Raw genomic sequence first — 72,089 nt, 5'->3', positions numbered from 1 at the left:
AAATAGCGAATGCTCTCTAAGCCGATTTCTCATGGTGCAGTGAGAAGGACAAGTTTGAGGAGGCCCAGATACCCAAATCCTTTTAGGCGTATGCCCTCCTGATGTTTTCTGGTCCTTTCTCACCTCGCATGGCAAAGGCATTCGCTGGGTCTACCCCAAATGATATATGGACGCAGTTGTCGTAATTTAGAGAGAAGTGGCGGTCCAACGATCACTGCTTTGCAGCGCCTACATACGTTTGAAAGGCACTGGCTTGGGACTCCAGGATTTCAAGTCGTCTTCAAAAAGTAGACATGGATTTGTATGAGCATCTGGAAGGCCGTTGATATAGATGAGAAACGGTGGTGATCCCGGAACAGAGTCTTGGGGAACTAGTACGGAGACTGGCGCTGGAGAAGAGGAGGTAAAACCCATCTTCGCTCGGAATGATTTATCTGATGCGAATGCCTTGCTCCCGTTCCCTTGAAAATTATAAAACTCGAGTTTGTGAAGCGGCGGGACGTGTGAGACCCTGTCAGATGCTTCTGAGAAGTCGAGAAATATGGCATCTGATATGAGTCCCTCGCCCTTGGCTTGGGTTAAGCTGTCCATAAACACGAGCATGTTTGTCACGCACGAACGTTTTGCGGGGATTCGTGTTGAGCTTGAGATATCAAGTTTTCGGGAGTAAGGTGATATAGGATAGCTTGCTTCAGAATCCGTTCCATCGGCCTGCACGGCATGCTAGTGGGGCTTATATACCTGCAGCTGTCAGGCGATAGACGGTCACCATTTGTAGATTGGCGCGACGTTGCTTTCCTCCAAGAAGAGGGAAAGCGGCCTTCATCAAGCGGCTGACGAAACTCCAAGTATAAATGATTTGCCAGTTGGTCTCCAGTGCCCTTGACGTACGTGTGATCTCGCGGTTCATATTCAAACACAATTATGTTCCTGGGCACATACACTTATTACGAGACAACATAACATATAACGGGATTGTGGAATCGTTGTGTTCTTATCGTATTCGAACTTTTGGTGGGAGTGCGAAACCTAACGCTGCCTGATGTCGGCAAACTTTCAGGACAGAAAAGAAGGAAAGCTAGGACATTGGGAACGAAGGAGCTTTAGCTTACAGGATGACGTCGGTGAGACGGATCAAATGATCAAATATCAATCCTCTTTGAGGCAAAAATATCGTGGTGCCCAGGTCTGATAAAGAGTAGTTGTCCGAGGATGGCAATGACCAGCAACAGAGGTCTCAGCATTAATGGGCAATGGCCACACATGGACGCTCAGGGGTTTCTGAAAGCCGTCAGTATTTTAAGAACCAACGTTCTGCAAGCTAATTATTTCCTAATATCTTGAAGTGCGTTCGAGGACAACTGTCCTAAGATTGTACCAAAAGGACGTCTACATTAACGTAAATATAAGCCAGATAAGGCTTGTGGCATACATTCTACGATATCAAACGGTGGCCTGTCCTATAGCTAAGCTTTCTTTGCATTCTTATATTTTGCACACCCCGAGGAATGCTCACTCGGCATAGCTGTGCTTTTTTTCCTATTTTCTCCTGGAAGATAAGGAGTTTCTCTCTGTAAGCCACTGTGCGTGAGGTGTGCTGACGTCTCTGAAACCAGACAGCCGAATTAACTAAGCGAAGTGGTTGACTTCAACAGCAGTAGCCATGCCAATTAGATACACTTTTTTGAAACCATAGATCGCTCCAATGAAAGCCCCGGGAAAACGTGTCACGCCCACTATAAATATAGAGTTTATGTGAAAAAGCCCGAAATGAACCGGCATTGTCCACTTTTTCAGAGGAGACATTGGCACTTAGTTGGCGTGGCAGGTTGTCGACTCTCTAGCTTAATAATAATAATAATAATAATAATATATTCCCAACCTGTGGGTGGCATACCGTCTGGCATGATCATGCGTTTACAGTCAGGCTGGAGCATGCCTGGGGGATTTGCGGGTAGTTGGGATTACGCGAAAAGGAAACAATGTCATAAACGGGGGGAATTACTCGATTAAATAATAAAAGGTTTCTTTCGCAACCTGTAGGGGACAATGGGCATGAGGTCCAACTAATTCAAAGACTCAGTCGGGTGACATGAACCAAAACTGGAAAACCATTGCTGGCCATCAGTGACCTTGGGTGGTTGGGTAAGTGACCGGAGTCACAACGGGCAAAATCGGAGGTGGAGATGGGATAATTGGAATTGGGAGAAGATGGCATGTTTAATCTCAAAAATATGGTACAATCTGAGAACAAGCAGACTCACAGGTTGCACTGTTGTAGGGAAGTTTGGTGAAGGGGTTAGGTTGGATTGTGACACAGTGGTTGAATTCGAACGAGTAGTCCAACAAGTTGGAATGAGTGTCATGGTGGTAGTCTGGGTCAATGAAAAGGGGTAGGCAAGAGGGCTCTGTTGGGAACAGGAATGGAACAGTTGCCGATGTGCTATCAAACTGAGTATGGCAGTGTTGTGCCATCATTGGCCTGGCCTGACATGGATTTTGGACAGCCCCATGACGGACGTCACATTTGAGATGAATCGGCTGTGGTTTGCAGTTCATTGGGCAGCGGTATTCATTTCGGCCTGGTCGACGAAACAAGCTGGAAAGAAACCGATATGGGATCGCAGATTTTCTTGGTCCGCTTGTTTATCCTGGGGCTGTAGATCAATGGCCAGTTGGAGTGGATATCAGCTAACCAGGTCGTCCGAAACGGGCACATCTGAGAAATCGAGTTCGAACTTGTCACAAAGCGTCTTCGGCGGAAGATATTGCGAGGAAGTAACATGATCTTACACTGGTGTTTGGCGGCAGCTTCAACGTGTGTCATGGAAAAAGCTAAATTATGTTATAGCACAGTAGTGGCTGAATATAGTGTCTCTGCGACACTCACTGGCTCCGCGCCTCATTAAGTGGCTTGATGCTGAATATTGTTTCGATTTCAATTGATCCTTTTGGAGAACGAAAGCAAGAGGAGCTAAAACTGCAGTTGTCATATTAAAATGCTGTCTCATACTACCTGAAATTCCCGTTGTAATAAAAATTATGACTGCAGTTGACAGCGGGGAATTTGCCCAGGGATGCACTGGAACCACCTGAAATCAAAGTTTTCCAGGCTTCCAGTTGTTTTTCCTTGGGAAAGCATTTTGACACAGCTAAAAAATCGACTTCGCCCTCCTCCGCACAGGATTCCTCAAGGTGCACAAAGTTTGCGTTTGGGATTACCATTTTGCTTAAACAGCAAAATGCGTGTTGCGATGGTCCCAGAAGTTAATGTTTATGAAGATCCGATTCCGCGGTGACCCGTGGCTTCAAAGTTTCTTTGAGATATTATTAAACTCAGTGTGTTGCGCATCCCAGGTTACTGGTGCAACGGCACAGTTCTACCAGCTTTCGAAACTTTCATGAGATTGAAGCCTAAGATGGGTTGGTAACAGCTTCGTAATCGCCACCTCAGCACCAATCATTTTTTAATGGGGGATTTTCACAAAGGATTTTTTAGCACGAGGCGCTCAAAACTGGATGCTTCATTGATATCCGGTGTTCTTCCCACTGCAAATGTTTCACGAAGATCGGTGAACTAACTATCGGACACCCATAAATGCAAGCGACACTCCTACATGTCAAATGCTGAAGGACCACGTGAAGGTTGTCGCTTTGGCTAGCCTCCACTTTAGTGATATTAGGAATATTTGGTTAATCACCGACTGCATAGAGCGCGTGGCTAATTACTTATATTATACGGCTGTTTACAATATGTTTCGCAAAGTTTACTACATGTGAAAGGAAGGAGGTCTTTGCTGCGAGGTTATTTATTAAAAAAGACTAATCGAACAGTCACAGTCCATTGGGCAAGGAAGTAAATATTCATATGCATCTTGTTTATGAAAACTTAGTATCCGCCTTCTTAAATGCGTCCTCCAGAACTGTCCTGGATACCCATGGCAATCATTCAAATGTAGGCAAACGCTAGGAAGGATTTGCTCATGTTCCGTATTAAATCTCACTTGTGAATAAACGCGAAGCAGGTTTGTACAGAAAACCACATACCGCTCGCATGCCCCATCAGGAGTATTTAGTTCCTGTTCATTCACATCATGCGAGTGGTCTTCAGGCAAGCCATATTGAAAGGCGGATCTCAACCCGTGTACTCCCACCAGGTAACCTCAAGCTGTCCGGGTTGCTCTGTGCGGCTTGCGGCCGAATTCAGGTGCTTCTCCTTGGTTCAAACAATACGAAACGGGTTGGCCCCCCATCTTTTGCGACGTGGTCTCCACCCATAGTTTGGGGGCGCACAACCGAGGCTACGGTAGGCTATGGATCACTTCACTACCAGAGAACAATTCATTTTATCAGGCCGAAAGATGTGTTGATACAGGTAATTTAGGGGAGATTTCGCGAAAACGCGGAGCTCTTACCCGACAATGTATATGAATATTGTGGCTATTTTGGGTCGTTTGTTTTGGATCAAGCGGATGTTAATTTGTTTGCCAAGCCAGTTGTTTTGATTGCCGAATTTCTGTCACCATGAATGGGTGGCTATGAGTGTGCTTCCACCCGCTCCCTCCACTTGGCTTGCGTGCACATGGCATCTAAGAAAAAGTTCATATCCTCAAAGTGCCTGTTTAGACAGACTAGTTTGAACCTTTCGGCATTATTCTTTGCGATCCTTATATCATGCAACTCATTGGCCGGTTGGTTCGCTGTTTTATTGCTTCTTTTCGCTAGTGCCATTTGGTCAGTGAAACGAGCAAATGGTGCCTTTCAGTGACGTGACTCTGAGGAGGCAAATCAAGGTCGGAGTAAAGCGAATCCACAAATTATACAATCCTCGACAGTAGGTACTTGCCAAAAACAAACGGCCGGTTTGAACTAAAAAAGTGCGATCCAAATGAGCGAACCGCCTACCACGTGAGACATTCACACGTGCACAAACTCAGCCACGAATGGCTGGGTGACATTAAGGCCAAATGAGTGAAGTGGTTTGGACAAAGAAATGTTAGTCCATACACACGCGTTAAGCACAAAAGTGGAGCGCAGATAACAAATAGGGACAGAATGAACGTGGGGAATTTCAAATTACATCGTATTGGATGATACAGACAGTTTGATTTTTCTAAAAATTTTCGTTCTAGTTCATTTTCATGGCGTTGGATTAACTGTTCGAACTTCCATTCTTGTTGATTCACTTCCTTCATTTCGACTGACTCAACTGCTGCATCTGTTTTTCCATCGCCCTCGACCGGTTTGAAGAGTACGCTTTTTGGCATACTCTCTGAGTAAGTTTGTTAAATCCTCTAACTGATTGTTTTATTCCCGTCCTAGATACGCATGATCCTGATCTTTTAACCAGGGTTATACTGTCATGTTGGATTCCGTTGGCTCCTACTACCATGTTTTCTACATTTTTGCGCACGAATCTGCCGAAGTTCACTCCGTCTAGTTCATACATTGGTCTGATCTCCATGTGTACATGAATGACATCGGACATCCCTGAGAACACATTGTCCAAAATCATCGAACCGAGCACGAGCGGGAACGATTGTTTCAGCAGCATCACTCATTATTGGTATATCAAGCAGACACAACTTGGGAGACCAAAAGAATATGACAAAACCAGTAAGACCAGCAGCATGAAGAAGATTCAATGCAAGAACCATGAAGATAACTTTCAGCCTAACTGGTTCACTCTAAAATGGTCGGGTTTTTGTTTACAACAGGCTGTCGTGATTCTGGTGCCATCATTCCAAAGTCCATATATATATTTATTCTGACTTTCTGAAATACTGCCTTCACTCAAGTTATTTTGCCACGTTCCGAATGTATGCTGTATTGTAATCGTAAAACTCCTGGCAAAACGCCACCCATGTTTGATGTTACCCATTTTTTAATGTGCGTTGCTTCCATGTATTGCGATGAACCCGCAAATGGCCCTTGATGTACCGGTATTCTGACTATACAGTTATATTCACGCCTAAGTTTATTTTGCACATCAGTTGAATGTGAACAGTAATATTGAGCTATAAGAGTACGTAACCACCCTCCAATAGGCTCAACACATGCCTACGCCCTGCTGAGCAACCTGGCAGAATATCACTTGTCTCCGAAGCCTAGTTTCGCACACAAAGCCTGGAACGTACATCAAATCAACTGAGAAAATATGCTTGTAAAATTGCATGTAAAAACACTTATTGCCAGTAAATTTCTGAAGGCATGGTACGAAACAGGTGTTTTGAGCCCAGCCAACAGCTTCTGATGGTAAATCAACAATAATGTTTACAAAAACGCAATATTTTGCCTTGGATGTAATATTATGTATATATATACATATCGTGATGTATTTCCGTGCTATGACTGTATGTAGTGTTTCTGTTACCATGACAACCAGTCAGCAGATCGAAGCTCCTAATGACGGGCAAGCAGAAGGCTGACACAATTACAATTACACCGGTGTTGTATCCGCTGTCAGTCCATAGTGCCAAAACACCACCGTTGCTATATTTTGCGTGTGGATCATCGTAAATTCCATTCTACGTGTCATTGTGCCTGTCACGCGTCTACCACCGTTCCATAGGTGCGGTTGAAATAACATTTCTCGGGGTTTTTTGCTTGCTTATATTGTGCAATCATTCCTTTTTCCACGCGGGTGGTGGTTATCAGTCAGATTGACTGCCCTCAAAACACATTCAGCCACCCGTTGATGAACTCTTTTCACTTTCAAGATACAATTCGGCAAATCTCTGCAATCAGTGGTCGTCCAGTACAAAGTTCTACTTCTGCCGGAAAACTGTACTCAAAACCGAATTACATATCTGAGACTATGAGAAAATGTTTGCGCCGGTATTCCAATATTGGAAACACGGACTTCCAGCGCTTTGTCTAAACATACTGCATACGAGTGTTTGGTGTCACGTAGCTTTTTCTAGGACTGTTGTAGCAATACTGTTTCGCCAAATTGCAGTAGTGTTCATGTGAGTGCCCGTTAATTGTTTTTAATACGTCCAAAGTTAGCCACTTTGCCCTGATCATGGCTGATGTTATGCCATCCATTTTTCGGGAATAAACATTATTGTTATTATTATTATTCTTAGTCTGACAAGTGCAGTTCAGGTGTAACGAATATAGAGCAACCCGCGATACAAGATTATTACTGTATTAGGCTGCGCATTAAATAAGGCGGATGGTTAATGACATGATGTACTGTAATATAATTATAATATAATATAATATAATATAATGTTGGACAATAAGCAACAAAAATTATATAGTACACAATCAACAACAGCTGCCGAGTCACTATTTTTTAACCCAACTTATCTTTCGCATCTGTACCCATGTCACTACTTTACCCACTTAATTTGAGCAATGATCTATGTCTTTGGACCATCCACCCATTACTGAGCTGCAATCGAGCCACTCTGTTTCAAAACTTCGTTGGAGTATTCAAACAGGGAATCTTCCTTCGGGGCTATTCGGCATCAATGTAAGGGGCCACGTGTTGCGCAATGGATAGTTTTTCCTAAGTGCTTGCAAACGGAAATTTGGTACATTGTATTAGATTCAGAATATCGCAGTGCACACGTTAAAAGTTTCCCCACCTAACTTTTTAAAATAAGGGCGCAAACCCGATGTTTGTTATATTTTTCAGAGCTCAAATTTGGCAAGTTTTGGAGCACCAAAGAGAATTAATATCCACCGAGGACACGCCAGCTATACCTCTACGTTTGATCAAGTAAACAAACGGTGCGAACATGTCACAGAATGTGAAATGGGGTTTTCTGAACTTGGAGGAAAACCACAGACTTGCGGGGGGTTTGTCTTCTTTACGGCCCTTCACGAGTGAATGCGTCCTCTGAAATTGCAAGCTTTCATGCCACGCCCATGTATTAGGCCAGTCGGACATTCAAACTACCTTAGAACTAAAAAATGGAGTGTGGGTTATCCAACAACTTTATTTCGGATCATGGTCTTATGGAAAATTCGTATAAAGTAAGCCCAAGTATAAATAGCGGTGATGAATCTGGCCACCTCTCATTCTTGTTCCCTATGTGACACTGAGCAAGAGGGCCCACAAAGGTACCCGGTTTTGTTGAATACTCAAAACTGGTCACAATATTACGCCCGTTTACCGTGTACAAAGTGAATACCACTGCAATATTCAAGAAGTTGAAAGGCCGACCGCTCACGCCACATGCGATATTCAGAGAATAATGGAATGTGACGGGCTTTCCGGTGTGCATTTTCAATCATTTAGTGATTGTTTGATGCGTAAAAGGTCAGCTCTTTGGTCTTCGGACTGATCTCCTTATATATCCTTGTGTTAGCTTTATCGGCACCCAATTTTGAACAGCAAGATTTTTCAGTTGCAGGAAGTCGTCAGACACATTCACATCAAGGTTGGTTCTCGCAACCCCTGCACTCGCGGACTGCGCTTGTCCAACGTTGTGTTTGACATGCCCACTTGCATCCAGGGAGCAGCTTAAAAATTCGCATTACAGACGAGATGACGAGCACCGCACACACCAACCAAACATAGGTTGATGGAGGGAACCTTCCTTTATGTCGGCCGCGCTTATCTTGCATCTTGGATCCTTGTGCGCTACTCTGCAGAGCCAAAGAATTACGTTCTTTCTGTCCCATCAGAAAGTATGCCCATACCGTCGTGAAAAGGATTTAAGACCTTTGCTGAAGAAACCCACAAGTGCACCGAAGTACTGGCTTTAATGTTGCATACCGCGACCTTTGATGCACTATATTACACCTCCAGTAACTGGTATTGACCTTTTGGGTTTGGGTAGCCAAGGCGTACTCGCTAGTAGAAATCAAACCGAGCTTATATGCGTTCTGCATCACGCAATGTGAAAGCAATATCCGTCCAGCTTTTTCTCAGGTGTTCACGCAGCATTCCTTTGAAACTGCCCTTCGAAATATGTAAAATTAGAGTGAATTTTTAGCATTTGACGTTATTTGTTGGAAACCGTAAAATATCCCGAGACTCTCACATATTTGGTAAAATATGTTGCATGGCACTCAAGGCCCACTTGAGGCACTGGATACGGATGTTACTGGCTGTTGTGGATCGGCATGAATTGTTTGAAGGGGCGTTATGAGATGGCGCGGAGAAGCAAGTTGCACTGTATGCTCCTCATTTTTCGGATAAAAATGCTGTAAAAATGTTCATCAGCAGGAGTTTTTGTCTTTGTCGGCGCAGACGTGCAATTAAGCAGCCATTTGCAACAAATATGCGCGAAAAACCTCCTGTGATTGCGGCTGACGTCAGTCAGACAGTCAAGGGCGAGCAATTCATCACAGATGGCATATTTTGTGGATATATTTTATGAAAGTCAGTCAATGATGCGCTTGGAGCCGAGCGAGTTATGCACTACAGGTAAAAGGACTACTTGATGATGGACAAAAATATCTGCGATCTTGCATCGGCTTTGTTCTACCACTGCATAGTTCCTCGCCCAAACATTAAAAATCCCGCTGCACATCCCGGCCCGAAGACCGTTACGGGGCTGTCCAAAAACCGAGGTATGTCAGGATAACAGTTGCCGGCACTGCATCATTCATTTTGATGGCACATTCACAACTATTTCTCTGTATATCTTTCGCCCACTAGCTACATTAACTGCAAATACGAACAAACTCTACCAGGTTCAAATCGTCTCCTTGAGACTTTCATTGAAAACTGGTGAACCTTTCGTCCGGATTGAACCATTTCGGTGGACGTCCAGTCTGTGCTTTCCACAAAGTCAATAATTTTCTGTACAGATGGCGCTGAGTCTTGTGTGTTGTCACTAAACCACTCGTCCGAGGAACATTTACAACCAACTCCATTATATGACTGAAATCAGTAGGTATTTAGAGTTCTTCTGTACACCGTTGGTCTATAATGCTGCTACCATTTGACCTTACTGCAAATCCCTGCACAGCATCAACGTCACTTATGGTTTTCGTGACGCTGGCCGTGAACGCTACAGTACAAGGTCACAAGTTTGAGCGGCGGTTTTAACTTTTAGTACAAATTGACCAGCTGGATGCCGTGGGCAAGACGCACGCCGTGAATTTCTCTGAAACCGTGGTTCGAAGGAGGAAAACCTTAATAAAGTTTTAAGATTTGATGGTAATTATGCGGGCGTATGAGATCTTCCCAAACGGCGGCAGTTTTGTTGAAATTTGTTTAAATCTACTCAATCAACGCGATATTCAAGACCCGTTATATTCATATTTTAAATGGCTGCTATGGCTGAGCACGTGAATGCGGAGGATGATTTTGTGGAGAATTTAGGTCGTCAAAGTTTTTCTCGTTCAATGCATTTCAAGTCGGTTTGAAAGAGTACCACACGAAACTTTTCGTTGTTTTCGTCCGTATAGACTCCAAAAAGAGCAGGAATTCGCTACTTTTTTATGAAACAGCCTCCTACCGTTGCAGCAGACATCCCTGCAGACGAAGCAGAAGCCGTGGAATTCGTCGCACGTAGTAAGTTAATGGTTGACTGTGCATACGTTGTAGCACACGTCGTACTGATTGTCCGGCAAGGTTCACGTTCGCCGGTACCGTGATTGCCTGAGGGTGACTTCCTACTACCTGGAGCTCAAACATCCACGCAGCAAGTTTATTTTTGACAGGCTCGCCATCAACCGGCGACTGACAAATGATGAATTGAATGAGTGTTCTATCCTTTTGAAATACGGTGCTCCCTCATCCGAGATTCGGCAGTCCGTCGCCGACCACTTAGGAAAGGTACTCACTATCAAGGATGTGCGCAACTATCGCGTCAAATGTCTACCCCCATTGATAAGTAGGTCGTTGGTTACCTTTTAGTTGGTTTCTTAGATGACATGTCGTCCAACATAGCCAAGTTTTGAGAGTGCGGTCGCGTGCTGCTGGTGGAATCGGAGGGTGGCAGATATAGTTACCTGTGCTATTCTCGAACGCAGCAGATAGCACTCTTTAGACTTTTCCGGGACGTTGTAAACGTTGATGCTACACACGGTACTAACCGTCTTGTGTAAATAAATTTCGAGCCCGTGGCGTTCGCTGTTAAGTTATAAGCTCTATACATTCCTTGTGACAGATGGCATGGGGATCGGTCGACATTTGGCTGCGACGTAATGCTGTGCTATTTTCACGCACGGCAAGCCATCCGAAAGGACGTATGTTTCGTAGCTTTGGTGTAACAATTTCCAACCACAGTCGACACATATTCCACCACATGGGCCCGCTTTGATAATGCAGCTGAGTAGGTGACTGTGCACCAATCACTAATCCCGTAGATTTCCCCACGATTTGCAAATCTTGAGGCGAACAGATCCCAGTTTTGTCTCTTATTTGACTGCCCACTGGCTCCACATCACTCGAAAGTGGGCCATTGATGCACAACGTGGGTTGCCACATTTTGGGAATGTGACCAACAACCGCCTGGAGAACGCCAACGGGCGTTTGAAGAGGCGCGTGCATCACTCAGATAGCCTGGAGCATGCCGTTCTGAAGGTCGCTCATCACAGCGAATGGCTAATGCGGGAATATGAAATGCACACCACTTACTGTTGTGACCGTCGAGAAATTCGGGATGGAGACATCTACGTTCTACGTGTGGTTTCCCGGATGACAACATACGCCGCTAATCAGGTTCTCAGGCACATTGGAATATGCACGCCAAATCTGATATACAAGCAGACAGATCACTTGAAGGTCAGAAGCCCGTTGTTAGTAACGGTCAGTTTGTGGTACAAACCCCCAAATATTCTCAGACAGTAAAAACCTCGACCGGAACCTGCACGTGCATATTTTACCAATCAATGTGGCTACCTTGTGTACACCTATTTTCAGTATTCAGAGGCCACTCTTTTCCATGCGTCAAGTTGATTGATTGAACATGAACATCGAATGGCAACCGCAAATAACCACGGTGGCGTTCGACATCAAACGACGTTGTTCCCTGTGGTCTCTGTGGCCAGCCAACTGACCCTGCTGATTGGTGGTGTCAACGTGATCGACTTCCATATCACCGTTATTGCTGCGGCAATGAGCCCTGCCCGCTGTGTGGAGAAAATCTTCAGGCGCGTCCACCAAGTGAGTGCACATGTATAAATTAAGCTATTCCCATTAGTTGCCGGTCAGTCTACCTACCGTTCAGCTAAAAGAGCTTGCTTTGATGTTGATCTTGATCGGTCCATGGAGGACAAGCCGAGTGTGCCCCGTAAGACAGTCGCAATCAAACTGTTTTGTCCAATTTCGGAGTTGATGGAGACCGGTAATTTGAGGCCTAATTTTTTAGCATACGCTTTGCAGACCTCGCTTTCGAATCCCGTGATGACGAGGAATTCGTGTGATTGTAACTCGAAGGCCTCAAATGCCGAATCAATGAACCCATGGCAATCCGCAACGACTATACATTTATCCCTCATCACGGTAATGGGAATTATGAACCACTAGGTAAGCAAACAAATAAAATTCCATTACATCCAGATGCTTAAGTGCTGTTCCAGAAGGTTAATTGCTTGCCCATTTTCCGTTTCAGAATCCTTGTCCCGTGAAGTGGATCTTAAGAACATGAAAAATGGAGCGACTACCAATTAAGCTTGTATCAGTGATGCCAATGAATAAAATGCAATTCGCCAATGGTGTTTTCGTAAATTCATGGCGGGCGCATCATCAACGCGTGGAGTTATGAGTATGGAGCGCCGTCGTTGGCGATTGTATTACGTTGCCGTGCATAGGTGAGGCCCCATTATCTGCGTCGCGAATAGCAGTTACGCTAAGTAGCCGAGGTGAACGACAGCTCATTGTTTCGGGTAATGGAGGGAGTGGTTGAGGGGGTACAATCAAGAGTAGGATTTGGGAACGCGCTATCAAAATGGGTGGTGATTGCATTTTGACAGGCGATGACCACCGTTGATCGTTGGGTTAGTCTATTATGTGTTGTCGGGGCATTATGGTTAGCTACGAGCATGTGTGCGGGCCTGGCAGTTACTATAGGTAGTCACGTAGGTTACGTCAAATACAGTTGCGATGTTTACTGAAGGTAGCAAACATAAACGGCATCGAGTAAGTATGAGTATGACGATGAATAGCCAAGTTAGGTGACTTCGAGTACAGTTGTGAGTATAACAGGCTGTCAGATTATGCTATCACTCATAGTTGAGTCCCTGTTTATACTGGTCGGCATATATATTGGAGTGATGTTTACAGTAGGTAGCGAAGATAAGCGGCATCGCGTATAGTATGAAAGACCCTCAGCATTATACTAAGCGTTGCACGTAGACTCAGTTGCTGCAATTACGATAAGCAGCCAGGGTAGGCGATATCAAGTGCGGTTACGAGTATGACGGGCAGTCGTTGGTCGTTAAGACGTCACGCATAGCCCAGGCCTACTAAACAGCGTTGCATATATGCATTTGCTTACCAGTTTCAATAAGTAGTCAAGGTGGACGATATCGCGTACAGTTTTGAGTATTTGGTTAATCGGCCGCCATTAGATTAGGTATGTATGTACAAGGACACTGACTCAGCAGGTACGATCAATAGCCAAGTTAGATGACCTTGAGTACAGTTGTGTGTATAACAGGCCGTCAGATGTGGCTATCATGCATAACTGAGGCCTTATTTTCACCGGTCGGCATATAAATTGTACTGATGTTTACTGTAGCTAGCGAAGACAAGCGGGATCGCGTATAGTTAACGGTATACAAGACCGTCATTGACCATCGGATTATGCTACTCTGCATAGGTGCAGTCTCATTACCAAAGTTGCACATAAAGGCGAGCCTAGCAGTTACAACAAGTATTCGAGATGAATGAAAACTGGTAGAGATACGAGTACAAGGGACCGTCGTCGCTCATTGGATTGGGCTGCCGCGCATATGTGGGGAACCCTAATTAGCGTCGCACACAGACACGGATTCAGCAGCTACAATAGGTGGTCGAGGAGGCTACCGTCATTTTGGTGACCGCTTCATGAGTGGTGGTCACCATCTATAGAACGTTGTAATTATAATAAGGAAGACGCCCACAGCATTCTGGCAGCACTGTATTATCGATAAGCTAGCTATGCATATTTGAGAAAGAGGATCACCCACAGGAATCCCTCGCACTGCCACTGCAAGTTTGTGCGGTTATCTAACTTTATTGCACTTATGGAACACGAGATCCATGGGGAAAATGCCTTGTGAGCAGGTTCATTAAACAAAAATATCCCATTGGTTAAATCTGACGTGTTTAAAGCAAACAAATGCCTGCGACTGATTCTATAGGGTGGCGTTCGTATTAAACAGTGTTAAGATGTTATTTTTATTCTTCAGGAACACCGCGGAACGCCAAAATATGCCAAAGTGCGATTTCCTCTTTTATGTCGCGTAAACCGGCAAAAAATCCAAATCGGCGATGGTCAATGACCTTGACATTTCGCTCACTTAAACAAAATGCTACGTGCAACATGTCATGGGAAGGTGCAAATTAATTAGCCTAACTTCACATAAAAATGGTGACTTCGAAGACCCTATAGTTTCGGCGAACTCAATTTCGGCGTGTCAATAGCCTGTGGCCAGCTGGATTGCACCATTTCTGCTGCGTCAAAAAAAACATTGTTCTGGCTCCTCATTTTCCGCAATTTTCAGTTTTCTTGTCATGTTTCAGACACGATGCCCCCTATTTTGCCCTCCCTCATTTTGCTTGCGCACACCACCTTCAAATTCTAACACCTGCATCGGATAATTCCAATAGTTTGACATTGTCCACTTTCTGCGCAATCTATGTACCCACAAAACCCGTTGATCCACGCCTTTGTTCTGACTAACATTATAAATATGCCTGATAGCATGGCGTCTACCAGTTTGCATAAGTGTTACAATTATCACTACTAATTGACCGAGGGTCCTTTGGGATATCCTTTGGAAGCCAAGAAGGCGCACTGTACTCAGAGCCCCTTCCTACACCGGATTACTCTGCCGGCTTCTCCGGGGGCATTGTACCCTGAAGAATTGAATTAATTGTTTGACGCTCCACAAAACGCCGTCCTATTTTCAATCATGCCAAAATAGCGGAACATCTGAAAGCTTACATTGCTAGCTGCCACATGACCCTTTCTTCCCGATTCATATTTCATATCCGGATCCTGACAGAATACTTCTAAACGACAGGGATACACCGTACCCCTTTTTAATGAGACGAAGCAAAATCTCACTGACGAAGTTTCTCCTTGTTAAAAATGCCATAGATGATCAGCAATATAGATGACTGTCTTAGGGATCAATTAGTGGTTGCAAGCTCCACTTCTTTGAGACCATCAAAAAAGCCTACGGTACCGGGCACTCTACCTCATTGCACGTAGATCTCAAGTACGCTCGTACCTCTGGCTTGTCCGACAAAGTCCCGAGCATATGGGGTCAGGTTTTCAGTAGTGCGCTTTTTCACCATCCAGGCAAAATAGTTGCAATTTTTAATCTATACTTGCGACCAATAATGGAATTCCGTCCCAATTTCTTTGGTGTTCTCTTCCAACTGTAGACTAGAACTTGAGGGCATCCGAGGAAATTCACAAAAAATTTATCCAACCACAACTGTCTAGTTTACTACGTTCGAATGTTGAACGATCCCTCTGAACAACTGCACGATAATATGCACCACCATTGTTCTTCGCAGTCCCTGGACTAAATTCCTTACTTGCGAAACTGCTGCCAACTTGCTTGAGACTCAGCCACCCCATTCTCCTCGAATAATAAGGTACAATGCACGTTTGGATTTAACGACCTATATGCTGGCGGGTGAACAAAATATCTCGTTATTATGTTTTGCCATCTCCTCGACCTGCTTGAAGCCACTGTAATCTGTTGAATGCTAGTCTGGTCTGAGTGTGCCGTGGTACTTGCCTGCTTTTTATTCGCTATACAATGTATACCTCATTCTAGAGAAGTCTTTCAGTTACGTTCAATGATCAGCGCCCTGTTTTGAGCACAGTATAAGTCAGAATTATATAGTCCATATGATGGTGCGCAAAGAGAGTATTCTTATAGGGCTCCACAGCCTACTAAACATTTACACACACGCCATCGCGATGTGCCTCCGTTTGACATGGTAGCTAACGTCAACGCTCCGTCACCGTTTAGCCATAGGGTACTTGCTCTGAATGTCTCGATTCTACTCCCATTGTTCTGTTGGCATTTGTCATTCGCGTAAGTGAACCTGATCGGAAGTATCCAGGTATCCAGGTTGAAGAGACGTGCGTTAAACTGTCTATAAAATATGTCTGCAATCGTGAACACACCATGAAATGTCAGTTTAAAAGCTTTAGGACGCATTGGTAAACTGACAGTTACGAAAGGTTCATTGGGGCTTGGTCACCAAGAAAGTTTACTTGCTTTATCGACCTCCTAGCAATAACGTGTCCCCTGAATGTATGGTGGGATTCGACCAACAACCTTTGAAGCCGTCCACTTCGGAGGCCCGATACTTTCATGAAATTAAGCTTCGATTTGCTGCTGTCTCTGTCCTTTATTGACCACTGCAGCCCGCTTCAGTGAACAGTGGAAAAAATAATGCAGTCAGAAAACGTGGTATATCATGATTTGCGGACAAATTAGGGTGCCTTTAATGGGTAACATTAGAATCTTTGTTCGGTGGGCGGACGCAATCTTGCCACTTCTTATGGGGACCACAAATGATTATCTGGATGGAGGGAGATTAGCGTCTGGCCTATTTTAGTCAGCGATTATCATCATTGAGCTCTTAAGACTGGTCATTTTGCATGCATGACGTATGAACGACATTTGAAGGGAAAAGTACCTTCTGTGCATATATCGGACCGTCTGTTTTGTTGCCCACGGAAAAAGTCTTCAGAGCTGCTTGGGGATATTTTGCTGGCGGATAATGGTCGGTCGTAGCCTTGATATTTCAGGCTGATGGGTGGTCAAGATTAACTACAAAGCAAATACAGCATCACTTTTAATCGCGCACGAACTTCAGGAGCTGGTGTTCTGGAGATTCCACCGTCATCTGCGCAAGCCTAAATGGCTCATATTTTCCACTGGCATCTACAAAATTGACAATACTGAACAGGTGCCTGGCTCTGAGCAGCTATGTTGGTCACGGAGTTTCTGTGGCAGTATCTTGACCGCTTCCTTAATGATGGGGTCACAAAGCGACAGTGAGGGAGTAAAATTCATGCACTTTTCGTATCCAGTTTGCCGGCTCTCTTCAGCAATATTCTTGCATAGGGCCCGCTTGTATTTGTCGTTGGTTCCTTGAGTGTGGTCAGTATGTTTTGATTATGTTTATTTAACCTACGTTTGTGACGCTATATTAATCTTCGAATCTGCCGAAATTCTAGAGACGTCATAGGCTTAGGTTTATCTGGTGAAGTAAAATCGCAGTTCTTGTACGCAATTCGGCTTGGTCCCCCCAGCTTCAATTTTAGCATAACGAACATAGCGAACACTCAAGACCACCATGCATGGTGCAGTCCATTGGAAGTTCCGGCAACATTATACTATCTTCGGGGCACACTGCGAGCAAATGACAGAGCGGATACTGGAATGCGATTGGTTGCTGGGTCGACACTGCTCCCCAATCAGGTTCAGACTGGTGCGGGCCCTGCCACAGTCCGACCAATCACGTAGCTCTGATCATATTGGCCATAGCGGCGCCTGACTGTGGGGAGTTAGGCGTTGTAGTGTACGGTGCGAGCCGCTTTGGTTCCGTTATAGGTAAGCATCGCTTACAGGGCAGTGGTTCATGAGATTTATTCCTCCTCCGCCCGCAGGAAATGTCATGAAACCCTACATTTGGAGGATCACTCACCCACCGTACTTCCATAGTGTGTTTACTAGAGTATCTAACGACGGCCGAAAATAAGGTGGAACGCAGTAGTGGCCAATCGTTCTGTGCACTCAGTCAGAGATACAAGCTTCTATTTTTGTAAGGACACTCGAGTTCACCAGTGGTCGGATAACGCGTCTGGTGGAGTTGTGGTTGCGGTCAAGTGGAATCTGTTGCCGGGCATCTAGCAAAGAGACGGTCCCATCAGAGATATAATGTTTGGATGAGATTCCACCGCAAAAGAAAGTTGTGGCTTTGAGTAGCGCTTTGAATATCTTTCTCCAGAAGCCATTTTTGTCATCATCATCAACGACAGGCATTTATATTCAACATCTTACCGTCCGGGAGGCGTCCGAAGAGCTAGTCCTGATAGTTACGTTTGCTTCCTGAATCCACTAGCTTTTCAGTGGTTAAGCGAAGTGTGCATATTTTGCGTGTACCTGAAAAGCGCATGAACAGCAGCAGTGTACAAGTGCATCACGGATTCACTAATTCACGGATTGATACACAGGATCGAGGCTTTTGCCCAAGTTTCCCGGGTCGGTTTTGTTCTTGTCGGTCAGTGGCTGACGTTCACCTGAAAGGCACAAGTGAAAAAAGGGTGTAGCACTGCTCTTTATGTTCTCAGCGCGGGGCAGTATGCTCGCCAGCGCGAGGATTCGCATAAATAAATGTCTAATAGTGCTTTAAACTGGGTTCTAGAAGGAGCGTGTACAACCGTCGGAGGATGGTCATTCCACGCAGCTACTACCCGAAATGAGAAAAAAATTCTGTCTAATGAATGTGTGTGCCCTGAGCTTGAAGATTTTCTTACTATGTCCCCGCCGGGTGTTTGCTGGGTCAACGGTAAAAAACCCGTTTTGCCAAGGTTTGTTCAAACAGGGCGTAAGTAAGAATTAGGTCCCCTCGGAGGCGACGGTACTCCAGGGGAAAGAGATCAAGCATCGCATGGCCAAGTCCATGCTGGTATTCCAGAGGGGGCGACAGCATTGAGCGACCCTCGCCACCAATAACTGACGGCGGGCTGGTCTGTTGTCAAGCAATTACCGCTCGTCCGGAAATCCGAACTGCAAAAGAGCAGTCTATGATCGGTACACAACCGAAGCGGGCGAACTTTATTGTCCGTGTGTCTCGTGTCAATCCCGGGACGACCCCCGAACCGGGCCTCAGCAGTGCTTGGTCCACCTACCTGTCTTTGGCAGATTCAGAGCTACAGTGAGCTGGGGCGTAAGCAGACAATAAACAGGTTGTGATGGACCTCATTTGCTCTAGATTCTTCCACGGGAGTTGCCAAATGAACCGCACAGAGGCGACTGTCAACGGGTAACAGTCAAGTAGAGACGCTTCGCTCGGTCGCTCAATACAATACCCACCCCAGCATATCCAGCTCCAATGGCCTCTGCATCACCAGAGTTGCACAGCCTGAAGCTGGAAGAGGGCGAGGGGACAGTTAGTCCGATCAAAGTACTTGCGTCCTGCAACCTTGTTCCTGACAGACAACATAAACCAATGCAGAGGGAATCAAACATAAAAGAGCTGCTTGGTAACCTGCTTTCTTCAGTGTACGAACAATAAAGGCGGATAAGTAGACAAGCTTTTGGGGTTTCAAAACCGACTCCGAAGTGTTTGGGATTGTTACTAAATTCGGACGAACAGAATCTGCAGCTGAGTATGATGCATGTTAAGCAAAACGGTTAGTCCTAGTGCTGGGATCTGCGGAGAGAATATTCGAATTTGGATGGGATAGGGTGCAAGCGGGAAGACGTAAAAATGTAAGAAGGGAGGCAACAGCGTCGCTTACTCGCCTTGCTGTATGCAGCGGGTAAGGCGCCTCGGCTGGTGACACCACGCGACGACCGATGTGATAAGAGTTCATTTATGTATGTGCAATTCATGTTTATACGTGGGCTTGAATATTGCCAGGGCGCCCAAACATAGACAAGAGGGTCCTCAACCATAGTCGTTTGCTCAAAAGCCTTACAACAAGGTGGCGGCGTTCGGCGGGAAATGCAAGTCCATTACCGTTTTTGTGGAATAGGCCGCCACACATGTTCCAACCCACAACATGGAGGACAGGGAGACTGTGTTCGTCAGACCTCTAACCATTGACCAACCTGGTATGAGAGACTGTGAGTGTCGCGGGGGCACTCCCCAGTATAGCTCAATGGGTCGCTGAGGTGCGCAAACTTCACACCACGGTAAGGTACAGTCTCTTCGTCTCTTCCGTCCTATCCGAGGACTTTAGGCTTCCTGGCTTAGAAGAGTAATATGGCTTCAGTGACTCCGCAATGTAGTGGTGTTCTTTGATGAATGCCAGTCGTCAGAGCAGCATATTAAACTTAGGTTGAGGTGTTTTTGGCATGTGTTACATATGCTCAGTCACCGCCTGCCGAAGAAAGCCTTGTTTCTGTTCGAAGTGATCTGTTCGTGCTGTCATCTCCTAACTGGAATGTCTAGCTGAAGTTTGCCTGTGCGCTTGGCTTATATCGGGTGAGATACGCAAACAGCGCAGAGTCGCCTTTTTGACTGTTTCTGCCTGTTCTGTCTAAACCAGCTGAGTCAACCGTGGTAGCAGGTTCTATCCAAATACGGTTTGGTTACTGGGTGATGTAGTTGAGAGACAGCCAACCGTTGGGCTTACCGTGGGAGAGTAGCAGTTGACGGAGGTCGATTGTGTTGAGTGAAATGAATAGCAAGAGAATTTCCAACTAAGCACTCAAGTGAGAAGCACGCAGAAATTTTGAATAGACACCACAATGCAGAAAGGACGATATGAGTGCATGCAGCGTGAAATCGCTAACTTCCGCTAAAACCTTAATCGGCCGCTACACAATCACTTAGTTTGTCCAACGTATTTGCGGTAGCAAGTACACTGAAATTTGCAAATGCAATAGAATTAGTAGACGGATCTTCTTATTCACATTGGATACTCGTTTTTCCACAGTACGTACTAAATACACTAAATATCATCGTCTAATGATTCTTCACGGAAAATCCGGGTAAGCACTGACCGGGCCCATTCGATCTAAGTGAGCGGCACATAATCCTAGGGACAGCTGATTTTGTGGAGAAAACCCTCTCGCGGTTTCATTCGATGTTTGTTAGCTATTAACCAGCATCACTTGAAGAAAATGTAGGTATAGCATTTAACGCCTCTGTCCGAAATGCGCGCATATCTAGCCTGGCCATTGAGAAGCTCTGAGACTCTGATGTGAAAAAGGCTACCAGAACCACCCACTGAAGCGAGTTGGTTCAGTTTGTAGAGCGCCAATTTACTGACCGGAAGGTCCGTGGTTTGAACCCGACCTCTGCCTCTCGACTTCCCCTGTCTGGGCTTGGGAAACCTGGCAGTATCCCGGCCCTCGTGCTTCCTTCGGGTGGCATGGTAGCTAGGCACCGGAAGGCTGCCACAGCTTAACGCTTTCTGTTTCTTCTTCCCTCCAGGTTAGGGGTTGGAACATGTGGCGGCTTGTTCCGTAAAAATGGTGATGCATTTGCATTTCCCGCCAAAAACCGCATCCTTGCGGTTAGGCTTTTGAGCCAAAGGCTTTGTTTTAGGACTCTAATCGTCCGGCTGTCTACGTTTGGGCGCCCTGACAATATCCCGGCCAACATACAGCCATGACACTTACAACTAATCATCATTTTACGGCAGTTGAGCATCGGTGTTGAGCACTGATGTCATGCGGTCGATGATGATGATGATGAAATTCGCCGATGATGGTAAATGGTTTAGCCTTTTCGGCCAGCGCGATGCTGACGGAAAGTAAAGCGATAACCGGGCTTGCACAGTGACATGATCGGAGTCAAGTTGCGTACCCCAGAACGGCAGCCTTGGGTTGAGGCGCTGATAGCCACACGATCCGGCTGAGTCCATGACTAGTGTACAGTTTGTGACCTCCAACTAAATCGGTGTGAGCGTTTGTGGTGGGAGTTTATGATGACCAGGAACACAGTGTTCAGCAAACAACTGAAGAAGTCGCTTCTCATTATCTATGCACTGGGTATTGACTTCAAGTCTGTTACCCAAGAGTGCTTCTGCCGAGCCTAGGCGTCCAACTTTGGCTTTCTTATCACCCGCGAGGAATACTCTATTCTTGATCCCCCTAAGGTCCTCTACACCAACTTCCGTGGACGCGTGAAGGTCTACGAGAAGCTTTCATCTGATTCCACCACATCAAGGCAAGACTGTCCTCTTTCACCTTTTCTGTTCAATTTCGTCATTGATACGCTTATGGAAGACTCACTACCAGCCTTCAATGCCTGTGGCGTCGAAGTGCTCCCAGGACGTTTGCTCACAAATATAGAGTATGCACGCCATATAGCTCTTCTTGGATCTGGCAATATCAAATAATCTAGGTAATTGTTCTTCACAGTTTGGTGTACGCTTCGCACTTACTAATTGCATAGCGCTGCTGTAAGACTGATTGGACTCGAACACTAGCCTTATGATTACGAATGAACGGATTGAGGTGGTAGATAAATTTGTTTACCTGATAGTCTCGGTAGTCTCGCGAAAATGATATTTCTACCCAGATTTGGAAGGCCGGAGAAGCGTCACCTGTGGATTAGGCCTGACATCAGCTCTTCCGTCAGGGGTCGAATCTGCAATGTTGCGGTGTGCTCAATATTATTATACGTGTCAGAAACCTGTCCACCGCTCGCCGTGGACAGAAAGCTAGTCAAAAGCCTGTCTTTGTTCGGAGCATTGTGCGAGTCTGGTGGGAACACCGGATCAGTAATGCTGAAGTCGATCGAATGGCTTTCCGAAGAAATAACGCCCATGACAGGTGAACTGATCACACTCCATGGGTTTCACTGGCTTTGTGACGTGCTCCGTATGATAGTCGACCGGCTGCCCTCAAGAATGGAAATGAGCCAGAGAAAATCAAACGGTGACATGATAACGAAGTTTGAGAGCTGTTACCAGCAAACTCAGCTGTGGTGGTCATTGACGTTTCCCTAAATGGGGACCCAGCTACGGAACATAATGGTTCGGGAAATTGCCAGACATGTCTCAGTTGTGCTCAGTGGTGCGCATGTCTCCAGGCTTTTATGTCCATTGTGTAGCTTTGCCTCTGGGTCTCCCCAACGAAGAGTCCGCAGACAATCCTATATTTACGCGTCAGTTATACCAGCTACCGTTTCGGATGTGTATCTGTCTATCTCACCTCAGAAAATTATAGGCGAACGAACCTGTGGCAGCTAGAACCAGTTTAAGACAAGTGCGCGGTTTCACAGCGGATGATAACGATGATGATAATTAGGTGATGAAAAAGGGTATGGTAAGCCGCACCACCAGGATTAATCACAGTGTGCCCTGTTTGTACTTGGTGTACTTGGAGGTGAAGGGCACCAGGTTGTACTTCAATTCGCAGCTTGACTGAGACGATCTATTTCTGGGGCAGATTTGGAATAGGCATTAATCGCTGTCAATCCGGTAGTTTCTGACACCACTAACCTCAAGTTACTTCAGCCCACCATTAACTTGACCTCTGATTCCACTTCTCCAGTAAATGCTATACATCCCTTGCTCAACCGTCAATATTTATCTAATAAACCTTGTATTTGTTTCAGCTCCTTGTGTGAGGTTCCTCTAACTGGAACCTCATTAATTTTGGCAACTGTGCCAGGGCTCCATTCAAGGGGCGCGGTTCTTCTGGCAGCCTTGAACAGCATCCACCATGACAACCGTTTCAAAACAGAAAAAAGTGAAAAATGTGAAGCAAAAGCTGAAGCTTTTTCGTGCCAACGAGCCTCTCAAAAGCGTCTTGATGTGGGGGATCAACTATTCGTTTTCTGCACTGAACCATGTTAAGCCCCGGGCAATGCTTTTGAAGGACGATTTCAAGGCGTATATGAAGGTGAAGATTAACAATCATTTATTCAACAAGTAGCTTCAATATTTTTAATGTCTTCCTCTCAGAGAAAATATGCCCAGTCGATTTAAGTTCAAGGAATACTGTCCAATCGTGTTTAAGGCTCTGCGAGCTCGCTTTGGGGTCAATAAACTGGACTACTGGGTAAGTCCGTGACCGCATTTTGTGTTTTGTTTATATCTTTTCAATGAAAATACTGCATTTCGGTCGTTGACAATTTGTTCTATTGTGTACATCTGTCCTATGTTCACACTATACAGTTTGTTCATGTAAGGGCATATCGTGAGTTACCACAACGCTAATGGATCGAAGTTTACTACACAACCACCGTCCACCGATTGAAGCGCTGTTGTTCACGGAGGACTTGTGAACTATTTCTAAAAAATATGTAGACAGATTTGTGGGCTACGAAGCAATAGTTAAGGAAGTAAAATACGTACAAATGGATCAGGTACAAGTTGTAACTCGTTTCAGTCCTTCTCCTCCTTTCGAGAGCTATTTGTAGAATAGTTTGGTAGAATGTGGCCTTCTTGGATGATGCAAGTCATACATGTAAACAGGTCATCGTTCTATCGGAGTTCTTATAAATCAGAGTTACTTGAAGGTCGCACTACCTTCAGCGCCCTATTTTATTATGATCAAAAATGGGGTCTTGTTTAGATGTGTTCTTTTGCCTAACAAAAGGTAAAATCCCCGAAAACGATTTCCCTTCCAGCCATAACCAGTTTGGTCGTTCCTTATAGGTAGCCTCCGCTGGACGAGCCGCCTCATATACAGACATTCAAGGGACTTCTTTTGTCAAGGACAACTGCAGGGACTGGTACAGGAGCCATCTGGGTTAATGCCGTACTGGTTACGTGACTGTCTGCCGCACTATTGTCAGTGCTTCACACTACACTTCCTGAATGCTCCATAAGATTCATACACCCGTGGAATGTTTCTTTGTGATAAGCAAGATGGTTTGGATGCTGCACGCCTGTTCAGCGTGCTGAAATGGATCATTCTTTTCCGGTGGAATAGTGGACATGTGCTTGATTCACTTCACCAATGCACTAGCCTAATACCACATTCATTCTCAGCCGGTGTTTCTCAGCCTGGGGGGATAGAAAACATCAACCATGGAACTATTGCTTGGTCCGATCCGTATGATGCTCGGTTTGGGTACCGATCCTCACGAAATTCGTCTTGTCTTAGGTTTTCTCTAAGTTTTTGTTCTCATTTTTTAATAACAGTGTTGCAAAACACGTTCCACTCCGTTTAGGGATTACCAGTGAGAACTTACAAAATTAGACTGACGTCTGTTGCGAAAATAACCAGCTGTACTTTGTGTGCGCCTTGTTCACGTTGTCCGAAACCCAGGGTCGCACACGCCGCGCGTGTGGGTGTTGCGTGCCTGCTGCAAAGCCAGTCTCAATAAGCTCGTCTCATTTGTTATATCCACAATTTGCCTTGTTGTCCTGGAGCTTTCTATGGAGCCGGAATGGAGATATCAGTTCTCGCTTATCATTTACCGACAGAGTTGTACTTGTTCATCAAACTGATTTTAACTAGTTGTCAACAGTGTGAGAATTCCGCTCCTCTGTTGTTTGGGAAACGGTAACAACGGTATAGCTTGTGCGATCTGCCATTAGCTCAGCCTTCGTTATTCCCTCGGTTGGCGTGGAAGCTAAGCACCAAAATGGTGTAACAGCTGAACTATTATTATTACTATTATTATTTTGTGGTGAGTTGGTTTGAGCACCATCATCATCACTTCTGAACACCTACCCACCAGTGTCTCCTTAGCAAAGCATGAGCTAGCTGACTAGTGTTGCGCGGTTAAATGCTCGGTGCTTGAGGCATGTAGTGTGTATTTCCCACCGCCCGTTCTGAAAAAAACTATTTAAGGGAAGGTCATTGACTGTCCGCGCGAAATGGAAGCGGCACTTCGTTCGCACTGAGTGCTGTGAGATTTGAGCACCTTTGTCCGAGTCCAGACAATTATTTATGAGAAACGTGCAGGACATGATACCAAACTGATCCCAGTGACCCTCATGCTCTCACTGCTCAGCCAGATTACCCATATAGTTTATCCGTCGTTGAACGCGTGGTTCATGTTGGGTGAGGTTTACAAAGTACGCTGCGCCAGTCCAGCTGTCGGTCCTCCGCTTCTATGCGGTGTTCCGATGTTGCTGTTCCAAAGTATAGACACCTTACTCTTGGTCGTTTTCTCTGAGGAAATAAGACATTATTTCAGTCAACCCTCTTCTGAAGCGCTCTTTCCTCATGTTTTTATTGTCCGTTATACTGATGGGGGTAATTGTACCGATCATCGCCAGCTAGAAAATCACAGGCAACACAGTGTTTTTTATTCACTCATTCATCTATGATCCGGCTTCTCGGACCGTTGGGTTTTTGCTAACAAAATCGGAAATCGTCGCACTTAATACGTGTTCCTCAGGTGGTGGTGCCGGTAAAGCTGTGGGGTCGGTTATGGATCAAAGCTAAAATGTAACCTGTTCTACGCTTTCAGGTATTCCATGTTTCCTTGAATAACCCAAAAAGACCACCCGACTAACTGATCTCTCTGTATTAAGGTTGATTCCCTTTGTGGGTCATACTCATAATTCAGCAATTAGGTAACAGCAGGAACCCCTGTACCGCTGTTTACTATTTTGCTGATTTTCGTGTTTCACGAAAGTACACTAGAGGTCATACTTGAAGAATAGGATAACCTTATGGGTTTGTCACCGAACCTATGTATGTGCTACAAAGGTGCATTTTCAGCCTTACTCATGATGAAAGTGAAGAAGCTGTTAGAAATTATTGGTCATCCACATACACCTGAATTTTCATCAGTCGGGTATATGGAAAACATTTCACATTACCTGTCTCCTTCAAAAAGAAGCGTTTATGTCTGGGAGACCGTCTAATAAATCGGACAGGATGAGTTACACATAAGGGTGAGATGACCCAGTGGTTAGAGTGCGAATTCACTGACCGGAAGGTCCGCAGTTCGAACACGGCCTCTGCCTCTTGACTTCCCCTGTCCTAGGTTTGGGCATCATTGCAGTATCCCATCTCTCATACTTCAGGTGGCATGACAGTTAGGCAACGAAAGGGTGCTAAAGATAAATGGCTTTTTTACTCAGGGAGCTCGAGTGACGAGCTTATTGCGACTTCTTTTTAGATTGTCATTTGAAAGCTATAAGGGGTCTTGCCACTCGTATGCAGAAAAATGAGCTTCAGGGCTATTTGACCAGCTATTCTTCTGGATTGTAACTTACATGATCTTGTCCGTGGGTAATCTTTGTGTGTCCCCACCCTCCTATTACTTAGTTAACTACTCACAAGGTTGCTGAAAATTCTTCGACAGCCCATGACAGGTTTCGCTCTTGTTGGGACTTATCAGGTAGGCGAAATCTGCTTGAACTGAAGTTGCACGAGATTGGCGAAGTACACTTATTTGCATAAAGCTTGGTTTTGACGGGAGATTCGCCTGGAACCCAGCTGAATCTCTCGTCTGTGATGTGTTTTTTAAGCAACTGAATGTGCTACACCAGGCCGCTCCATGAGAGGGCGAGATGGCTCAACTGGTCGGAACGCGAATTCACTGACCGGAGCCCCGTGGTTCGAACCCAACCTCAGCCCAACCTTGCCCTGTCTATGTTTGGGCAACTTGGCAGTATGCCAACCCTCGTGCTTCCTTTGAGTGGTATGGCATCTAGGCACCAAAAGTGTTACAGGTGATTAACTGACTGACTGACTGCTTCATGTTTCAGTTTTTACGACATTCGGGATATTGCCATACATGTATAGACTTGAACCCAAAGAGAGATTCAGATGGGTTCCAGGTGAGTTTCTCGCAAAACCAAATTTGTTTGCAAATGGATGTTTTTCGCTAATTTCGTGCAATTTGGGTTCAAGTAAAACAAAGTTGAGGGAAACTCGGGGACTGCGCGTACTTGATGAGCCCCAAGTAGGGCGAAACCGGTCGTGGACTGTTAGAGAATTTTGAGAAATCTTATGATTAGTGTATAACATCTCTACGTGTATCGCGATATCTCGAATATCGTACCAACTGAAACATGATGCGGCCTGGCGCAACACACTCAGTTGCTTAAAAATAGCATAAACGAGAGTTCCAGGTGAGCCTTTCGTAAAGCCAAATTTGCTTGCAAATGAGTGTTTTTCGCCAGTTAACTGTGTGTTCGTGTTATCAGATATGACGACATTTGGTCATTCTGACGCAATAGGTCCAAATCACCGGGGTTGTCCATCATATCGAAACGTTGTTGTTGGGGAATTCCCAGTAGGTAAAGTCACTCTCTATGTGATGTGGATGATGATCACACTGACAGAGAAAGCGTCTCACTGCAACGAAAAGTTCGTTTTGAACGGCGTTCCACTCGCGGTTAAGGAAGCTACGATGCGCGTCATCACTATTGACAACAACGCCAGTGGAGAACGTTGGTGCTTCACTGCCGTACAACCATCGGAAGAAGAAAATTTGATAGGGACGGTGACCTAGTGCTGGTCAACCACAAATATCCGAGGTGCCCACACCTCCAACACAGTCAAAACATCTGGGCAGAAGCAGGCAGCACGAACATTACTGAAATATGTTAGCTGCCATATCGTTCAGGGTCTTGGTATGCGTTGTACAGGGCCCAACCACCTTAACTTGGTCAGATTAGAGTACCATCTGTTTCACCGAAAACCCGTTTCCTGATCACATTATGGCGAGTTCGTTTTTCCCAGCCGATTCCAGCTACAGTTTCGAAGGTGTCCCATATCTTCCGCCAGAGGTGGCCTAGCCTCGTAGCCGTTGAACAATGCAGCTCCTGCTGTAGCCTGATTCACTCGTCCTTTTCTTCATTACCCTAAGTGACCGGTAGGAAAACGTGAGATTTATTACGTAGACTAATTTTTCAAGTAGTTCGGCTGTCGATTCTTGGCGGAGGCTTGCCTTCAGCGTATGGTAGAGGTTGTTCCTGCTCAGCACTTGGTCGAAGTAATCCATCATCAACATCTAGTTACGTCACATTACAACATTTAAATTTTGATGACACTTCGTCCTATTCCATCCTTTGGTATTCTTTCGGTTGCGTTTTTCTCCCTCAACTCGCTTAATTTATGTCCATCGCCTACTTTCACTGTGTGCTTCCACTTTTTCAGGACGCATTCACCGGTCATCAGCCCCTTTGGGATAGCGCTCGTGGCAAATCGGGATCCAAATTTCTTGTCACCTACAATCGACAGTTTGTCGCGAAAACAATTAGTTCTGAGGAAGTGGAACAAATGCACAACCTCCTCGAGGATTACTACGCGGTGAGTGGTTTATTTTTATACTAGTCGGATGAAAGTGAGATACACCGCGTTCATTGCAGTTGGGTGGGCCACCTTATGTCCAAAGGAACTGCATAGTATTCTGTTGAATTCATTTGACGTTGCAGTACATCATTCCAAGATAACCCTGACCAGTAACGCATGACTAATGTGCAGAGGCTTGTTTGTCACTGAGGCAGGGACTGAGCAACTATTAGCCAAAAAGGAGAGGTTCCGCTGCTTGAATACTGCCTTTACATGTGTGAAGGGATTCTTTTTCTCCCCCTATGTGTGTTTGGAAGCCTATTGGACACAACTTCAGCGTTAAAGGTTAAAAGTTAGGTAGAGAAGTGCAGAATTTCAACACAAGGCTTACTCTCGATGAGGATGGTGATGGTGCGAATGATCATTCCAAATAAGTAGCTCCTTAGAAACAACGAAACAAGCGATCTCACCAAAAATTATCTATTACAGCGTGACTACCGTACATTGTTTTTCATTTCGAGAAGTTTTACATCAATGAGGTCTGGTTGGGTTTGTGCGAATTTCCTCGGAATCATGGTTAACTTCGGGTGAAAACAGATCAGGGATATCCGAGTGTGACCTTGTTTTCTTCCAGAACTCGAGTGGAATGAACAGGAAATGGAGCATATCTGTTCTCTTCCTGGTTCGTCTTTTACGTGATCTCTCAGATCTGTATCTTGATCGTTCAAAGGAATACTACTCTCAGTCGAATGATAGTCGACCTGCCTCTCGTTTCGCACCAAACGATTTATCGTGTTGCGGACGCAACACTAAGTTGACCGTTATAGGTAAGACTTGGCTAAGAAGCGTACACAGACATTCATTAATTTGTTTGCTGCTTCTCATTGATAATCGAGATACAAAACCCCTCTGCAACACTCACCTTTTTATTGACAACACCATTTTGCCGTTCCCTCAAATCCATGGTAACAACAGACAGGAAGAATTGGCTACGTTGATTCTTGCAAATTTAGGGAACCAACCTCAATGTAACGTGTGAGTGCATTTTAGTTTACGAGCATGCGCCGAGTTACAACAAACTCTATAGAATCCATATCTCTAAAGCAACCATACTCGTCCAGCCTTCCAGGCTACTTAGGTAGGGGAACACCTCGTGATATATCAAACAAACTTGTACCTGCCCTATACGATATCATATGTTCTCAATCGGAGACGTTGATCCCAAATAAACCTTCTCCAGAAAAAAAGCAAGGTGGTGTTTTCTCAAAACTGTTCTCCGTTCGCAGATTTCCAAGCTTCCAGAGGCATTGCACTTCGATAATCCCACTGTCCGTTCACGACTAGTGCGGTGACTGGTGTGCAGTTCATGCACAATTCTCAGAGAATATGCTCCGATGACTGCTGCCTCAATTTTCTGGCACTTACTCATCATACCGGCATACTTTTCCGTAGTCCGGTCTGCGAGAAGCTCCAACGCTTAGACTCCTGTATTCAGGTTTTTATTCAATAATTCTACGTTATCCGTATCTGGATACGCAAGCATAGAATGAGCAGCTCGTTTTGCCACCTACCAAGGTCATATTTGCAAAGACTACAATTTCTTGTGATTATATTCAAAATTTTCTTGGTTCAGTGTGTATGCCGTTTCTGTCCGTATGCAGCGATTTATTCGATCGATAGTGGGTCATTTGTGTCTCAGACCCAGATTTGCAACAACGACAGAAAAACTCGGTGCCATGTCGAAACGACTAGGGTTTTTCCCAACCAAAACTATCGACCCTTTTGATATCCGTCTTTTCGCGCTTAACTATCTTGTTTCACCACTCACTGTATTGCCGGCTTTACTTTCGTTATCATGTTTCTCGTTTATTTCCAGTACATAGTACACTGTCATGGTCAGACCTTACTGCCTCAGTATCTAGGCCTATATCGGTTGACCGTGAATGACCAAGAAACATATATTCTAGTGATGCGGAACGTATTCAGTCCTCGTCTGACAATTCATAAGAAATACGACCTAAAGGTGAGTTACACCGGGACTACTTCTCTCATGCATTGTGTGTTCAGTGGACATTTACCGTCTTACTTTTCTGATACGTTGCCAAATACATTTATTTCAGTGGTGTAGCCAATCTAAGTCTAGAAGGGTATCATTGAGACGCACCAGTCAGACTTTCCATGGAGCAGCGCCTCCTGCTGCTCCAATCCGCACCGGTGAGCCAGAGGAGATCGAAAGGAGCTACGTGAAGCCATCGCGTAGCTTCAATCGTGGGCGGACGTTCTCGCTTGTACGTTCCCGGTGTGTGTGTGTGTGTCTATATATATGTATGTTTGTGTGCTCAGGTGGGTTTAACTCATTTTTCCTTTGCGGATTTGGTATACAACTCCACGTATGAATTTCGTGTTTTCGTTTGTGCACCACCCATTCACCCAACTCACCTGACCTGCCCATTGATCACTATACTATTCCCTTCTCCCCGACATCTCGAAGATTATTTTTTTCATGTCCAATTCCGCACAGTATGTTTGGCTGCCTATTCTCAGGACCCATTGATTTTTTTCATTTTTCTCACTCCCTTCCACTCACCTATGATTTCGGGCTTTGTGGGACCATCGTTGGTCACAGCGCCTATGTATCTGTGTAAGTCAGTTTCCAAGGCCTACCTCTTATCGTTCTCAGCCACTCACTGGTTCGATCACGTTCCCTATCTCCGTTATCCAAACGTTACTGTGTGCCTGTGTGTCACCTCAGTGTCGCTAATTTCGTGACATTTTCACAGAACCTACTGTCGAAGGGATCCTTCCAGAGTGAGAGTGAGGGTTGTACCCATCAGACTTGTGGTTCTTAACATGATCGTTGCAGTGCGCTAACAAGATGCCAATCAAGTGTTCAAAGTGCGATCATGTTGCTGCCCGTTTTGTGTGGTGGTTTCTTGCCATATCGGTTTTCTTCACCTTGTTTGTTTGTGGGACTCGATAGAGCAGGTTTTTTGCCACTTGTAGTGGTTTCTGTGCTTGGACTTGAGTTATTTCCAGCCCTAAAAATCATCGATCATACATTTATGAGTCGTAATCCGAGACGCTAGTCCTCCCCGTTCCAGATCCCCGACACCGTACTAATAATCAATAATAATACTCCATGATTAGGGTTCTAGTCACTGCAAGAAAAGTCCTTCAGGAGACTCAAGAAATAGACACATGGCATTTCTGTTCCTCTGTTCATGCCTACAGTCCCACTGTTTCCATCCTCATTTGGAACATTTTCCTTCCCTTTCTCGTCCGTTTTAGTGACTCGACTCAGACGTATTTGTCACGTTGTAATCTATTTCACGACTGTTGTGTTTGCTGATTACGAAGTCAGTACAACAATTCCTTTTACATCTTTTGCATCTCGATGCGTGCGTCAGCAGCTTTTCTATAAAGAGGTAGTTCGTCTCATGGTCCTTCGAATGTCACAGGGAAATGGTGCGTCTAGTGTGGGCGGATACATTGGGTTATAAATTCAATGATGCGGCCTTGCGACATAGGTAGGAGTCTCAGTCTGCCTGAATAAGAGGTTAGTCGTCTGATGATGATGAATGTTCTAGTACACTTGGGTTAGCTAAGTTATCTCGGGTGTAGTGCTCCCAAGCGTCTGTTTCAGAAGGAATTGTAGGTTGTAGAGCATGTATCGACATCATCTACGTGAAATGAGTGAGTATACTACGTCGTCAAATTTACCGACATTGGAGGATAGGAAGCATTACTGGGACCATTCAACCAGTTTATTCAGATGTGTTTCGGAACAGAAACCTGTGTAAATGGTCTATCCACCGTATGCGGTGTATTGAATTAGGAAGTCGGGAATGAGAGCAAAGGCAAGACAAGAGGTAAAGTAGATCCTGGAAGAAATGAAGTATCATTGGGAAGTGTAGTGAATTGGTTTCGTGGATTGTGTCCTATCGGTGCGGTAGTTCGGGACCAGCCTGAACGCCCCTATTCTCCTTCGTGAAAGCAGCTCTACGAATTTCTCTTGGTCAAACGTGTTTGTGTATTCCAGAAAGAGCAGTGCTTAAGCCTTTTCATTGGTTTCAAGCGAAGAAGCAACCGTGCTCCCAATGGCGTCCAGCGCGATCATTCACAAGGAAACTGGTGTGGGCTTTCAGTAAACGGATGCTTGGTGTTCCACTCGGGACTTTGTATTATTGTTTAGGGGTATTTTTTTGATAAAGTGACTGATTGAGCAAGGTCATTGAGGACGTCAACGCATGATTGAGGTCACTGATTTTCCCAGACTTTTGAACTACATCACCTACCACATTGACTGTAAGTTTGTACTCTTCATAAATGTTTTTGGGGCATTGGTATTATTGTTAGGGGTATTTTTTTTTGATAAAGTGACTGATTGAGCAAGGTCATTGAGGACGTCAACGCATGATTGAGGTCACTGATTTTCCCAGACTTTTGAACTACATCACCTACCACATTGACTGTAAGTTTGTACTCTTCATAAATGTTTTTGGGGCATTGATAACTTGTCTCGGTTGGATGGATAATTCACTTGCAACAGTCCCGAATCTTAACAAGCCGGCTGCATGAAGTCTATGAACTTTTGGTAGATTTTCTTAGGAACGAACTTCAAATCTACCCAACCGACATAATTACTGTAGTTTTGAAACCTGACCACTAAATCAAGATGGCGGATACTTTTCGGCAGTTTTTGGGTAATCAGCGTGCATAAGTTGGGAACCGTCCTCTTGACACGGCTAATCCCCTAGATTGATGTGCATTTAGGTCTATTTGTCGAATTTCCCATCCTTGCAGCCTTTTCGTGAAGTCTCTGGTTTCTGACAGTCAACTAGACATACCAGTGATGCAGTTAATACCTTGAGGTGCTGAAGATAAACACATTTTGTGTAATAAAGAAATCCGAAGAGGGAATCCAAACCGTCGTTATTCCATCCTCCTGTGGTCTTCATGTTACTTGAATTAATTGCTATGCCTGTACAATGATAAAGCTCTTACATTTTGCGTTGGTTGCTTTGGATTGTTGAGTTCATACTGAAGCTTCTTCTTGCTTGAAAATGTTTTAAATTATTCCGATACTGGAAATTTGAAATATATCGTTTTCCTTTTTTGGTCAGGTATGCTGCACTGGGTTGTAAAATTTTTTTAAAAAATGTCGCTGGTAACGTAGAACATTGGTGATATCCAACAACCGTATTAAGATGAGATTCCATTCTCCTACATCACCACAGTTATTCCATTTAGGTGCATGGTGCGAGCTCACCGACGTGTGGACATCTCTCATTGTTTTCTAGCCTGTCTTCAATACGTTACTTTCCCTCATGAGTGTTTATTGTCTCATTGTCTTAATAGACAAGTTCATTGCTTCTTTTACTGAATCGACTAACATTCATGGTCGCTTTCACCGTTGACCGCTCCCAAGGAACCGATCTTCCACAAAGTTTGCAAAAACATTATGAATTTTGTACGGTCCAGTTCGCGATCCTTCTTACGTGTTGTTATCTGCTACGAAAGGCCAGCCAAACAACCTTTTTCCCGACGTATCTTCTATTGTAGTGTATATGTGTGTATACCTTCGACTCATTTCTATCCTTCATCCTCATCGTCCGCATGACATCAGTCTTCCACACCGATACTTCACTGCCGTACAGTCATGAATTATTTGAAAACCTTTTTGTGAAGAAAAGAACAAAGGTGGACGAGGAAGGGACTCATTGCTAACTTACTACAATCACTTCGAGGTGCTTACATTTCCAGACACTCATTCGACAATCTGGATAGTAACTGACAATCAGAGCGCCACTGACATCGGTTGACAGCCATATCTTGTAGTGTCTCCAACCAGGCACAGTGAGGATCACGCGGTCCCCACCCTGGAAGGCGAGTAGCACCGACGGCACCCAAGCGTTTCGTGATCTCCTTCATACTCCTCCCCCATGTCAAGGGTTGGCCACCCCTCTGTTTACGCCACTCTGAGTTGGGCATGGAAAACAGCACTCTCTTCGACAAACAATGGTTCGGCATACTCAGTACATGTCCCAACCAACGTGGCTTCTGGCGCTGGATGCATTCTTCAATGAAATTATCCTTTGCACAACCGAAAACTTGCTTTCTAATTGCCTCATTACGGATACGCCGACACCAACCCACACAAGCTATGGTTCTGAGAGAGCGATTGTCGAATACCTGAAGACGTCTCAGTTCCGCCGCTCAAACAGACCAAGTCTCACAGCCACACAGTAAAACAGCCCGCACTGTTGCTTGATACACACGTCCCTTGAGATTCACAGGTCCACTATTCCGACGCCATAGGTGTCTCAGGTTAGCAAATGCGACCCGAGCCTTGCAGATTCGTGCATTCACCCCATCTGTCACGCTACAATCAGGAATAATACAACTTCCAAGATTGGTAAAACGCTCCACAACTTCCAGTACCTCTCCCTAGATTGTAATGGCGTTTTCAGTTGCTGCACTTCCAAGAACATGACCTTTGCATGTGCACTACGTGCATACACTACATATATTTTCTGTCCAAATTCTTCGAACTGTTCCAGTTGTCATTCAAAAGCAACAGCATCCCAGCGAAAATAACACTTTCAATATCTAATCATCTGGCTCCGGTCGATCAAAGCTTGAGGTAAACGTCAAATTCTACAAAATCAGTAATCAGTGCCGAAATCCAGGCCTGATAAGGCTGGTGAAAATTTTTTGGATCTCAGTCGATAAAGTGATTGTTCGATCAGGCCAGACTCAGTTTTTGTACCAAACGTTTTTGTACACAAAGCTGGGAAACATATATTCGAACCTTGGTTGGTTTGACAGAGGAAAGAAGTTTGTCTCTTAGGAATCTTTGTATTCCATTCGCACAGTATAAAGTGGCGTAAAACAGTTCATACCTTTATCTGGTGTCCAGTGTTCGGACGATGGGTTAAAGCAGAAATAATTCGGTCATGTCGTCTACTGTGCATCGCATAGGGTACATGTTCAAAGAATCACCTCGTTTTTCGATCAGCGTAGCTGCCCCATAGGAGCAGCCAAGCTCAGAAGAAATCGTTTCCAGTCCAAATCATTCTTGCGTGAAACGTTAGCATCTCCTAATCTTCACCTGCGGTAGATATTTGCCCCGTTCCGTTTGGCTCTGCCACAACGTTCCAAGGAATATTCCAGCAGGCTTTAGGTGACTATAACTTCTATATTTTGTAACTCTTTCTCTGTGTAACCCCAGCTATTTGTCCAAATTCCTCTACTACGTGCTGCTGTGGGTCTACACTATTTTTTCCAAGCCAGTACACATCGTTGTCATTGCTCACGCTCGTCACCGACACTTTTTTAAATTCGCCCCGACGATGCTGAGTCATTGGTGTTCACCTAGACCTCCAATAAGACGGCACGCTGCACGGATTGTTATGAATATTACTTTATTTTTCCTGTTGACTTATTCTGCCCAGGGGTCCGCGGTAGACAGAGAGGCAAATGAAAAAGAAAAGGTAAGAATTTCCTACTGGCATCTTATTACCACAAAAGTTTCAGCGTTGACTGTGTGCCTTGTATTGTTCAGCTTCTCCTTGCTTTTTAAGCGCCATACTAGCACCTGTCTGTTGTGTACATATTGTGCATATTGTGGCTATGTTGTTGCCTCTTTAATCGATGTAGATCTCTGGGCGTGTACTTGCACGTCAGTTTTTTTTGTGTGCCATGTGCATGTTCGTTGTCATTTATCTGTCATTTGCCCGTGTAATTTGCTTTCAAACCGCGGACAAATTTACACACTGATACAACCCTGGTTTCGCAATCTTTCCTGGACTTCGCCACATCCGGACGGTTGTTGCTGTGGCCTCAGACTACCGCTGTGGTCCGAATCTGAGCAACAGCTTCATAACCAAGAATGCATGAGATCGTTTCGTGCTCTAACAAACTAACCGGCTTTGTTGTGTGTTGCTGCTGCTTTCCCACTGTTGCTAGATAAATTGTGTGATGGGCTGAGTTTGTTCTTGTGTCTCCACATTAATACCGCTCGCTTCTGAAGTCCACAAAACTTATAGTTGTATGTGTGAAACACTGAGAATGGACCAAATGGCTGTTCTGCTCCTGAAAAACTGAGACAGACTGTAGATTGTGAATGAAATATCTTTGGTTCACTACATGCAACAGTCACTCGAATTTCGCCTTGCACAGCTAAACAGGGATGCGTTTCCTGCCTGGGTCTGAGTGGTTTATTTTCACCAAATGAATCCATTGTTTCTACTTCCCCTAGCCTATGGTCGCTTGGCCTTGTCATGCATGATGGAAAGCTCATTGTAAGGCCCCGTATGTACTAGAAAATTATAAACTCCTTTAACGTGCTTGTCAGCCCGCAAATTGAGAACGTAACTTGCTTGAGCTCAAGGCTTGATGGCCTGTTGGAGTGCACAAGTTAGCTACTGTTACCTGCAACCGGGGAAAGCCACGGGAAAGTCACACAGAAACTGACGTAAAATGTTCTCACACTTTTTCAGCTTATTTTTCCGTCGGTTCATTAGGTCAAAGCGGGCTACATTTCGTTTACTTTTTTTCTGATATTGTGAGTAGTTAATGAAATTCGTATCCATGATCTCCCGATTGGCAGTTGTGAGATCAAGTGCCATTCATCCTTCATTCATGCGGTCTCGTGTTCACTGGTTCCTCTAATACCATTGATCTGAAAGACGTTTGAACCGGTCTGACTGATCCAATGTGCACAAAAAATAGACCAAAATCCGGACGTTCCCATCACTGATGTTTGTCTATCAGCTGCTGGTCTGTTGCCGCTCCTCTACCCGCACTACGGTTGCCCACGGAAGCACTGCTCGCCTGTCGTCTGTATTACTATTAGGCTGACAAACGGTAGCTTTCTGCTGATGCGTTCGAGCAAGCGCAACCAAAGTGTGAAGCACTACCAATCACACGCTCTTTCTGATTTTCTTTGCACTTTTCGGCTCAGAACACTCCAGTTTTCAGAACGTTTCTTCTACGACTGCTGTTTCTGTAGTTAACGAGCAATTTTGAATTGCTTTGTATAAAACTCTGATGTCGTGTTATGTGCAGAAACGGAGCGAATTCCTATGAAGTTCAGCCTAAACTACTTGCGGAAATCAAACCATTCATAGTGTGCGACATCCGCCACCAACAGCTAGCCTTTTTATATATTTCTCGCGTATCCATCATTCATTTTTCCCTCCATATGTATACTATGATTATGCCTCGAATGTCTTTGGACTGGCTTGTATAGGCTTCTGTGTGCAGGCCAGGCTGACCTTCAATCATCATCCGAGTAAAAAGCAATGGCCGCTTCAATTAGGCAGAACAGATCGAGCCGTTGCCATGCGGAACTATCATTTTTTTCTTGCACCTGTCTACAGAAAACAGTTGAGTGAAAAAAGCGGATAGTTTAATACCGAATGTAATCTTTCCATCCTGACTGATCACGTGACGTTCGTTTTCACCATATAGATGAAATCTGAAACTGTAAAATATCGTCGGTTATTCCTCAAGCTACCGGTAGACCTTGCTCAACACAGTTAGCCATTAAGATAAACTACAGGGTCTATTCCTTACTTGAAATACCTGTAATGTAGTTATTTCCGGCCATCAGTGGCTTTCCATCCGCATTGCAGAAGCATCGTTATTTTCTCGGTTTCTCACCTAAAGAGGTTAGAGAGATTATTGTTCAATAAAGTTTTAAACCAAGCACAATTACCCCGTCGCTTATTTCGCCTGGTGAGCCGAGGTAGCTCAATGGCTAAAGCGCGAAATTACTGACCGGGAGGTACGTGTTTCGAATCCAACCTCCGCATCTCTACCCCTGCTTGGCTTGGGAAACCAGACAGTATCTCAACCTCCGTGCTTCTTTGGAGTGGCATGGCAGCTAGGCACCGTAAGGGTGTTAAGGATGAGTGATTTTGCTGTTTTTACTTATCCATGCGTGCAACCACGTTTAATTTCTCGTTCCGTGAGGGATAACAAGGTTTCGCATAGTGATATTCCACTCAGCTGGACTGTCATTTTGCTCGTTTTGAGAGTATAACTAATGAAAGTCACCTGATGTGATCCTGAAGCTTATGTGGTTGGATTCTTGAGGGCAGTACAGTGCGACGCATCGATTAAATCATGAGGGGGCTCCAATAGCGGTCTACACTCTCAGCACGCCGCATGGTCTTTTACATGTTCTGGCTTAGAATTGGTTCAGACAGCTGAAGTTACCCTGGAAAGTCATACCAGGAACAAATGCAACTAACCAACCTTGTTTCCAGCTACTAGTCATCCAATATATCACAAATTCATGCTATGCTGGTCAGAAATCGTGGTATTCAATATTCTAGTTCGGATTGTTCTGATAAAGCCAGGTGACTGTGTCGATCCTCGTGTGCTGCAAACGTTTAACGATTATCATAGTACTAGTACGTTCAATCGTAGCCAACGGGTGTTTGATTGGGGATCGGCCTTTGCTTCTGCCTATGGGAAAGTATTCATCTGCTTGGCTGAGAAAACATGGAATTCCTTTTCCACAGTAATCAATACTCGGTTGTACTAGATTAAAGGTAGTATTTAATTCTATTTCCGTATTGCTGAACGCAGCGCCTCGACTGCTTCTGTGCAGCTTGTTTACACGTCTGCTTTGTGCATTTCAGATAAATTTGAAAAGATCATTTTTTCAGAGGCGGTTATTTCTTGCTCCATTTCCCTCTCGGATGAGTGAAGTTGGAATAGTCTGTTGCTCACATGTTTGGGATAACATGAGCACATTTAAAACCTACCACGAAATAGAAGTGAGAGGATTCTACATTATAACTGAATCAATTCAGATGAAATAATAATGTTTCTCTACCCTCCTTGTGGAATCTTCAGTATTCTTTGTCTGCGATTAACGCTCGGTCTTTCCGTGCTCCGCTTTTTCTGAAAACAAATGAATTTCGTCCGTATTATCTTCCATTCCTTCTTGTTAATAAACAAATACTAATTCGGTGGAATTTATCTCACCCGTCCAATCTGTCTAAAGCTAACCATTTCGATAGCTTCCATCCTTCAACCTAAACTAGTTTATTCCAGTCTACTTTGGTCTCCCGAAACTCAGCATTAGTCTCTAATTCTTTATCACCTGTATAAGCTGAACTTGCCAGTTCGACCGATCCATTCAATAGGAGATTGTTGTGTTTGCTAGATTTTTTTCAACTGTGTGCTGTTAATGTCGTCTTGTTAGTTGGTGGTTCACCCCGTCTCTATGTTCTTTCTGGGTATCGGTGTTGTATCAGATTTCTCACCGCTTGTTAGTTTTGTTAGTGCTTATTGAAAACCTAGATTCCCCATTGGAGGAAAGCATCAGAGCGGGTTTCTTTTCTCGGCAAATATTCAAACCTGGTCTGAAATTTGATCTGTGGTACGGGTAACGATGCCGTATTGCTTAGTGCACCTCTGTCTCTCCACTTCCCCTGTCTAGGCTTGGGTAACCCGGCAGTATCCCAGCCCTTGTGCTTCCTTTGGGGGCATGGCAGCTGCGCACCGAAAGGGTGTCACAGCGGAACGATAATTATTTATTATTGTGCATCTGACTGAAATTAATGGTAACCAGGTTGCTACTATGTTAGCTCACCATTGTCCATCATTTACTTCAGTTCTGTATTTTCGGTGCTTGGTGAAAACGAGCTGTTCGGGTTATTTGGTTTTTACTACTTTTAAACATAGTACATTTGCTCGGAAGCCATGCGACCGCTGTCTGGTTTACGGCGGGCGTACTTCGATATCACGTAGTAGTCCTGCTTAAGAAAAGTCTCCAGGAACCGAATCCCATCTGGGAGTCAACGGGTGCTGTCGTTACAAGTTACTTCGGAAACCCTATGCGTATCCTTGAAACGAAAACTTAGGAATTTGCCGACTAGTTACGGACTCTGTATGTTGGGTCCATGAAAGCGGCAGTCAGCTACCTTCATCTAGTGGTTGACTTCTTGGTCACCGTAAACTAGCTTAACCTTAAGGTGACAACCAATAAGGTCACTGCATATCGTTGATGAAAACTTTAATAACGCTCATGATGCGCCGGAAAGTAGCTTAATGACCCGGATGTGATTGGTGGGATGGAGAAAAATGCCACTGTGCTGTGCAACGTTGTTTATCGAGACGCTACATCCATCTAGGCCAGAAGATAGATTTGGTGAGCTTGAAGATGTTACCAAGGCAGTCTTGGCGAGTTATCACATCAGGCTGCTGTTCGGTTAGTTAATGCCGTACCTCATTTCATATGGGTCATTTCAGGTTGGAATGAATGACCATGATATGTTGGTTAACAATGATTGTGAAGTCACGCTAGAGTGATTGTCGACAGAATGTGCCGTAGGTTGGATAATCGATATTCAGTGATTGCCGAAGTAATCAATGACCGCTGGTAAATTTTTGACGTATGACTCATTTATGGATTGCCAAGTTGAATGACCTGTCAGTACAGGCCGACTAAATTGATCATATCAGTGGTTGCTGCAGCATCGGTGCCAGTTGAGAGTATAGCACTTGCGCTGGTAATGATTTTATCTGTTTCATGTAAGCGTACGACGGTGTTCAGCGAAACATTCCTTACATGAATTTAGCGTTTCCTAATATGTTGGCGTCAGTTAAACTGGCTGGCCAAATAAGACAAAGAATGTAGTATAGACGTGCGGGATCTGCCCGCATCTCGACGAACATCCTCGCGATGAACCATTTTTCTCTCACTTCTTGGTGAGAGAATCATGGCACGTCTGCATGACACTTGTTGGCGGTGGGTTTTCACTTCTTGCGGATGTTCAAAACTTACTACCGTTCGTAGTGTTTAGATCCTTTGTTCCCTTGAAGTACGAATGGCACTAGTTCTGGTCCAGTTTGGTTTTCGTCCTCACAAACGCCCTCTTCCAGTACAGCATCCTCCTCAGTACTCCATTCACTTTAGAGTAAAACTGGTTCCAAATCTTCCACGCCGCACTTGACAAAGGGGCATATTTTTCCGCTTCCAACGGAAAAAGGTGAAATGCGATGTTAGGATGTCTTTCTGGCTAACTTCATATGTTTTCGCGAAGTTTGGACATATTCCGAAATAACTCGGTGATTGAGGTGCAAATTCACTGACCAGCGCTCCGCCGTTCGAACCTAACCCCGGTATCTTGGCTGTTCCCGTGTAGGCTTAAGCAACATGACAGTATCGTATATCTCGTGCTCCCTGCAGGGGGTATTGTGGCTATGCACCGAAGTTGAACGATTATTGTCACTCATTAGGTTTGGAACGAAAATAATCGGGTAGCCATCGATACGCCTTTTAAACGAAGCTGTATAACCCATCGGTACCTTCTAGATAGGTCAAAGAAACTATCGTTCTGCATTCTGGAGCTTCGTCGTCAAAATCAGGTGAAAGTCACAATTATCTGAACAGCTTGTTCACTTTGTAGAAACCCAACAATGTCCTACGTCTACGATGCATGTAACAGTGTGATTTCGTCTTCGCACTTCCCGCATATGCTTTTGATTTCATTTCCTGTTCTCGAGCCGTAGTCTTGATATCTCGTCTGCGTGATCCGTACTTATAACTCCCGAAGTTATGGAGTAATTAGCCACTGTATACACTTCAACCCCTATCCTAGTATTCATAAGAACCTCGCTACAGTGGCGGCATTGCATTCTTTCTGGACGAGGTGTAGCGAGAAAGTACCTCAAGCACTTGACAAATCCTTCAACGTGTTTATCGGTCCACGAGTGCTCTGCCCCGTTAATTCTGATTTCCTATTCTTGCTTTTCGGTACACTGTCGGAATCGATACTACAATGCACTCACGTTTTGAATCGATCATGCACTGAGCTCTAGAAACAAGAAAGGCACTACTTTCAGCGGCACTTCTGGCAATCAAAATAGTTGTTTTCACTTTCATTTGGACGCTGGACTCAAAACCATGCAAATCCCTCGATGTGGTTTGAAACTCCATATCATGAGTAGACAAATTTGCAAATTTTAGCAGAATATAACAAAAAATTCACCTTGGGTTAAAATGGACTCGAGATTGCCACTTTCCTCTGTGCGCGACATCCGAATCTCCCAAATTTCAGCTACGTGACACTTCGAAAATGACCCGAACATCAATAACCGGTCGCTATTCGCTCCAGTCAGTCTTGGGCAGAATTTGTGGAAATAAAACGGCTGATGATAAGACTACTTTAACGAATTCATCACGAATTCGTTAGGTCTCGGTAAAAACGGAACTGTAGCATCCCACGACTTGCACGACTGACTGCCCATTGTCCGCCCTTCAAATGCTGTGTGTACGACTTCACAGGCTCTGGTGAACTTTTAGCCCTATACGGTTTCATCACAGGACGTTTACCTTACGTATGTTCTTTTGGTCCTTCCCGGCGCAGCCTTCTTCAGAATCACTGCTTTTTCTGCATTTTTCCGGTTACAACCTGGCGAGGTTGGTAGGATGGAAACCGATCATTGAAAGATTGAATAACCTCTGACAGCATTATTGAACTCACAGTCAGCAACGTTGTCGGATGTCCCTTGAAATTTTCTCTCAATTACAGTACCCTTCTCGTGATATCTCGAAAAGCTAAGCGATTTGGGTCGCATTGACTTGCTGGTCATGTTGTAGACAGGCGAACAGCCTGGTGCACATGAGTGCAGCGCTCAGCAAACAGGATCCTTTTGGAGCGGGAGGTCGGGTCGATACAGAGAATGTCTTTGGATAACATCAAACCAACTCGTTGGTAGTGTAATTCATTCTCACCGTACACTTTCTGGCGTCAAGCTAGGCGGAAATGAGGGCGTAGCGCACATTCGCGTGTGCTGCTCACAGGGGATAGTGGTGACTGTACTGTACATGCCGGAGGTGAATTGTTTTGCAGGAACTCTGGGAAGGGTCAAACAGATTGATTTCCCATTCGTAAGAGGAGTTACTAACACCGCATGTTTAAAACTAGCAAAGAATACACAATTTAAGAGGTAGCATTCTGTCGAGCAAATAGTCCCCTAACCCATGGATTGCATGAATATGCCATATAGCTATTTAAGAGCAATTGCCGGGACGTCACTAACTCTGGAGCTATACAAATGTAAGTGTTTAAAAATCACCATGAGTTGCTAGCTAGACTTGTCAATTTTGAGCTGTTATTTCGTTAAAACACAGACGTTGCTATTCGGATGGCTCTAAACCCTTTGGGGGTGTGCGACATGAATCTAGCATACCTGAACACCGTGTCACCCTAGCTGGTCAGTTAATAAGATGTGGGTAGTTCTAGACTATGACTACTGTCCATTCCAAAAGTATTCGACTGTCGTCTTAGTTCAGTCCCCTGAACGTCACTTCGAGTTCCAGCTGTGTGTAAGAAGTTGGAGTGTTGCCGTGGCCCGCTCATGATCCGTGTCTACCTGGTTCATTTTATATCGATGAACCAAGCGCCAATCGGGACGAGGAACTAGACGCAAATGGTGCTTAAATGGTGCACTGGTAAAAGTTACATTTTGACCGAACGTGTTCGTTCAACTCAGACCGAATTTGTTCAGAATCGTTACTCGTCCGCAATGCTTGTTATAGGATCCCAACGTCACCTAACTAGACAACGGACACCATGGTTTTAACTGGCACTTTGGATGTTGCATCGATCCCAGTTCTTCAGTCCATTCCGCCAACTTGTTCACAGCGAATACAAAGGGTTTGCGCATTTTGTCGTACCTTTAGGAATAACAATCATTGTCAGCAGGAAGGAGAGAACCGGGAGTTTGTGATTGCATCAGCAAGCGCTCTCATGAGATAAGTGCCAAGTTCCACAGCTAGTTGTTTTGACAAATTAGGAAAATAGGAAAACTGAAACAAACCTGTTGCTGGAGTAAACAACCCTAGATACATTAGAGTGTTTGATAATTTTTCACAGCAAATGTGACTCAATCCTATCTTATGGAAAATTCGCTGAACGCTTGAACGATTTCAGTTCTCCTATTTGGTGCTCTATTTAGAAGAGGAATCACTGTACCAGGACAGGTGTCATCGTACGCCCCACTGAGTACCTCAGAGCAACGAATGCTCTCAAAGGTCGAATCCCCGCATTGAAGTCAACACAATAGAATACCCATTAATGTCTCCTCAGAGGTTGACGGAACGTTTGTAAACCGTTTGTTAAGCTCTGTGAACAGGTCAACAACTGATAGACCCACCTATCAATATATGAAAACACCGCCTAAGAAGCACACTATAAACTCCCATCACTAGATTTTTGTTCTGCCTTGCTGCACCCACCGCGGTAGCCGTCCTCATTCTTCACACATTTTCACCCGCTAAGCTGCTGGACTACTTTGTGCACCATTTCGCCCTCACTACTGTCCATCTCAAACCCGTGCTACTGTCCCGTTTTAAGATTGATATTTTCATCAGTTTATTGTTCGTGTCCTCTAGGCGAAACCATTACCTACCTTGAAGGATAATGATTTCTTGAACGAAATATGTAAAATCTACATTGGAGAAGAAGCTAAGTCAAAGCTTCTCAGTCGACTGGAGTCCGATGTTCAGGTGAGTTAATTTTCCCATCTCTGTGTCTATTTTGTGTAACTTCAGGCCTTGAGAACCATTCAACCGGTTGATTATATTCCCACTCTCGAGCTGTTATTTTTGCAAGGAGATTTGGTTTCACGGCTGGCCACCATGTTCGTGTTCAATAGATTGATTTACTAATACAGTCGTGCGATGTTTCCAGGCACAGCTTCGCTGTTCCCCTTTTGAGAAGATTCTGTGTCACCTTTGACCGTTTGGGTTTTATGTGGAACGTGTGCCACTAAGGCATTATACAACTTGATGTGGTTTATCCGCCATTCTTCTAATAACTTAGATTCGCATGATGATCTGAAAAGGCTTGGCTTCCGTTTGGTTCCCAGTGTCTACTTGGGTAGGCGCATTGTTTTACATTACGCTTCCTCATGACTTCTTATCCTTTAGTTCCTACAAGAAAATAACCTCATGGATTACAGTCTTCTAATTGGAATCCATGAAGTTGATCGTGCCTCTGAAGCTGCTGCATCTTCGGATGAAGCAGGTGGCACCGACCAGGATGGGGCAGTAGATGACCGTACCGCGTCTGCTGGCGACGGTCTCGGCTCGCTTACGTCTCAGTGGCATCTTCGGAGGCTCTCCACCGGTCGGCGCAGTGTGGACCCTTGTGTTGTGGCATTGGCAGGAAGCCAAACGGGTGACTACCGCAGCGCTGGTGATGAGGATGATGACGACGAGGGTGGCGTATTTTCGGATCCTGGAGTCCCAATCCCTGGTGCCATAGGTAAGTTTTCTCTAAAATATCCAGGTGTTGCGTGTGGTTGAGTGCGTTCTGTTATCGCATTGGGCTCTTGGTTAGCTAGTAACCTTCATCAAGAGGTAGTAGATTGTTCCAACGGCAGCTAGTTTTCGTCATCTTCACTTGGGCGAGTTTCTGAGAACATCACGTTTTGTCTCAATTATTCCAACTGAGAACCTCAGAATTTGTTTAGAGACTACCGCAATCGGAGCTCAATTTCGACAAGAGAGAGCTAATCCTAGCGGTCTATCCGCCCAACAACAACAAAACCTTTCAAACATTACTCGGACTGCAGCTATGGTTGTTCGTAGAGGTCTAAACCGCAAGTTCTGGTCACGAGCGCAGTGCATTTCTAATGCCATATCTCTCCTCTCCGACTCAGCCATTGGTGTACCGTAGGTGAATGCCGTAGATGAATGCACAGAGTTCTGTAAACGGCTTGTTTTGCCCCTTCGACGAATGGCAGTGTTTGGTGAGTTCTGCTTAGATGACTGACTGCGTTACTCCTGGCACAAGCAGTATCCTGTGCCAGTGTATTGTGAAAGCTAAGTTGGCAAAACCGCGTCATCTTTAGAGGCGATGGGATATTTACCTCTCTCTGAGAAGTAATTCACTACTATAAGAGCGTATTGCTTTGTGGATGTGTAACCTATCGTTTTCGCAGTAAAATTCCCGGAAGTTAACAGCGTTCGGTAATCGCGTTGCTGACAGTTAGAGGGACTCACTCTTACGTCAGAGTATGTTGAGTTTTTTGGTCAGATGACTTTGCTATAGGAAATTTTGTTTTGCTGCATCAAGTGTTGCGGGTACCTCGGTCGGGGACTGAAGAAGAGAGGTGACTAGTCAAAGATCTAGCGAAAATATTCAAACTGAGAGAACCGATGCTGAAAAACTAACTTTTCAACTTGTTCTTGTTGGAGGTAGAAGGCTTTCCGCACGATCTGAATGACAGCATGAATTCCTGGGAAAGGGGAACCATCGCGTCATCAGCATCTTGTAGTGTTCAACCGCTTGTACGGCAGTGAAGCATCGGTGTTGAACACTGATGTCATGCTGTCGATGATGATGATGATGATGACCGCCTAGTTGCTGGCACTCAGGTGGAAAATGTTTCTGGGGAGAAGTTAGGAAGCACAGTTGTGGCTAGAAATGTCGTGAAGGGAATCAATCGGTCTATGGACTGTTTGTAAACTTCACCAGAGCCTTCATCCCACTCAGAAGAAAAACACCGTTGATCGTGCTGCAAAAGTATGAGTATCTAGACGCATCAAACCCTTTCACGCGGGAGTGAAAGTTCAGATACATAAGTGCGCAGCAATCTTGGCGGAGTTCGAATTCGACGCGGTAGTGGAGCACGGGTGCGTTCCTATCGCAGTCCTTTTATGCCTGCATTTACCAACTATTTAGCAGGGACACTGCACCACCGTGAGGCAGGTATATCTCACTATGGTTAGAACAGCGTGTGTTTTTGCATTCACATGGTGCTAAATTTGTTTGCGGCGCCCTTTCATGACTACTCTATATCGTGAATTTGATGGCCTAGTGACCGTAATTTTACTTGTCTAAGTGTCGGTGTGTTGACGTTCGTCAGTCTCTAATTAAGTTGGCACCTTGAGACTAGAGGTACTTTCGCTTTGTGCGCAACTGTCAGCCAGTGTACACCACCTGACTGTACTTATTAGTTTTCCGCCTTTTTTTATCGTCGACCAGTGTGTCGCAGTGTATACACGGACCTCTACGTGATTTAAGGCCACTCACTCTTAGTTTAAGTTTCATGTTGCCGTTCTGTGGCTTACTACCTTATCCGTTTTACGGTAGACCCCCCGGTTTCATTACAAATTTTAATGAATGCGGTATACATCACGTCACGCCTCTTTTCACGCTTCCATCAGGTTGTACCATACAGTAGTCCTATAGATGCAGCGTAAAACCTAACTGACTGCTACACTCGACACAATCTAGTTCGCCCACTCCAACAGACGTGCCTTGATAGCGATCCTCCATATAATTACAGCCGCAAACCTAGTGTCATCGTACTCATGGAGGACAGCACCAGAATGCTAAAGTGTCCTCAACGGACCATGTCTGAAACCATAGGGGAATGGCCAATGGGTTTTTCTAATGAGCTCTATGTGTGTTTTCAGGAGAGGTGTGTAACTATTTGGCCAAGTGTGAAGTATCTTGGAACTGACTTGTGGTGTGGGTCTCATAGGATTTTTTTAGTGTTTACGTCTACTACAGGGATGTCCTTTAGTCTGTACGAGCGAGGCAACGGTCCGTTTCCAGGATGAATGTGTTAGTTGAATCAGTTTCACATACGTGGGCTTGAGATTGTATAGTCCACGATTAAATGTCTCACTTAACGGAAGCAAATACAAATGCTAAGGTATTTTCGGCTGTTTTATATGCATGTCTTCTCGTGTGTTTAAAACTTCACAGACAGTACACTAGCCATCGATCACCTCATGAGACTCATCGATTTAATGGGACTTTCTACATATGTTGTATTCATGGCATTTATCTGAGCAGCAATATCAGAATTGTTCGGTTAGTTCAGTATGGCACTGAAGCATCGGTGTTGAACGCTGATGTCATGCTGTCGATGACGATGATGGAAGCATCGGGGTTGAAGCTGATGTCATGCTGTCGATGACGATGATGATGATGGTTGGTTCGGACAAACAGTCGCCAGCACGGCAAATTTCATGCTCTGTGCATACATACGCATTCTAGTTCATTTTGTGCTGTCCATCGAAGTCAAACATTCTTTCCAGAAGCATGGATTGATTCAACTTATGAGTGACTTACCCCCAGGCTCAAGTATCTGTTGCGCAGCTCACCAGCGGTGGTGTTTGAATTCTCAGATGTACACGTTTCACTGGAAATCGTCAATCTTTCGACAAGTTTTCTTACTCACGAATTGCAGATCGGGGAAAACTTCGATATTTCATAATTATTCATTTAAGTTTCGAAAGGAGCTCTGGAGCGAAACTGTCCAGATTAATTGTCTTGTTGTATGATGGCGTTCTGGATCACTTTGATGGCATACTGATCAACTTCCCGTCCATCCTCGGCAGCCCACAACGATGCTACAATTTTATCGGAGCAGTCAATAAAGTGAGGTTAGCTTCGATTTGGTGCATGACTTACGCCGATAACATTCATTTATTATTTATTGTGATGCAAGAAAATGAGTTCTTAAGCTGGCGTACACTCGATGCTGTGTCGTCTTTCCTGTGCCTTTATGGATACTTGTGTTTCCCGTCCATTTTGGCTAAGTCTACATCCACTTGTGGCCCTCTAGTAGCCCCAAGGTCATCTGGCTGATTTTAGCTGCAGATTCAGAAAGTATAAGCGGGAAAATTACAGCAGACTCATAACTAGACTGATTCGCGCTGGCGTCATTACATTAAATGAACGAGCGATTTTGTGGAGCAAACGTGGTGTTATTCTCGAGAGAGAAGTGATTCTCTTCTGCATAAAATCCTCCGGTTCATTTTGAGCGCACATGCTGCGTATTTTCTCACTCCAGGATATATGTCCGCATGCTTTCTGCCGGTTACCCATCCATGTCTCTTTATTGTTCGTCTGTAATGGTTGTCTACTGACTTTTGTTTTGACTGTTTTTCTTTCATTTCTTAATAGTCAGCCTCACTCCGCCTGAGAGTCCTCCAGACAACGCACCCTTCTCTTCGTTTTCCGTGGACCAACTTCATCCAAGTTTTGAGTATTACGGTATCACAAGCTCTTCAGGTAGGTGACTTTTTTTTATTGCATCCCGCATTAATTTCGACGAGTAATCCTGTTCTCCTGTGTTTTATTCGGGCACCAATAGAGTATACTTGGCAACCCGCCTTGTAGCGTCTGGTATGAGTCGCTTTGTCTCGCAGTTTAGGTCACTCCATCACGAAGCTAACGAACTCGCGAATATCGGCTTAAAAGCCTGTTGCCACGGAACTACTCTTTAACGTTTTTTTCTTTATATGGCGACGGTTAATCAAAATATGTAGTAGAAAAGTGTTTGTATATCTATCTGTAGCTTCTAGACTCCTTAATGTGGACCGCACATGATCGCACGGACATATAAACAATTTCTTTTTTGTGTGATTACAAAGAATTGAAGGACCTCATCATCCTAGAGTCATTCGTTGTCCGATTACACTGTATCCCCAGAAGCCTGTGTTTTACTTTGTGTGACACTTTCATGCGTTGAATAATACACAGTCATCAGCTCCATCAGATGACAATACTGGCGCTTCACTGCCATACAACCATGTCAGTCTATCTTCATAAGGCCTTTTAAAGGAAAGAAAAAGAAAAGGGAAAAGGTAGGCAACTTGGGGCTAGCATACCTCAAGCATCCACGATGCCCATACCTCTGACACATAGTCAGACAATGGATTGCAACCGACAGCATGAACACCCCCGATGTTGGTTGTCCACCATATCGTCCAGTGTCTCCAACTAAGCATAGGGTCCCGTAGACATTCTTAATGGCGTCATGTCATTCTGTGAACCTCTAGGTTACCGCCATTCCGAGTTAGGCACGGAGAACAGCATTCATCTCGACAAGGAATAACTAGGCATGCGTAACACATGGCCTAGGCACCTTATCTTGCAGTACTGGATGCATATCTTGAGTGAAATAGCGTTTTCGTAACCGAAACCCAACTCCTAATCATCTCATTTCGCATTCGCTTGGTCCAACCGATTCTGACCATAGTTCTGATCCTCCGCTTGAATTGGTCAAGCCTCGCAGCCATACAACGATACAACCTGTACTGTAATCTGATAGGCGCATCCTTTGGAACTCTGTTGTATTTCTTTTTGATGCCATTTGGCAAAAGCAAAACTGGCCTGTGAGATTTGTGCGTTGACTTCGTCTATTACATTACCGTCGGAGTAGGTACCATTTCCAAGGTACATAAAGGGTTGGACAATTTCCAGTGTCTTTCCTTGAATTCTTGTGGGCATGTTCAAAGACTGTACATCCCGCAGAATGACTGCATGTTTTGAAAATAGGTACCACCATTAACTCACTCTAGTTGGTTGGAGCAGTCTTTTTCGGAAAATAAGTTTGACAAGCACTTAATGAACATGTCGTCTTTGGAGAGTTGGTCAGGAGAGTCAGCTGGATGACGCTTGAGAGCGGAAAGTTATTCGCTTATCGACGAAGCCGTCAGTTATTCCGATTTTGCTGTCCAGGACTGCATTGCGGGTCGGGAATTCGGCTGAGCAACTGCAGATGGCTAATTGAATTGGTGTTTAAAGTATTCAAGCAAAGGTTTTAGGCGCTCTCTTTTTTACAAGTAAGCGAGCCGTTGTTATCGTTGTTGTTGTGATCAGAGGCCTCTCTAGGCCCGTTGCACGTACCAGCTTAAACACATCCCCAGAGTATCTCGCCTCCTCTATCTCTTCAGCTTTCTAGATTCACTAGGTTTTGGTTCCGCTCGGATGCTTTTCGCCTGAAAACCGACAGTTCGTGCAGGGCTGTCGTACTTCCAACCAGGAGGAATTTATCCGAGCTTCTAGCAATTTGATGGTCCTCAAGCCCAGTGGCTTGGTCTGCTTATTTGAATTATTTCGAAAGCAGGTGTCTTGCTTCTTTGAGTCTTGTGTACAGTACCTTCCCCTAGTACTCAATATCACATGATATAGCACCCGAAAGGGACTTTTGTAGGTGGTTCTGGTAGACTTTTTACAGGAGGGCCCGGGAGCTTCTTAATTGCCAGGCTAGGTGTGAACGTCTTGTGCACAGTGAAAAGCAGCAACGAACAAGCGCGTGGTCCGAATCCACAATTGTTCCGGAACGATCGACAGTCAGTAATTGACCTGTGCCGCCCATAGCCAGTGGCGATGGGGTCTAGCTCTGTTGCAGATTTGGTCGCATAAGAAGCGCACCACGTGGTTGTTTCGGAAGTTAGTACTGTGTCTCTATTCCAGTCCAAGACGATCACCCAAATAAGCCTCAGCAGTCTTACGTCTGCCTACTTGGTCCAATTCTTTCGTGGCGATCCAATCTCTTGTTACCCGGAGAAATTACCCTACTCAGAGAGCAGAGCAACGACCATCTGGTCATCTAATCAACCCATAGAAAGTTGTTCAACGGCGTTCCAGATTAGCTTACTTAATTTGCCATTAACCTGCTCTTGGATACAGCGTCCCTTAAGGCAACAAAGTTTTCCTACTGACTACGACAACACTAATCGACCCACCATTTTCAACTGACAACTGAGCTGTTTTTGCTCAACCCAATAGCGTAGCTCATCAAAATCACGACTTAGGGCACATCATTCCTGACTTAAAATTATCACTTTCCAACTGACTGATATCACTGTTGAAGTTCATACACATCGCGATTCTCAAATGTGCTCGATACTCGATTGGACCAAAGAACTGGTCCTAGTGATACCTCCTCTCTCCGCACGTAACGAGAGTTGTATGCACGTTGTATGCATGTTGTTGCATGTCAAACTGGAGTTGGTGCGTCCTTACCTGAACGATTTCGCCAGGACAGGGGGACCATTGTTCAAGACGATTCACCCATTCTACAAATCCCTCAACGAACAAAAACTACGACAACTTATCCAGCAGGGTTCAAGCGTCTGTGGCGCTACCAGATTGAGGAGTCTAGATAAGCGAGCCAGTCGATCGACACGACCAAGGTATGTCACGGCGTCGTCGTTCGATGCGTCGGGCTTTCCGCTCGCATCAATCAAGTGCGAACATGCTCACGACTGGTATACCAGATGTGCGATGTTCAAATCCTGACACGGCCAAGGAAATGCACTGCTGATGAGCTCTTACAAGAGCTTCGCCCCTAAATGATTGCACCAAGACAGCAGGACTCTTGTTCAAAACGAGAGTCATGTGAGTGTGTATTCTACAAATCCCGCAACCACCAACAGCTAATCCGTCTTTGTTGTGATTTACGAAACCTGTCGGGCCACGTAACATGTGACTTGACATCACATCAAAGCCGGTTGGACCAGATTCTATCACATCCCGTCGCTTCTCATTAGCAATTCAGACTTGACCTCCGTGGAGTGCATGATTGACACCTAGATGATATTGATCTCAACAACACCAGGCGTTCAACTGACAACATATTACCATCAACTATACCACACTATCAAAATGTGATTTTTCAACGCCTGGATTAGTCTGATATTCTGGTCTTTGCTCACACTGAAGAGTACGTACACTTCCTGATTTGCCTTGGGACTAGCCTTCCGAAGAATCTACCGTAAGTTGAGTGTCTAAAATACGTTGGACCGCATGGCTTCATGTTTGGAATATCCCTTAGCTCAGAGACGATCCGAAATGTCGTATGTAACCTCTTGTCACACGTCGCGTGCCCAGAAATATTCGGAAAAACTTGAGGTTCTCGGTAGGCCGAAGGATGACGCAGCTTTCAAAGAAAATACGAGCGTTCTAAAACAACCATATATTTTATTCTTTGTCGAATACCGTCCAGTACATTTAGAGGGGGATTAACGTTGGGCCGAAGTTTGTGGTCACGGCATTTACGAGTGTGTTGATCGGTTTATTCAAGCTGCTACGCTATTTAGCCCCCCAGTCAGAGTTCATTCTATTTATGCAAATCCAATCTCCTTGTTTATGTATAATCACGCCACGATTTAAGCTTTCCGTTGAGGAAAGCTATCACCTAATTGTCAGGCCTCCAAAAGTAGCTTTATAAGCAGATATAGTAGAATTTCAAGGGTAATAAGCAGGTATTTGGATATTTGTTCCAACTTCGACCAGCTAATGGAGACGCTTCCCACACGCTTCACCAGCCACTCACTGACTTCACCTCTGCAACATTTACTCATTCTGAACACGAATTTTTGCCGATTGGAACTTTCATTCACCGTAATTGTGTAATTTTTCACTTGGCTGGTTTTTTACCTACTCCCAATGCCCCGCGTAATAACCTCGCCTCTCGTATACTTGTGCACAGTGGGTACTTCAAGCAAATTTTTATGGATACCGAATTATTTTATCATTCACACGTAATACGGTTGTAAATTTACGCTGAAAATTCACCGTAGGGTACCTAAACTTCTACTGGACTTGATTTGACTCACCGTCTGAGCTTTGCTGTGTTCCAGGTTGTGTTCATCAGCGCATCTTGTACCGCGATTTGTGAATGACATTGACCATCTCACTATGACACTGTTTTCCCGATATATAAAAGAACAAAACTATAAGTTTTGCAGTCAGTTCCTGAACCGTATATGTCCGAGTATAAGATAGGGGCCAATTCACAGGCCTTAGGGGAATCAAGCTCGGATCGGCGAGACGCTAATTTACGGTTACCTGGCTTCATTTGTGTGCAGCGCGATCCTAGCGCCGCAGGGTGACTCACTAAACCCGCGCTCTGTATCAGTATGACTTTCAATATGTACTTGTTGCTTGTCATAGAAACGCCTGCTTGCCAAATTGACGTGCGCCAAGAGAGTACAAGAACTACTCGTTCTTCTGCAATCGTATATGACGTGAACGCCTTTAACCGCACGTATATTTCCGCGGTTCATCAAGTTACAACAAACTTGAATACGAAAGTTCGTTGCGTACCTTCGCTACTCTTTTCTTGCTACTCAACCTTTCATGCATTGCTGCGGTGGGTTGGTGCTTGAATAATGACCAGGAAATCATTTCAATATTTTCTGTGTCACCTAGGTTTTATCTGTTGCAGAGACAAATAGATGTGGCAAATTTGGTTTAATTCTGCGTCACAAACAATATTATCCGTTATTCGGTTACAGTGGTGTTCTCTTTTTTTCGAGAATCCAAAATTTCGCTTTACTGTACCAGCTGTGCCATACCAGAAACTGCACATACCCGTTTGAATCACACAGCTTTCCTCATTAACCTTCCATTCGTTCCTCAGGCGCACCTCGTCCAATGGTCTACTTTGTTGCCATCATCGACCTGTTGACCCGTTACGGTATGCGTAAGCGCACGGCTCAAACTTACAAGACGGTTAAGCACGGAACCAGTACTGAGGTTAGCTCGGTCAAGCCGGAAATGTACGGCAAACGTTTGTTGGATTTCATGTCACAATGCATCGACTGATCGATGTGGCTGACGGTTCAGTCATCCAGACCTCGGCTTTCCAATTCCAATCGGGGCACCTCCGGTCCAGCCGTAGTTTCATATCGCACAGTTTCGCATTTGCGTTCACCAGCTTTGTTCACACTTCCAGATCAGCGCCCCATGATCTTCATTGTCTATCTGTTCATCAGCGTTTATGCATCACTGCAACAGTGTAAAGCCTTTCATGGCTCATCATTCCTCTCGACACCGAATTTATCTTCTGCCCATTTGTGGTGAACCAGAATGATCCAAGTCAGTTTAACTTGTTTCTGTTACCAGTTTATTTCCTCCTATCATGCATACTGTTGGGCACCAGCGCCCTGGTTCTTCACACTCCATCAATATTGACTCCCGAAGAACATTTCTGTCTTTCTTTCGGTTTCTTCAGTTAACCCTTATGTGGAAGCTCGGTTCATATGTCTATCCGAATTCAGTCGAAAAAAAAATTTGCTCTGATCATTTTCCATTTTGGAGCTCGCTTCATATGCTTCTCCGAATTCAGTCAAAAATTTTTGCTCTGGTCATTCCCCATTGTTTCTCGGTCTGATAAACAAGGACGGAAAATCATCTGCTTATGTTTTTTTTGTGACTGCTGCCTGAACTAATGCAGGTCACCTTCAGTTATTTATCTCTGCAGCACAGTGTTCATTCTACCAGGTATCTTTTTTTCCGCTTGACTGCTTTGGTCCATCTTCTACTATGTCAGGGATACCACAACAGGTGATGAGTTTGTCCGGCGAGGTGTATTATTGTAAACAACTATGATTGCATATTCCGTATTGTATTATGCTTTTTCCAATGTGACTTCGAGAATCAATCAGGGTTTATTCGTACATGTGGGCTGACCCCATTTTTGGCGGATTACTTCTGCCAGTCGCTAGTTTACGGATCCAGTTGAGAAAAAGTCGTTTGTTGTCCTCATTTGAGGACCACTGGACCAATTTTATCAGCGCCTAGACGCAATCGCTTTCGTCAGTTGAAACGATCCAGATATGGTGTTCGGACCGTTCTAATAATGGATGTGTTTGCCGGGATCTTCATCCCTCATGGTATCAACCGGTTGGTCAAACTCCCGTTTGGAATCTTATGCTCCACATGGCTTCACGTGTCCTCTCTGAAACTGGACTTTGTGTAGCTTAGACCCGGCCATCATCCTAGTTGAAACCACGAGAGGCTCTAGAGCTCCATAGGATGTAATTGGATGTAATTCACAGGGGGCCAGTCATATGTGTAACATATTAGCTGTCCGATATTTTGAGCAGCTCATCAACTTATGCAGCTATTTGAAAGCAACAAGTTTGCTCGTGATAGCAGATAGCCGATGCTTAGAAAACGGCATGGTCATTCGATTGCACGTACACAGTTACCATGGTCTGGCTGTCTAGCACAAGGTAGCTTAGCATGCACGTGACTAAGCATGTGCCATTTCATAAAGGCTTTTATAGAAAAGTCTAATAACTTTGGGAATTCCAGTGAAATTGTACCTCGTGCTTCATAACCTTTCTGGGGTATCTCCATATTCGATTTCATATGTCTCTCCCCGCAAAGAAAGATGCGCACGACTGCTGTGACCACCGACACATGACAACCGCTAATCATGTTTTTGACGGGTGACTCAAATATATTCAGCTGATTCGTTCATAATGGCATTCTTCCACTGAATGTGCTGTTACGTCTAGACAGTTTATTCCTGTCCCGAATACCGTACCAACTTAAACACGAGTCGACCTGGTGCAGCAGTGAAGGAGTCCATTACAAGGGATAGGTGCGGCTGAATTCAGTTGAATCACTCGTCAGAATCAAATTCATGAGCAAATGAAAACAGTTGGCGAATTCCGTTCAATTTAGTTTCATGTAAAATATAGGGTTGGCGGGAACTCGGGAACGGTGCCTCTCTGACGAGGTCGAAACCGGTGATAGGCTGTCGAAGTTTTCAGCAACCTTACGAGTAGTGTGTTACGTCTAGGTTTCAGCTCTTCTACTGCACCGTTCACACACCAGAACACACAAAGCATTACGTGTGCGAATGGTCCAGCAAGCTCATGTGCTTGCATTCCGCTTTCAGTTGCTATTTGTCGGCAAAGGTGGTCCTTGAACATGGCAATGCGGGATTAAGTCAGACTTTGAACATGGTATGCCGATTCCAATACTAGGACTACGTTCATTTCACACAGTTGCTTTTGGTCACTGTTTCTTGGTCGTGCTTGCAAGTGACAATTTCCAATTAAGGCAAATTGCACCTAGTAATGCCCAAACATAGCCCACCATGGTTGTGTCCAACGGAGGTATCCTCCACTAGGAGTCCCCGAAGCGACCGAGCGCAACCTCACCGATTTAACGATACCGACTTCTGCTCCTTTATATTTTAATTTCTATTTTTTCCTTAGATATGTGGCTTTATGTACGGAACACGGTGTGATGTAGTAGATCAATTCTTGCCAGCTTTCTTTTTCAGCTGCATTCGGTTGTTGTCTCCCAGGCCTTCAGACCCCAAATCGGTCGTAGCTATCAGTAAATGACCGCAACTAGGAACAAAGGAGTGGAAGTAACCATGTATGAGTGATCACAAGTGGTTGATTGTCTGAGGAATAAATGATACAACAGTGAATAGACGAGAACACAAGTCAATTCGATAGTGCTAAGTATTCTCACAATGGTAATGAATTTTCGAAAGCTTCGACATGTTCCTGATGGACTAAAAGAGAGGCAATTGAGGTCAGAGTACGAGTCTAAACTTTTGAGCCCCATTTGGGCAGCACGGGGTCTTGGCAATGCCAGGAAAGTATCTCACCAGACTTTTTCCGCCAGGGGTCTGATTGCTTTAGTTAACAATGAAATTCGGTGAGGTGGGAAAATATGAAAGTAGATTAGGATGATTTTTGGTGTGAGCACATACGCAACATTTTGGCGCAAAATGTTTCATTCCACTCACAAAGATTTTGCAACTAAGAGCACTGTGGGGCCAATGGGCCCGCAATTCGATAGCGTACGATTTTGGATGTAGTTTGGTGACCAGATATTGTTTATAGCTTCATGTTTGGTTGATATTATACAACACATTCCTTCTACTTAGAATCACAGGAACATGTCACAGGCGATACAGCGGATGGCAGCCATACCATGTGTTAACCATGTGTTAACCTGTCGCGCTATCTGTTTAGGCTTAGCTGTTGAATATTCCACTCCTTGTTCTAAGTACACTCTTACTTATGTTGAGGTAGAATTTCAATGGGAAAAAGGAGTAAGGTGATTTAATTCAGGGGAAAACTGGAGGAGAAGAAGAACGGTAGAGAAATTAATGTTTCAAAAGTCATGGTGTACAGGCACTCAACAGGCGCCTCCCTACTGGTTCCGGGGTTGTTGGAGCTGTCTTATTCATCACTACTTTCGATGTCGCAGTAGTCAGATGGGTGACAGATTTCAAGGTGTGCCTACTTTCATGACATTATAGTAACGTAAATGGGAGGGACAAATACTGGCCTATAAGCAGGATCTCTCTTCAACTGTTTTACTTGTAATACAGACTGTATGCATTATCTACCACTTTTTCATTCAATTTTTATGGGACTCGTTGTGGGCAAAATCACTACCACGGTGTTCTCCACCCGAGAAAGCGCCTTTTGGGGGTGACCGATAGGAACAGTGTCGATTGCGTTTGCATTAAGGTAATGGAATTCCGTCTGTATCCGGGACTTTTCAACAGCTTACCTGATGGCGGGATACAATCTCCCAATAATATGAAGTGAATACTACATGCGTTCTTGTGTTCTTGGTTTGCACCTAATGGCCGCGAGCCTTTTCTCACTATCTTTTATTAGGAACTAGTATTTATTCATCTAGTTAAAATGTACACAAGGGGTTACTTCAAGCTTAATTCCTGTATAGCAATTGCACTCCAGACGTGTTGAGTCATCTTCCATCAATTCATCTGCACTTCAAATGTGTTAGTTTCAGTCGGTATCTCAATTGTGAATGGTGCTTTGCGATGATCGGAGACTAAGTTATCGGTTAATTTAAGACAGGCCTAGTTACGAAGTGTTCACACATTTGACGGCTCAATACGTAAGATTTTCTTTTGACACGAGCCATCTGAAAAAAATTTATATCGTTCAGCCTAAGCACACTTTCGGTGCCTAACTTTCCATGCCACCCGAAGGAAGCACGAGGGCTGGGATCCTGCCACTTTGCCCAAGCCTAGACATGGAAATCGAGGGGCAGAGGTCGGGTTCGAACCAAGGACCTTCCTGTCAGCTTGCAGCTAATTTGGAAACACTCATTCGCGCAGTGGGAATGCCACTTCGACTGACGATGAAATATTCGCTATCTAATTACCAAGCTCAATTAACCAATCAATGACTACCTGACCAATCTCCACCTGACGGTTTTTCTTCAACCCATTCATGATGCTGGCTTCTCAAAGAGAGGCTAGAAAACTTTTACTCACCGGTGACCAGTCCTCAGGACGATTGCTCTGAATGCGCTACTTACCTACGGTACAATATATATGCTCGCTGCAGTTGGCATACCAGCTTTGCATTAGAAAGGCACCACAGCCGAATTTCTTGATTTGATCTCTTTTTCAAGTACCCCACAGTTGGTGGTGAAGCGCAGATATAAGACACTGTATTGCTGTCAAATATATTGATATGTAAATCATCATTATTCGTTATCACTGTCCGCTTATCCAACTTATATCTCCCTATACACTAATGTACTCCAACTCATTGGGTCTAAGTGTTGATTATGCCAATCCCAAAATATTACGGTCAGCTACTGCTGAACCCATTCATAGATATTCTAAATCGACACTGCATTTGTGCATGTGATTATTGGATATTTTGGGGGCCCCAAAATTGGCAAAGCTCGACGAGGTTTGAGACACTCAAGTTTACACTCGAATAGACAGCATGATTGTAAGCAGTGGTATTCTGTCACCTAGTTCTGCTGATTCACTGAACCTACAATCAGCGCTGGAGACGAGGAGGGCCTTCGCTGCGGGGTTGTTTATTAGAAAACATCAACTGAACCGGTACAGAATATTGAACAGAAAAGCAAAGCTATCATTTGCATCGTGTTCATAAAAACCAAATATCCGTCTTCTTCTGGAACGCGTCTTCCTGATCTCGCCTGGATATTCATTGTCTCTCATTCAAATTTAAGAGAATGCTACAAAGCAGTTCCACAAATTCCGTAATAAATCTCACTTTTCAATAGACACGAAGCGGGTTTACGAGAAAACATACTACTCGCACGGCTCATCAGTAGTATGCACCGTTACCCTGGTACGACCAGAGAAGCAGAGATGGAATAATTGAAGAAGAGCAAGGCGATTTCATCCAGACGTACTGCACAACCCATAAGGCTGCCGAAAACTGTTCGGCAGCCCGCGACAGATTTCGCGCTTTTTTGGGACTTATGAGGTAGGCGCAATATTCTAGTTTCCGTCAATCTGGTCTTTCATTGAATCCCAATTGGATGAAATTCGTGGACTACAGTCATTTGAACACTCATTCGATTTTTACGGGAGACTGAACTGAAACATTTGTCTCTGAAACACGGGGTATCGTTTGTGCAGCACATTCAATTGAAGACTATCCTAAACGAGAGATCCATCTAGGTTCCGGGTGAGTCTCCCGGTATACCAAATCAGTGTGCGAGTCGGTGCATTTTACGAAGGCGCGTTTTCTTTTCGTTAAGAAGTTTCAGAGCAAAATGCTAGTGACAGGGTTGGAGAAGCGCGATGCTCTTTAATTTTTCATTATCATTCTGAAAGAGGTCATGAACGCAGTCAGTCCCTGTCTTAATACTGCGGAGGTGCGTAGAATATTACAAGTCTGTGCAGTGCTTCGGGTTTCATGAAGCCACTAAATAATAAACAACAACAGTAGATAATCATTCAACTGAAACAACTTTTCGGTGCCTGGCTGTTTTGCCACGCGAAGGAAGCACCACGGCTGGGATACTGCTAGTTTGCCCAAGCCTAGACGGAGGGAATTCGAGAAGCAGAGGCCGGGTTCCAACCATGGACCTCCTGGTCAGTGACCCTTGAACCATCTCGCCTTTCCAATCGGTTCATATCGACAGCCTCCAGTGTACAGTAAGCAATTCAAGATGTGGTTTGCAGTTTGATTAACGGGCTGTGAAACCAGCGCCTGATGTGAACCGGGAGGGATTGGACTGAAGGATGCACTTCTAAAGTCAGTAGCGTGGTCAACTTGTGTCTCACAAGTGGAGAAAAGCAAGAATTTGACCCACAATCTATGCAAAAGATTTTTCGGTGGCCTTCATTCCTAAAGATGCACCTTAAGCACCGACGTCATTCAGCTTAGCCTGTAAAACGACTGTCTGAGATGGTCAATTTTAATATCATTGCAAGCTTTGCACTATGGTATGTCTAGACTGATAAGGTTGATTGTTTATAAATATGTACGAGAAATGCACTAAGTTTAGCACAGTCAGTGTGCAGTGAATTAAGTAAGTACAAAAACACCACCTGTCAGTTTAATCGGGACACCATATGAGTCCAAACCAGAGGGCTTCAATCGTGAACACATGGTTCCGAGGTTCCCATAGTGTTGGCGGTGCTGCTACTTGTCTATCACCCATAACAATGCGCAAACAGATTAAACTATTTCACGAGACAAAGTGTGTTAAAGAAGGGAGCCGTTATCAATCAAATGGAAAATGTGTGGGACCGATTGGGAAGTCATCGTTTCAGAGGGGCTTGGTAAAAAATCGGTGGATTTATTGCTTCGCAACGTTTCGCTTTTGACACAAAAGGTTCGTCAGGCCAGTTGGGTAAGCAAGTAAGTTGATTGGATTTTAAGGCAGTCAGGAACCAACCAGTGAGATTTCTTATGTCTGGCTGACTTGATCAGTGCTGGGTGCTCAGTCTGATGTTCCTGTTTGTTGGTTATTGGGGGATGACTAACATTTAAGATAGATTGGTTAGGGGGAGGATTTTGTCTTCATGATGAACCCGGATTTTTCGTGAGCCGTTAGTTAAATGATGACACTTCTGCGCAATCAGCTGTGGAGCTTGTCACAAAGTGTGATTTGAAGTCCAAAGTTGTGCACTTTGGACGACAGCACACAAAATACCGATAAGGTTACCCGTTTGTCCTGATTCCCTCAGCCAACGTTCAGGTTGGAGCATTTAAATTTCTAACATGTACTGTTCAAATTAGCAATGAAGTGAATTTCATACCAGCTGGATTTTCTGCATGCGGAAATCTTGGAACACTATGTTTTGTTATGAAGGGGTGCAAAATTCCATAAATGTCAGTGCACAATATCGGCGAGTCTGATGGAGCTATTTACATATCTTTCCATTATGCCCCAGAGTTAAGGGACCTACGTGAGCACATTCCGGTCGTGTTACTAACTTCACTGGATTCAAAAGGTTTGTATTACTACGGTGCTATGCCGCTACACTGTGGTCAGGCTTTTGCGTCATAGGCTTTGATTATGGACCTTAATTGTCCTCTTGTCTAGGTATGACCTCCCTGACAGCGCCCCAGCTCACATACAACCATGAACTTCAATAGACATCAGGTCAACTGCTGAGAACGTTCCTTTCTTCATACCCAACCATTTGAACCATCTCGATCCTGGTTCTCATTATTAGTTGTAATCAGTTTCTTTGATTCATGGTGGCGCAAGTTGTGCTTGTTCGCTTACTTTACTCTGTGCTTCGCATGCTTTCTGGTCAGCTTAGAAACGTCTGAATGTACTTCGGACACGGAGTCTGTCGAATCGACAGATTTTTTACTGTCAACTTGTGTTTTCTGGCAATAAACCAAGTCCTACCCAGCAGTACTGCACATAGTCTGCCCTGGTCCGCTGTTTTCCTGTAAACATGTTCAAAATGGTCGGTCCGGGATTTTTTTTAGTTTACTCAAATAATTAATGTTAGCTTTGTCAGCGGAGTACCTAAATATGATTCTGCGAACATCGCTGATATCGAGTACAGACCAGAGGTAGTTATTGATTTGAACAACGAAATGACGTTAATAGCGTTTTGCACTCCCTCAGGGCGCGAAAAACCGGCAAAAATGTGTGGATTGGCGTGACATGTTTTAGGAATTAAAGTGATTCAGTCTAAGGAAGGACGGAGAAAATTCCAAAAACCTGGTGCCTTAATAACGCACCGCGCAGTGTAAAATTAGCCCGCAACACTCATGGATGGCCTCCTGGTGAAAGGAAGAAGGCCTTCGCTGCGGAGTTATTTATTCGGAAATGCCAACTGACCGGTCAAACACCATTGAACAAGGAAGCAAAACTCTAGTCTGCATCTTAGTTACAAAAACTGGACACAGATCTTCTCCCAAACGAGCCTTCCTGGATATTCATTGCCTCCAGTCATTCGTCGGTCAAATAAAAGCAAATGTTACAAAGTGGCCCCGCGAATTCCGCAACAGAATTCCATTTTTCAATCGACGCAAAGCGAAATTCTACGAACAACACATACTACTCGCGTGCCTCCCAATCAGTAGTACCACCGCTACACTGGTATCCAGACTTTTCATCAATATTATCCTCATCGTGGTTTTCCGAGAACATCTCACTGCCCCGAGACAAAACACTAATCATAGCGTAGCAAATTTAAATCAAATTGACACTCCACTGAATTCGATGGTAGCGTATTGATTCAAATGAGTAAATGTGTAGTTCACTGACCTAAAGGAATCAGGTGCTTGCTACGCTATTTCGTATCCACTGAAATGTGAGTCATGAGGTAGGATTACTTGGAACGGTGATGAGAACGAAGCTTAAAAGTGACTGTGGGAATAATGGAAACCGCACTGTGAGTGTATTCCATAAAACCGTTTAAAGTTCCGACCTTTGTCAAGATCAGTTGTGAGTGGCGTTCGGAGAATGTAATGCGGGCCCTGAAATTGGTGTTCCCACATGCAATAATGGGGCGCTGCCTTTTGTTCCCTGTCCTCTTTTCATGTGTTTTGGTTCGGCTTCTTTATCCACTCTTACATGATACCCTCTTATGGAGGATGTATGATTTTCAGTTCGCATCCAAGCTTTAAGTGCTCTCACTCCCTAGATTAGCTCCATATATAACTTAAGAAACTGCGGTGTACTTCAGTAATTCATATTGATGAGGTGCATTAGTGCATGAGGTACATTTGTTTCACATCACAATTGAAGAAATCTCGGATTAGGACATTCGAAAATAACACTAGACACTCATTGTAATTTTTTTCAGATTTATAAAAGTTTTAATGCATCTGAGATAAACTCAGGCATTAGCACAAACTGTTGGTACGTGACATTTAAATACTTATATATCCACATTGCCTGTGCACGTCTGATTCGATTGGTTATACGAACCACAGTGCATATTAATAGTCATCTCTGTGATAATAACAAAAAAAGAAAATTGATCAAAGAATTCTTTTCCTTTAGACAGCTCAGGATGAACAAAAACTTCAGTTTCTGTAAGTAAACAAATCTTGAAAGACGAAATGGTAAGAACGTAATCACTCATCGATTGGCTAATCATGCGTAAAGTTCCCGTTAGAAATATCGCATGAGCAAAGGTTACCTTTTCTGGCTTAAAGACATCTATGAAAGGAATATGATAACGCCAGCCAGTAGGTAAAGGTCAAATGGGTAGAAACCGGTAATCAATACTAAAGGTAATGCTTGATGTAGATGGTGTGAATTCAGCGGATCACGCGAAATCAACAAGTAATTGTCTCGCCAAGCGAGACTTGCAGTTTGCGTATACAGAGCTTGAACCTAAAAATATGAATATCATTCACTTGTGCAAGAGACGTTTGATCCTAATTGGCCTTTAAAAAAATGACTTGAGAGCTTTTCAAAAAAGCAGTTCTATACCTGGCGTCAAGGAGCTGCGCTTGGAATGAATGTCTGGGAATATGGATGTTATAGCGGGTGAACCTATTCTCAAACGGTTGAGTAGTATGTTGCTTTATTCCCCTCTAAACTCTAAAATCACGGTGCGGTTGACTGAAACATGGTATTTGTAAACTTTCCTTCATAAGTATGCTTTTCTCCACATCAAGTACTCGACCTTCTTTGAAGCTGTGCAAAGACGTATTCGAATTTCACTCCAGTCAGTTGTGCGGTTTGTGCTTGATGTGATGCGAGTTTTTTACTAATGTGATACAGCTTCCGGTGATGCCAGCCCAAGTCAGTGCAGCGACAATGATCTTATCTGACGATTTAGTTCAGATATCATGTTTGGAATGCTCACTTTCAAACCACAGTCGCTTCCGACTAAATCCTAGTTTTTAGGCCTTGAAATCGTAAAACCATTCCCAGGGCCATCTCATATTAAAAGTGGGGGAGAAACTGGGTCTATCACTGAAAAGAAACTCCAATCGACTTTGATCTGGCTACTGAACTTCCCGCTTTACATGTGCGTGTGAATAAATTACCAAATTTAACAATTTCGTGCGGTTCACATGAACCAGAAACCCAGACATTCGCTGAACAGTGAATCTCTGCTGAATTGTTTCTCTAATCGTGTTTCCTCTAGGCACAAATCATTCATACAAATGCCTGTATTTTAGTTGCTCTGCAAAACGTATGGTTGTTGTATTGTGGGTGGCCGTCTGTCGAATAGAGCCTGCCAGACTATACTGTAAAAAGAATACAGAGAACCCAGGACAAGCATACAGAGAATCTGCGTAAATATATAGGATGGCTAAATAGTCAACTGTGTCCATTCGCTTATTCGTTTACTCCAGCCCGATGGCAATGTTCTTGCGGTGGAAAATTTTACACCCACTCCGCTGGTCTCATGCTGTTAGGCCGTCTTATGTAAGCTCCGCCAAAGTACCTGCTATCTGGAACGTGTGGTATACCGATGATGAACTTTTAGACCCGTGGTTCTCCGTACAGTTACTTTTCGTGTCTGGACGCTCCCTGACAATGGTTTGCATTCCACCAATGCAACAGTTTTCGAAACCCCAAGGATGCTTCTTGTAAGAATGGCTACCATAGTTCATGAGGAGTTCAGAAATCGGTAACACTTCTGTGGTGAGTTGGACGAAGCACAACAAAGCAAGACTAAATGCATGTTCTTATTTTTCGTAAGGTGCTGGCCCACCAACCAATAGAACAGATCGACCTATGCGGATGTACGCCTGTATTTTACGCTATACGTTGTTCGTATTGCTATATTCAATAAGAAGGTGGTCATCCGAAGAGTATTCTCGTGTTCATATGGAAACGATACTTGTACACCGCTGACAAGATACAAAATGAAAACAGACAAATTGGATTTTTAACAATGTCACCAAAATTGGCGCTTTCCGTGTAACACATCTGCTGTGGATCTGTTATCAGGAATAATCTGACTACGGCAACAGTTACATGAGTATGCATCTAGTTCTACGGCGCCCTACTTACTGTCTCGCTTCCCTGCGATTGGCTGCCGCTCTACTCTTTGACTTTCAGCCAGTTTGTCCCGGATTGGCCTACTGGTTGTCTTCATATTACGTGACTAATCAACTCCATTCAAGTTCTCGTTTGTCATTTATTAGGCCACATCACTACTCTGCAGTAGATTGATTTCCGCTCGATTTCGTCGAGTCAACTGAGGTTAGTTTTTATTGTTTTGGTGGCTGATCCCTCAACAACATAGCGATCGTTTGACCCGTAGTTGGTTAAGTTAGATCGAAATAGTCTCGTACACCCTGTACACAAACGAATCAGTAATAGGCTTGCTGGTTGCAATAGCCTTGGTGACCTGCACGGTGGAGGAATTAAATTCACTAACCGACAGCTCATTTGGGCCTTTTCAAATCCTGTAGTTGCAACTGAGGTCTACCTAAGCAAAACCTATTCAGCTGTTTTATCCACACAGCTCGGAATAGTCATTCGAACTGTAGGTTATCACCAGTGACTGCATCCCCAGTCGAACCAGAGTAAGATATCCGGTGCACTATGCCTTCATACTGGGCAGACTGTACAAATTTCACGTATTTTAATTGAAACAGTGAACAGCGTCAACAATGGATCAAAAGACGATGTCCAAAGCTACTACCGGAAATGCACCACCAAATACCCCATCCTGCCATTTACTGGTGAACATACCTACCAGCTAAGATCTTCGTAGTTTTTACTTGGTGGTAGAGATATTCATTTGGAACACTTGAAAATTCCACCGTGCAGTTGACAAGTGAATCCATTTTTTGGAAGACCGACTCTTGGACAAACTGCCTCCACTGCCTAAGTGGACAGCAATAAATTTCGGAGACCAAAAAATTGTAAACGTGAAGCATAATCATTGGCTATCAAATGACTACGAACATGTACGAACACCAACGCCCCAGCGACTCGCTTGCCGCTTCCCCTTCATCTTTCGACGTATCCATAGATGTGCACACAATGAGGAAGGGATGTGGAGTAGGGATAATTAGGAAACGTTGTAGAATATGACGTGACTACACTATAATAAGAGGGTTACTAGGTTTCTAATGAAACTAGATATGCTACCAAATCACCATTTTGTCTTGGTGTTTCAAAAGCTGCGTTCGAAATGTGCAAATCTTCATTTATTCTACCGACGGGAGGCAGTTTGACATAAAGCGCCGTGTTATCATGTTACGAACAAATCCGGACCAACGAAAATAAACAGTTCTTAGATTCCTGGGCCCAAAGTACGCTGCTGATAACTCGCTTTACCCGTTTTATTATTTGTAGGCTTTGAGAAACGGGACAAGGAGATATTTTTCCGATCATCAGGAACAACCGAATGTTGTCCAGGGTCGGTAACTTGAGGTCACTTTTCTACAGGATTTAACTGGTGAATGAGTCGCAAAGTGTGCCCACCCCAGTAATAATTTCTCTGCAGAGAATCCTCTTTGCGTACCCTTAATCCAAACTATAAACTTGCCTAGGCTATTAACCTAATTACTCATCCAGTAAGCTGTATCCACTTTACTCTGATCTCATTTTACAATCTCCCTCCGAAGATTAGAAATAACAGCCAATCTTAGAACGGAGGTAGTTTCATTGGTTGAAGCCGGGGATGAATATACTTCATGTGAGATTTCTATAACTCCATGATATATTACATACAATAGGTAGTGGCCAAAATGCTGTCATACCTGGGTCCCTAACTTCTGTGATCTGTCTGCAATCTAAAGTTATTTTTAAAGCACCAAACAAGACGTGCTCCACACGTATCCTCAATGTGGTTAAAAAGATAACACAACTATGTAGCTGTATAATTAGGCGGTGCTTCAAACCAAAGGAAAATACAAACATAACCTGTGAGATATTACCAAAATTGATTCATAATTATCATGGAGACCAAACAGAACAGAAGGACATTATGCCGCATCGCCGTCCGCGTAACCTAAGCATTAACGTAAAGTCAGACAGTGGGATAAGTAGATGGAAAGATAGGTAGATAGATAGATAGATAGATAGATAGATAGATAGATAGATAGATAGATAGATAGATAGATAGATAGATAGATAGATAGATAGATAGATAGATAGATAGATAGATAGATAGATAGATAGATAGATAGATAGATAGATAGATAGATAGATAGATAGATAGATAGATAGATAGATAGATAGATAGATAGATAGATAGATAGATAGATAGATAGATAGATAGATAGATAGATAGATAGATAGATAGATAGATAGATAGATAGATAGATAGATAGATAGATAGATAGATAGATAGATAGATAGATAGATAGATAGATAGATAGATAGATAGATAGATAGATAGATAGATAGATAGATAGATAGATAGATAGATAGATAGATAGATAGATAGATAGATAGATAGATAGATAGATAGATAGATAGATAGATAGATAGATAGATAGATAGATAGATAGATAGATAGATAGATAGATAGATAGATAGATAGATAGATAGATAGATAGATAGATAGATAGATAGATAGATAGATAGATAGATAGATAGATAGATAGATAGATAGATAGATAGATAGATAGATAGATAGATAGATAGATAGATAGATAGATAGATAGATAGATAGATAGATAGATAGATAGATAGATAGATAGATAGATAGATAGATAGATAGATAGATAGATAGATAGATAGATAGATCGCTTTGCTCATTCATTGAGGAATCGGTCGATCATTCGATTGGTTGATTGATTGGTTGATTTTGTTTGATGGCCTGACTAACTGACTGACTAGCTGAATGCTGTTGCGTCTAATTCCTGTCCGGAACTTTGTGGATTTCCTTTTCTCTCATGTAATATTGGATGCTGATGATTCCTTTTGGTTAAAGCCAAACGAACACACATCTCCGCAATTTCTTGATGTGAAAACCCGCTGATCATGGGGTAGCTTTTTGGAAAACAGTCAAAATCTGCCAGCTAAGCAGTCTCTTGTCTGATCTACCTACTTCTACCGGATGAGGCCCAGTTTAGATGAACGCGACCCCGCTGCTGGGCATTTTTTGATCCAGATAGATCTGCACTAGAAGGCCAAGCATATTTGATTGAAAATCATCATAAACGAGCGATTCAGCTGAGTTTAAGGTGAGTCTCGCATGAAAAACAGATCGGAATTCAAATGGGTATAAATACATGGGTATATTTTCATACAATTTTGGGTTCAAATAGAACGTAAAGCCGACGGAGACCAAGGGACTCCGCCCACCAGCGAACCACAAGAATGGTGAAACCTGCCGTTGGTTATCGGAGAGCTTTCAGTAGCCTCATGAGTAGCGTGTTATATCTAAGACCAGGTCGTGTTCTGTGTACGGATGCGAGTAGATCAATATGAGGAGCACAGATAAACGAAACATGATTTCTTCTGACTTGTGTGCGGTAAGCTGATATGTTCTACCGAAGTGATCTACCAACGTGATCAAGTTTTCATATAGCTGAAAAAAATGTGAAGCTAATGAATTATTGGAAATCACATTTAGTGTAAATGCTCTTATTTAAAATATGTGGAGGGTTTTGAGCTGAATTAAGACGCCATGCAGGCATATAAAGCTAAAACGAAACTCTTTCAAAAACTATCTCTTCCCTTATGGCTGTAAGTTTTACATTCAAGTGATCTGATTACCGTTGGGCTCGGTGTTCAAAAATATACTCTTAAACACTAAGTATTTTCGCTTGGTATCAGTACTAAGCAGAATCTTCTGCAATTCACTAAACAACATTTTGGGGCCTGTTACATTACCTTGCCGTAGGTGACCACGTCACCTTGTCACTTTTTGGTTTGCGTTTTTGTTTCAGGCAGCTTTGGAATTATGCAGACTTCGCTTAAACTGTTATCAGGCGGTTCGATTCCGATGTTGGGTTTGGGAACATGGACCGTGAGCTGCTTTTATGAGTTCACCTGCGTTATAGGCACCTCCAGGCTTAATGAAAACCGTGATTTTCTCGGCCCTGAAAGCTGGATATCGACATATAGACGCTGCTTTCCTGTACGGCAACGAGAAAGATATTGGTGAGGCTCTTGAGGAATCCATGAAGAAGTTGCACATTAAGCGTGAAGATATTTTTATCACAACAAAAGTAAAGTCGGTCTTCTGCTGGTAATTTATTTGAATTTAGTGCTGGTGCACACATTTAAGGCCGGAATATGTCAGAGATTGCTGCCAGACGAGCTTATCGGATCTCAGGCTTCTCTACGTTGATTTATATCTGATTCACTGGCCTGTTGCTTTCCAAGTATGTATGCGGATAATATTTCCACTAGCTGAATTAAAGCACAGTGATGTGAGTTTTCCTATGGCTTCAAACGGTCAAGATTTCCTGGTGGATGATGTTCCACTTCTGGATACATGGAAAGTATGTACTGTCCTCAACTGGTTGCTTGGTTTAGCCATTTTATTTTATCCCCAATCCCTTTTCGGTGGTTGTATGATATACATTTTGCAGTGTTACTTCAATGATTCGCTGAGCACTCCATAGTATGACACATTTTATTCGACATTTGTTATCCGTCGCTCAAGACATCCTCGGGTTTTACTTACTTTATCGCGATGATAACTAAACCCTGGTACAAAGGCCTAATTGTCCACTTGCTTCCCACAAACCGATTTCTGTAAAAGTACCATTTGTTCCATTTGTTTGTTAATTGGGAAAGGTGGTGTAAGAGTAAGAAGAAAGACGAAAGCTACCTGTGACAAAAGATCTGTCACTAAAGTTCATTCAACACAAAAATTCATTCTGGTCGGTTTTTGCTGAGCTGGCTGTTTTGTTTGAAAACATCTCATCACCAATCGAGGTGGTATCATCAGAGGGTTGTTAGGGATTGGAGCGGTGCGTCAGTGTTGCGCGTTATATAGTGGAGCATGTGAGTTACTATGCGTGCTGCTAACCGGGGGTGACCTTCGATCACGTGTCATGGTTCACTTGCCCTTTATGGATAACCATCTTAGCATAAAGTCGGGATAGGCACGAAGTATGGATGGGACGAGGACCAATCACTATAGACGTGGCCGAATTCGCGCACGTGGTTTGAACACGCAAGTGCAGCTCTCGGACGAGCGCAGCAGGAACTAGACGAGAAACAACACAAAACGGTCAAACGCGGATTTCAGATGATTCAAGAAAAACGTGTGAAGCACTTCCATGAGACTCCTTGTTTATGGCAGTTCTGAGTTGCCATTCGATAACAACAGTGTTATGGACAACCATAATTAACTTGTACAGTGTACGCACTCAAAGACTGAAAACTTTCACA

At 44.1% G+C, this 72,089-nt stretch overlaps 2 protein-coding genes across 2 annotated transcripts in view; both read left to right on the top strand.

Annotated features, from left to right (window-relative positions):
• Window positions 1-23,499: 23,499 nt before the first annotated feature.
• Window positions 23,500-55,376, top strand: T265_11926 (hypothetical protein; the record flags this gene model as incomplete). The annotated part of the gene is made up of 10 exons (XM_009178754.1): window positions 23,500-23,708; window positions 23,742-23,838; window positions 28,852-29,004; window positions 30,863-31,009; window positions 31,107-31,274; window positions 36,441-36,479; window positions 45,407-45,520; window positions 45,944-46,280; window positions 49,941-50,048; window positions 55,192-55,376. The coding sequence occupies 10 exons, from the start codon at window positions 23,500-23,502 to the stop codon at window positions 55,374-55,376; spliced, it is 1,557 nt and encodes a 518-aa protein (XP_009177018.1).
• Window positions 55,377-70,647: 15,271 nt separating this feature from the next.
• Window positions 70,648-72,089, top strand: part of T265_15607 (hypothetical protein) — a gene marked incomplete at both ends in the record, with an annotated part of 1,818 nt that continues 376 nt past the window's right edge. Inside the window, 3 exons of the mRNA XM_009178753.1 lie at window positions 70,648-70,713; window positions 70,748-70,915; window positions 70,955-71,191. Of these exons, the coding sequence (XP_009177017.1) occupies window positions 70,648-70,713; window positions 70,748-70,915; window positions 70,955-71,191 (471 nt within the window). The remainder of the gene's footprint in view (window positions 70,714-70,747; window positions 70,916-70,954; window positions 71,192-72,089) is intronic.

Source organism: Opisthorchis viverrini, assembly GCF_000715545.1.
Source record: "Opisthorchis viverrini unplaced genomic scaffold opera_v5_646, whole genome shotgun sequence".
Lineage (NCBI taxonomy): Eukaryota > Metazoa > Platyhelminthes > Trematoda > Opisthorchiida > Opisthorchiidae > Opisthorchis > Opisthorchis viverrini.
The sequence above is the reverse complement of the archived record's forward strand: the minus strand, read 5'-3'. Positions and strand labels throughout refer to the sequence as shown.